This window comes from Telmatherina bonti, assembly GCF_933228915.1.
Source record: "Telmatherina bonti genome assembly, chromosome: 18".
In the NCBI taxonomy this organism is placed as follows: Eukaryota; Metazoa; Chordata; class Actinopteri; order Atheriniformes; family Telmatherinidae; genus Telmatherina; species Telmatherina bonti.
In genome coordinates, this window is record NC_136616.1 from 34,414,274 (window position 1) to 34,486,362 (window position 72,089).

General features: G+C 41.0%; 2 protein-coding genes across 2 annotated transcripts; both read left to right on the plus strand.

Moving 5' to 3' along the window:
• Positions 1-4,368: 4,368 nt before the first annotated feature.
• LOC306769465 (uncharacterized protein) lies at positions 4,369-10,377 on the plus strand. Its single transcript, XM_079258078.1, has 4 exons — positions 4,369-4,492; positions 7,162-7,212; positions 8,498-8,791; positions 9,711-10,377. The coding sequence occupies exons 1-4, from the start codon at positions 4,444-4,446 to the stop codon at positions 9,893-9,895; spliced, it is 579 nt and encodes a 192-aa protein (XP_079114204.1). The 5' UTR covers positions 4,369-4,443; the 3' UTR covers positions 9,896-10,377.
• Positions 10,378-12,060: 1,683 nt separating this feature from the next.
• LOC306769299 (uncharacterized protein) lies at positions 12,061-21,307 on the plus strand (the record flags this gene model as incomplete). Its single annotated transcript, XM_079257865.1, has 6 exons — positions 12,061-12,272; positions 13,716-13,812; positions 18,394-18,521; positions 18,618-18,862; positions 18,942-19,033; positions 20,044-21,307. The coding sequence occupies exons 1-6, from the start codon at positions 12,062-12,064 to the stop codon at positions 21,305-21,307; spliced, it is 2,037 nt and encodes a 678-aa protein (XP_079113991.1). The 5' UTR covers position 12,061.
• Positions 21,308-72,089: the final 50,782 nt, after the last annotated feature.

The following is a 72,089-nucleotide window of genomic DNA, read 5'->3' on the forward strand; positions in this document are numbered from 1 at the left end:
GTTAAGGCACAGTACAAAGAATTTCAAACTTAATAACAACTCAGTCTTTTTTTTTTCTTTCTCCCTGTCCCCCCCAAAGGCCATAAAGAGACTATAGGTCCAGTCTCTTGACAGGTTTGCACACTCGCCCAGATCTGGTACGGACAGTCACTGGAGAACCACCAGGTGTGGGCGTATTGGCGAAAACCTGAGCAGGAACAGAGGATGTAGTCTCTGAGGTGTGATTGTCAGTAGAAGGAAGAGGATCCATCACGGTAATCTCAGGTGGTGCAGGTAGGGCAGCAGCAGCAGGTTGTGGAAGATGGTCCATCCGCAGATGACGTCGATTCCGGCGTAGTACTGCTCCCTGAGGCGTTTGTAGAAGGTAGGACCTTGGCGTAACACTCTCCTTGGAAACAACTGCAGGTGTCACCCAAGTCTTTTCTTGATCCAGCTTGGCGACGACAGCATCTCCAGAACGCAGAGGAGGAAGAGGCCTGGCTCCATGGCGACGGTTGTAGTAAAAGGCTTGTTTAGCCTTCTCCTCTGCATCCTTTTGCTTGACAGTCTTTTCGTTGGGCCACTTCGGCTGAAGATTTCTCTCCAGAGTGGGAAGAGTTGTACGGATCTTTCTCCCCATGAGGAGCTCTGCTGGACTGATTCCAGTGGTGGCGCATGGTGTTGACCGGTAGCACATGAGAGCAATGAGTGGATCCTGCTGCCTGAGGATTCTCTTTGCAGCTTGCACAGCTCTCTCTGCGTGGCCATTCCCTTGTGGGTGGTGAGGACTGGACGTGATGTGTTTGAAGTCCATTTCCCTGGCAAACCCCTGGAATTCTGAACAGGAAAACTGGGGTCCGTTGTTGCTCACCACTTCGTCAGGAATCCCGAAACGGGCAAACGTTGCCTTCAGTCTCTGGATAACTTGAAAGCTCGTGGTGGATGGAAGGTGCAATATCTCCAAAAAATGTGAGTAGTAGTCTGACGCTACTAAATAGTTGTTTTTATTGTACTCACAAAGATCGAGTCCAATCCTTTTCCAGGGACGGTCCGGCAGAGGTGTAGAGATAAGTGGCTCCTTCTGCTGCGTGCGTCTCTGCTCCTGGCAGGTTTGACTTTTCATTACAGTGTCTTTGAGCTCAGCAGACAGGCCTCGCCACCAAACAGATGAGTTTGCTTGGTCTCTACATTTTGTGAGTCCTTGATGTCCAGCGTGTAGGGTCTTTAGAACCTCAACTCTTTGTGACTTTGGGATGATGATTCTGCATCCACGTATGACTAGACCATTAGTCTCTGACAGTTCATTTTTCACTTTCATGTACGCACGGACATTCAGTGGCACCTTGTCTTTGTATTCGGGCCAGCCATTTCTTATGAATCTGAGGACAGTCTGAAGTTCGTCGTCGTGCACTGTGGCTGCTTTGATACTGTCCATTCGGCTTGGAGAGGCTGGGATGCCCTGCACTACTGTGGCTATGTAACACTTGACCTCGCTGTGTGTGTCTGTCAGCTCGCTGGTGCATGACTGCGGGCTACGTGACAAGGCATCTGCAACAACAAGAGTTTTGCCTGGCACGTAGACAGCCTCTGGTTTGTACCTCATGAGCCTCATGAGAAGGCGTTGACATCTCAGGGGAACATTGTCCAAGCTTTAGTTGTTCACCAGGGGGACTAATGGTCTGTGGTCAGTCTCTAGTCTGAACTGATCCAAGCTACACAGATACTTGTCAAACTTTTCACAAGCCCACACACTGGCCAAACACTCTTTCTCGATCTGGGCATAACGTGTTTCGGCCTCAGATAGACGGCGGGAGCAGTAGGCGACTGGTTTCCACTTTTCTCCGTGAAGTTGAAGGAATACAGCCCCTAATCCGTAGCTGCTTGCATCGGCGGACACGGTCGTTGGCTTTGTGACGTTGTAAAAGGCGAGAACTGGCACTGTAGTTAGCATTCTTTTGATGTTCTCGAAAGCTGACTGCTGTGAAGGACCCCAGGTCCAGGCGTTTTAAGTCTTGAGTAGCTCGTACAGGGGTTGACCAACTGCGGCAAGGGCAGGAATGTACTTGCCAAGGTAATTGACCATGCCAAGCACTCTTTTCAGTTCATGAATGTTTTGCGGTGGAGGCAGCTGGCTGATCGCCTCAACTTTCTCGGGGTCTGGCCTCACCCCAGAATGGTCAATGAGGTGACCCAGGAATCGCAGTTGGCTCTGTCTCAAAGTGCACTTCTCTTTGTTGAGCTTGAGGCCAGCTGACTCGATGCGACGCAATACTTTGTTGAGACGGGCGTCGTATTCTTGCATGGTGGCTCCATACACCAAGATGTCGTCCATGAAGACTTCCACACCCTCTAATCCTTCCAAAGTTTCCAGCATTTTGCGTTGGAAGATTTCAGGCGCGCTTGTAATGCCGAAAGGTAACCTCTTAAAACAGTACCTGCCGAATGGTGTAATGAACGTTGTTAGCTTACAACTGTCCGGATGCAAGGGGATCTGCCAGAATCCGCTGGCCGCATCGAGGGATGAGAACACCGTGGCACCGCTCAGTTTGGAGGTTATCTCATCAGAGGTTGGGAGGATGTAGCGCTCTCTTTTCACTGACTTGTTTAGTTTTGTCAAGTCCACACAGATCCGGGCCCTAGCTGTGTGCTTCTTCAGGACCGGTACCATGGGAGCACACCATTCAGTTGGTTGTGTCACACGTTCAATGACACCATTATGCTCCATTCTCAGAAGTTCATCTTTTACCTTTTGTAGCATTGGAAAAGGTACACAGCGTGCAGTGTGTACAGCATGTGGCACTGCATCTTCTCTTAACTCAATTTTAACTGGACCAGTCTTAAGAGTGCCGTGCTCTCCATAGGGCTGTTGCTGTTTGTTTGCATTGGCAGAGATCTCATCTACTCTTCTCACAAGATTCATCTCAACTGACAGAGAGCGGCTGAGCAGATTGTTAACTTTGTGTCCACGTACTACATACATCTTGGACATGTAGTCTTTGCCTTTGTAGCCTACAGTTACATTAAAACAGTCTAGACACAACAGTTCACCTCCTGGGCTGTCTAGAGGAAGATTGGATGGTTGTAGCACCTTTTCTTGGGTGAGAGTGTGGAATGTGTCTTCATTTTTGACATTGACATCGGCTCCCGTGTCAATTTTGAATTCGACCGGGACAGAGTCAACTTTGAGCATCACAGTCCATGCTTCACTGGTGTCTTTAGCATTGCAAACTGAGCCAAGAAAGTAGGAGGTCTGCTCACCTGTGTCTATTTCTGTGACTTCATTAACTGACCTTCCACTACGGCACACTCTAGCCCAGTGTCCCATCTTGTGACAGTTATGACATATAGCTTTTGAAGCTGGGCACTTTTCATCCCCTCTGTGCTGTGGCTTTCCACATTTTCCACACTTTTTCTCTGCCTCTCCCCATTTTCTGCTCATGTTTGACTTGCCTTGTTTGCGCTGTGGTTTCCAGTTTGCGTTATTATTTCTGTGTCGTACCTCTTGCACTGTTGCCACTGTCTCTCCTTGCAGATTTACTTGTGCCGCGACCACCTCAGATTGCCTCACGGTCTGGATTGTGAGCGCCAACGTGAGATCCGACATTAACTGCAGTTTGCGTGAGAGTTCTTTATCCTGAATCCCGACCACGATACGGTCGCGGATGTGCTCGTCTCTGGCCGCCCCGAAGTTGCAATGCTCGGACAGTTCATAGAGCGCACGGATAAAACTCTCCGCCTTCTCCCCCGGTCTCTGGACACGCTGATGGAAACACGCCCTTTCGTGTATCACGTTCCTCCGCGGGAAAAAGTACTCATCAAACTTTTCCATAACAATCATAATGTCGTCTTTGTGCTTGTCCTCCGCGAATGTGAACGACTTGAAAATGTTCTTGGCTTCAGCGCCCATGGCGTAGATGAGGCAGCTCACCTGCACAGTCCCGTCATCTTTATTAAGCTTTGTGGCGATTCTGTACCGCTCAAAGCGCTGCTTCCAATCGGGCCATTCTGTCGGCTTATCAAATGGAAAGTTCGCGGGTGGGTTAAACTTTGCCATGGCGTCTCTGTCGTCTTCTTTTGTGGCGATAGTCAGGTCCGGGTGACTTCTGACACCATGTAGAATGACGAGTGGTAACGGTTTAACAAATAATCTTTATTGGTGGCTGAACAAGGCACAATATTAACAGGCGGGTTAACTAGAGCAAGCTCAACAGCAGACATGTAGCAGCCTAAGCGCGGGACTGATACTGCAGTAGATTGGTTAGGCGCTGCCGTAAAGCAGTGTGTTGAAGTGTCGTAAAAGTGCTTCTACACAATATCTATATATGACAGTACCATAAACAGATTTGCGCTTTTATTTTGAATTGTTTCCTGTGAGGCCCCGCCCACCCAGGAAGTAAGGTGTATTGGCACCTTACCACCGGCATCACTTGAATACATTTGAGAGGAAGAATTGTCGAGGGAAACATGCACGCAACTTTTGGAGGTGTATTCATGCTCTTCATGTTTGCGGGAGGTGAGTGAGGCTGAATTTTTTCAAATTATTCATTCATTCATTCATCATCCTAACCGCTTAATCCGTCGCGGGGAAGGTGGGGGGGTTGTTTTTTACGAAGCTATACTACAGGTAGCCAGTTAGCTAGGTGCACTGATTGCTAACCTTTTAGCTAAGGACACGATTGTGGTGTTTATAGTTACGGTGGAAAACTACCATAAGTTAATGAAAACCCAACTACAGTCGTTGCCGTATAAGTCTTTTTTAATAGCTTAAATAAGCTGGTAACGACCGGTTTAGTGTTAGAAGAGTTTAGAATGTCATTCGAACTTTGAACTTTCCAGAAAGTTCGAATGACCTCATTTCGAATGACCTCAAAACTTTATTGACGGTTGGACATTACAAGCTACGGATGCAGTACAGAACAACAAAACATGAACAGGGATAATGACAGGGGATCAGAGAGTATGGAATACAGAGGAGTATATGCTTTTCAGTAGATGTTGAATAGCAGACATAGATCAGTAGTTTTAACAGCTTTCCTATTTTTGGAATGTTTTATTATTGTGAGGTATTGTTTGATTTCCTTTGTAAAGATTAAAAAAGAGGGTTTTTTGTTTGAGAATTTACATTTATGAATATGGTATTTTGCCAGCAGCAAAATTAGATTGATTGATTATATCGATCTGATTTGGCAGGGTCAAAGGAACAAAAGCCAAACAATACATCTTCATGTACTAGAGTGAAGTCAAAATCAATTTTTTGGGAAATAAATGTACACACATTTTGCCAGAATACAGAGGAAAAATCACAAGACCAGAATAGATGATGCATGTCTTCAGTAGAGTGATCGCAAAATGAGCTGGTGACTTCAATATCCTTTCTGTACCTGTGCAATAATAGTTTACAGGGATAGAAACGATGACTGATTTTCATTGAGACTTCCTTGATTTTGTTCACAGTAAAATACTTAGAGGGAAGACGCCAGATAGCTTTCCAGTTCAGATTTGGAACCATGTTATTCCAGTAAGACACTACATTTTGAACAGAGATTTTATCTCTGTGGAATAAATTGCGTATGTCACGATTGTTATTTTTCTTTTTTGTGGAAAAACAAATGTGACCTGTATTGGTGTCAATAGGATCCAAGTTGGTGGCAGCGGTTACAGCAGTGGCATGACTTCTGGGGAGCATTATGGCACCAGATGGGATGGCATCAAAAACAAGAGCATATTCTCTTGGTGGTATTGGGATGCCATAGGTGTCTAAAAGTTCTGAGTAAGACATCAGAACACCACTTGGATTGAACAGCTGTTTAACCAACGGAATTCCATGCTTAAACCAGTTCTCCATGAATAATGATTTGTGTTTATACAAGATGTCTTTATTGTTCCAAATGAAATATTGATGTGGGGAGAAGTTATGTTTATAGATTAGGGACCAGGAGAGAAGCATTTGTTTATGGAAATTGGACAGCTTTATGGGGATTTTTGTAATATTGTAGTTACAAAGTAATAGAAATTTAATGCCACCAACCTTTGAGAAAATTTAATTCGGGATGAAGTTCCAGATAGAAGATGGGTTTCTAAGGAATTGTTTAATCCAGTTTATTTTAAATGTATTGTTTAAAGTGGAAAAATCAAGGAAGTTTAGGCCACCATTTTCATAAGAATTCATCAGGACTGATTTTCTGATATAGTGTATCTTATTTTTCCATACAAAGTTATAAAGCATTTTGTCAATGGAATCTGTTTTTTTTTTGTTCACATTAAGGGACAAGGCTGCATAGGTCAGAGGAGAAATGCCCTCTGCTTTAGTTAGTAATATTCTGCCTCTGATTGATAGATCTCTTTGGATCCAAGAATTAAGCTTTTTCTGCGTTTTTTCTATGACAGGGTCAAAATTTAAAGCACATCTTTTATCTTGATTTTTAGCAATAGTTATGTCGAGATAAGTGACCGAGTCCTTTTCAGGAATGCCACAGATGGAAGGAACATCACAGTTTTTGAGAGACAGAAGTTCACATTTATTTGATATTTAAATCCAGACCAGAAGCATTAGAGAATGACTTAATGATGGTGATGGCTGCGGAGACTTGTGAGGCGTCCTTTAAAAACAAAGTTGTATCGTCGGCCAGTTGACTGATGATTATTTCTCTTTCAGCCACAGTGATGCCTTTCAGGTGGTTTGTTTGAATAAAATCTGAAAGTAATTGAGTGCATAGCAGGAACAAGTACGGGGAGACTGGGCAGCCCTGTCTAACGCCAGTGGATCTTTACATCAAACCTAGGAGAGGTGCCTGCAGAGAGTTTGATGGAGCAGTTTGCGTTTTTATACATGGTTTTAACAGCTGCGCAGAAATAAGGGCCAAAAATTTTTTTCTAAGGCTTGTTCTGGTATAGATCTGGTATGTATATATATATATATATATATATATATATATATATATATATATATATATATATGTGTGTATATATATATATATGTGTGTGTATATATATATATATGTGTGTATATATATATATATATGTGTGTGTATATATATATATATATGTGTGTGTATATATATATATATATGTGTGTATATATATATATATATATGTGTGTATACATATATATATATATATATATATATATATATATATATATATTCAATAATTTCATATTTCTTTCTTTGTTTCTTCTCGTAGCGGCTCCAACAACACAACATGACCCCGACCAGAACATCAGTCTTGTAGTGGGTAAGCCAACCCCGAACTCTTCTTCTAACCTTTTGATTAATCTTTACTTTTGATTTGTTTCGTCTAGTGCATTTTAATTTAGTTTACCAGATTCAGGAGTGTTTGTAGGTTTTGAACGCACCATGGTGGATTTTTTCACCTTTATGCTGTGACGAGGACGCGTCGACACAACTTCGACAGGTGTGTTGGAGTTGACGACTGATGTTGCTCAGCTGTGGGAGGAGTGGCTGGACTGGTTTGTGGCGGCAGCAGAGGAAAGAAATAAGAGACGGTGATGAGCAGTGAGGGCTGGATGAAGGCGTGGCTGTCTGTCGGCGTGTGACAAGCGATTGTCTGAGATCAGCTGCTGTGGACGTGGCGGCACTCTGGTGGGTGCTGTTCACAGCTTATAGTGTTGCCGGCAGCGAAGACAGCTGGGTAGGGGAGCTGCGTTCCTGCGATCAGGATAGGAGGCTGGATGTTTCCTTTAGGTAGTTCGAGACTGGGGATTGGCCGGTGCATCTCCGAGTTCCTCTGTCTGAAACTACACAAGACATCAACACACAGAGTGGATCAGCCCTGCCAGTACGTCCCTCGTGGCAGGAGCTGCAACACCGCTGGGTCCGGCATACTTTAATCCTTCCGCCCCACAGGAGGGTCTTGTCGTCAGACCGGGGCAGCATAAGTCACCATTTTCTATTCTTATCATGTTTTGTGTTTGTTTATCTTAGCATAAAACTTTTATGAATTGTTTTTGTAACTTTTGTAAGTCTGGGGAGCAGTTATTGAAGGCGGTCAGCCGGACGGGCAGCGCTCCACTCTTCTGGCGTCAGGTGTGAACGTGACCTACTGGTCGTTGCAGTGGTCCCTAAAGGGGTGGTGTTTGGTGAATCCCCCTAGTAGTGTAGTGTTGCTGTGGAGTTGCTCTTGTGTGCCTTTTGGGTCTTAATAGCTCCTTTTTGTTTGCAGTGTTGGCACGCAGAATGCGGTGTAGAACCCTGCCTTCGTCAGCTGCAGATTGCAGACATTTTGAACATTTTTCTAATAGTTTGTTGTTCATATATGTTGTGGCGAGTGTTCTCTTGCCTCTGACATCCGACCAGACCGGATAAACAAAGGTGGTGGCAGCACGATAAAGAGAAAAATTATTACAATACGTTGACAGGATAAAACGTTTGCTCACATTTATTCAACTTTGCAACAATGCAGTGAAAAACAAACATGAAGTTGTGTTTGCTCTCCTGACTCGTGTGATTTGGTGTTTTGCTTTGGTGAATGTCTCTGCTCTTTGCTTTGTGTCTTCCAGGCCATCTGGAAATAAAAGCCTATGTTGGACAGACATGCAAGTTGATCTTTCCAAAGAACAGCGGCAATCCAGACTTTGTGTACCTGAAAAGGACCACCAGCAGGGAATACGTTGGTGGTTGCAGAGATGGCAATAACCTAACACATTCAAACCAGGTGGAGTGGAGCGACTGCAAGATGGCGAATGAAAGTTTCAGTCTAACTTTCCAGTCTGTGACCAGGAACCTCACAGGCTCATACATCTGGAAAAGTGGTGGACAGGAAGGCTCCTTCCACCTGAATGTTGCTGCCCAAGGTTAGAGTTTAATCATCTACATTCCAGGTTTCACATATTAAATACTATATTTGAATTTAAACCTACAAAGAGGAAGAATTGGGATGAAATTCTCCAACTCAGCTGCTGATGAGACACCAGAGCCCCCCAGTGGCCAAATAAGGAAACTACAGGAATCCAAACTACATCCCGTTTTCTCTCCAAGTAGGAAAAGATCAGACTGAAGTTTCTGATTCACTCTGAGAAATAGGATAAAATAAGGATATTCCTGGTTTTTCTCTGTTGTCAGATCATCTGCACTGACTTTACTTTCCAACCTTCCAGCTTTATGACATGCAGAATGGTCCAGTGCAAATAGACTGTCCAGCACACACAGAACGGTCTGGACAGATTTAATCTGCCAGGGGGGGAACTTGTACATGTGCATGTGCTTGATAATTCCTTTTTATTAATATTTTTAGTGGTTTTAATTATTTGCTAAATTGTCTCGCTAATTCAGATCGAAAGACTTTTTTCTCTTTTTCTCCCCAAACTGAATGCAGTAAACTAGAAATGACTCTTAACACCACATCCACAAAACCAGAACAGAACAGACCATTATGTTGCCATGGTGACTTCAGTGCTCCTGTTTCCATATTCAAACTAGAAATGATCCAAATTGAAAGAAATCCCAGCTTACAGTTGGCTCTGTAATGATGAAAAACAGCTTGTAAAAGTCTTCAGAGCGACTCATTCACGTCATTAGCTTGACAGATTTAAATCTTTCACCATCTTAAAATGATGTTTTTACATGAATTAGGGCTTGAAATGTAGTGAAACTACATAAAAGTGGAGGAGTTGTGGAAACCTGACAGAAAACACCACGTGTAGACGAGAGGAAGGAAACATCCAACTGTTGTTTGGTTTGGTTTGAATTAAATGGCTTTTCTTCTTTTTGCAGATAAGGAGACAAAGACTTGGGTCATCAGCATCAGCAGCATCGGCATCGCTGGCATCGCTGGCATCGTCGTCGTTGTTGTTGTTGTTTTTGCTGTTATATTATTTATAAAGTGCAAAACTTTATTGAAAAACAAATATGATGCATACAAGAAAAAGGTTCAAGGTTATAACTTTTGTAAAATTTAGTGGTAAATAATAATTTTTAGTAAATTGTTATAAACAGGTTTAGTATGCAAACAAGTACAAAATCACCAGGATGTAAAAGTACTGGATGGTGTACAGAGTTGGAAATATTTTTTAAATTTGAATATTTTTCAATTGATTTGTCTTAATTGTGGTTGTAATAAAATTAGGCTTTGAGCTTGTTTTCAGTTTGAATGTTTGGATCACAAACATGTGAAAACAGAAATGTGGAGAAATACTGCAGGTTGGAGGCTAATGAAGCGCTGTTTATCGACCAACTTCTGCCAATCTGCTGGAAAATTGTCAGTATTTCTATAACTGTGACCTGGCCTCCAACATTTTTCTCAGCACAGCCACAAAATGAACATGATGTTAGTTCATTCCTATCCTGACCTTATACCTCCAGAAAATACACTGAAACAATAATCTGATGTTGTCTTGGCTGACGTGGCCGTGGCTCGGTGTGCAGAAAAATGTCCCATGGGTTGTGGTTTCCTCGCTGCTTACCAGGAACGTTTATTTGTGTCATCAGGGAGAAAATAAATGAGCTTTGTGGGGATTTGTGTGCTCTCTTCTCATCTCGACACGCAGGAAGCGACTTGTTTTGTTTTACAGAGAAACATGAAGGGAGACAGAGAGAGATGTGGTTTCTCTCTGCTTACCAGCAACGTTTTAGATTTTTTTTAATTTTATTTTATAAAGTTTCACCTGCAGCACGTATTAAAAGTCATTTTGGAGCTGAAAAAAAAAAACATTCAGTGGAAATAAATTTGCACTTTTTTGGAGTGATGAGGATGAGGATCTTTGTTTGGTCCAGGACAGAGACGGATGAAACATCATCACAGAAAAGTGACTCTTCCCGTTGGTGAACGCAGCTCTGCTTACAGGAACGGAAAGAAAACCTGCACCTGCATGATGTTTCATCGCTGCAGCAGATCACTCCGACTTTGTCTCTGATAAACTACATCAGAGTAGCTGCGTTTCCATGACTACTGGAAACACCTTGGTTTCACGCGTGTCCATATGGAAGTATGATCGAAGACTGCAATGGAAACCCTTTTTTTGCATTTGCGTGTTTGCGTGGAAGTCACATGACCAGTTAATTTCAGGTAAATGTATGTATGGACAGAGGAGGGGATGGAAATCTTTTCACAAATAAAGAGAAAAATAAAAACCTCCATCCTTGATAGTAAACAACAGCGAAATGCAGAATTTTAGAAGGAATGAGAGAAAAGAGCTGTGAAAAACTGGAAAATCCTCCACAGCAAGTGGAAAACCCTGAAGCAGCATCACATGGTGACCGGGCATTAGCTGCAATTCTCCTAAAATCTCGCCTGCGGGATGAGATTTAACGACAGTTGTGGCTTGTTGTTTAACACTGTAAAATAAAAACATCTGTAAAGTGCAGTAGTTTATTGAAATTAGGGAAATATTGCTTTTATTTTGTGAAAAACTGAAATGGAAACAGCATCATTATAATATGTGATGTTAAACGCTGCCTCATTCTTGACATGTGAGACAAACAAACGGAGGTATTAATGGATGCTTTCAAAGATAGAAAACATAAATAAATACTGCAAATTAAACTGGACAACAGAGTATCTAGCCTAAAGTTGTCGTCAAGGAATAAAAGTTTTTTTCATCACAATTAATCAGATCTATACTAAAGTATAGAAGGTATTGAATATTTTTAAATATTATTTCAAACAAGTAAGCGTCTATTTAAAAGCAGCTTTAACCTAACAGAGCAGCTGGAATTATAGAGTTAAATACTACAAATAGTAAAACAGGAAAACTAATTTTTTATGCTCTTTAAATTATGATTGTTTTAATCACTTTTTCTCCTGTCTTTTAGCTTTCTAGAACAGGGCCGTCAAACTCGTACAGAATGGGACTAAATTGGAAAAGAAGTGCATGTCAGGCTGCTGGACTAATTCAGTGTTGAATGAAAACATATTTCAGATTAATTCAAGCTTTATTTAAAATAAAGAAATATTAAAATGTACTTTGAACAGAACAACAGATGAAAAACCGACTCCAGTCCGCGGAACTTATCGGGTGTTTCCGTTCCTGGCCGGAATACATTAAAGCATGCACAGAAACCGGAACTGAATCAAAACAATAAAGGCTTCGGAAGATTTTCGGTGAAAAGTGGAGACAGAAGTCAGAATGATGGATGGAAACACCGCAGAGAGCTTGAATGAAACGTCTAAAGCCGCGAAGCTGCGTGGGTTTGTCACCGAGACGCTCGCGGCTGCCTCGCGGGACATCTTGTCGCTTTTCGACGCGGTTGTCGCCGCATATGAGGAGGAGGCCTCGGTATTCAGACAGAGGAGACAGCCGGAGCTCCTGCAGCCTCAGCTTGCTGTCAGCACAGCCGGTTAGTCCGCAGCTTCATGTCGTTTCACAGCAAAAATAGTCAAAAACGATTATTTATTATGTCATTGATTATTTCCATTTTGGTTTAAATGTTCTAAATGAAGCTTTAATAAAAGTCAGACTGATGAAACGAGGCTGAAGTTAGCTTCTGATTGATTGATTGATTTGACCTAATTGATCACAGCAAATATAATCATATAATATATCATGTTAATATAATGTTTCTGGAAACAAACGTACCGAACTCCATTCAGAGATGTTAGAAGTTTACATAAAGTCGAGCAGCAACAAACCAAAGAAAGCTAAACACGCCACGTTCATCTGCAGGATATTAAGTTAATTTCGGCTGTTATTTGACTTTTTAATTGATTTTTTAATTATGCCATTGATAATTTCAATCTTGTTTTAAATATTCTAAATGAAGCTTTAATAAAAGGCATAACGAGGCTGAAGTCAGCTTCTGATTCTGAATATGTGTAAAGGGCAACTCCACTGAATTTTTGGAAACCTAGACTACATTAGACCAGGTCCTGACAAGAAACTACAAGACTTGGACTCTTCAAACCTGGACTGAAATATTTTATATACTATGCAGAGTCATAAAAACGTCATTTCTGGTTTGTGAAACCTTTAATATATTTGGGAAAATGCAAATTGGGCTCATTTTGGGACATTTTTTGGCATCTGGACCACATTTGACCAGGTCCTGACAAGAAACTACAAGACTTGGACTCTTCAAACCTGGACTGAAATATTCTATATACTATGCAGATTCAAGTATATAAAGTATAAAATGCAGTTTCTGATTTGTTTTCTGATTTGATTAGCAAGTTGCAGTGGACTGGGCAGATCGATACTATAATACCCAGGCTCGTAACAGTATCAATTAAATCCAGCATATTTATATTTTCCTTGCAGAGGGATTTCTAGACAATGAACAAAGGAATTTGAATGAGAACTCAACTGGTTTAGCTTAGGAGTTTGTTTTTCCTCATGCAATAGTGTGACAATATGGAAAACTGTTATTTTTTATTTTGTGACACTGTTATTTTAAATTATTTACAAACTAAACAACTTTAAAAAAAATATTAAAGTTTAATTTGACAAAAGTCTGTGTACTGTGTTTTTTATTACAATCCGGATCAACAATTGAAGGCAAAAATAAATAAATGATTGTGAAATTGGAAGCATAAAGCATTCACAAATAGATTAAAGGTTTCACAATCAGAAACTATGTTTTAATGAATCTGCATGGTATGTAGAATATTTCAGTCCATGTTTGAAGAGTCTAATTCTTGTAGGTTTTTGTCTGGGCCTGGTATAATGTGGTCTAGTTTTCCAAAATTTCAGTGGAATTGCCCTTTACACATATTGCGAATCGGAAGCTAACTTCAGCCTTGTCGTGATGAACTGGAATTTTAATTGGATCTTATTATTTCTGTAGGTGTGAAGAGCAGCAGGAACCAGGGATCTGTTGACGAAGAGGAGGATGATAAGTTTAACCAGCTTCAGAAGAATCTGGTTCCACATGATCCATCAAGGTATCTACAACTGCTGTTGATTATTGTTGAGCTAAAACAAGCTGGAAATGTACTTTTTAATGAAATGAAATCCTGTGTTTTCCTGAAGAAGTTACGTAGTAGGTTTTCCTTTTAATTTAATGATCAATCTAATTGTATTGTAGCTGCATGAAGAAGCCTCTGACTGAACACACTGCGTTGTGTGAAGAATTGTCTGTTGTGCTCAGCGTCTTCAACGACCTTTATTAGCTCCAGATCAGTCCCCAGAACTTTTTGGTCTTGATCCTGGAGAGGTGAAATGAACAACCTGTAAACAGTTCGGTGTCCTGTCTCCACATCTTTTCCTGTACTGACACATGTTGAGAAGCGCCGTAGCGCCTCCTACTTTTAGCTTGCTGCTAACTTGAATGCTTCTACCTGCTGCTTTAAGACTGTATGAGCAGATGGAGACAGTAGAGTCTGGAGTATCTTCCTGTCGCCACGTGTCAGTGAAATACATAGTACTGCATTCTCTATATTCGTTCTGTGTACTTGTTAGCTAACAATGTCATGGGTGCCTTCAGAACATCTGGAAGAAGTGATTTGGATTTCCTTGATCCTGATCCTGCTGGTTAACGGCTCTTCTGTTGTAGGGTTGCACAGTATACCAGTACCAGTATAGTACTACAATACTGCATTGAAAACTGTACTATACTAGCATTTAAAAACAAACAATTTTATTTTCTTTTAACTTTTTTTGTTTGTTTGTTTGTTTGTGTCTTGTCCAGCATTTCAGCTCAAGCAGAATGATGGTCTGGATGCTGTGTTCTGCTGAGCAAATTTACTTTGCCAAGGGGAGCTTTATAGATATAATGATCCCCTTGACTTTGTGAATTTTTATTTTATTTCTCCATTTATTTTGCGTTATTGTTTGCAATTTTGTAGAGTTTGTACTGCTGGACTGGACCGGAGAGGACAGAAGTAAGACAGAAAGAGAAAGAAGGGAAAACATCTCATAGGGAAAGAGATGAAGAGCGAGGAAAATAAACCTAAAAAAAAACAACTTGCAGATACATATATATATATATATATATATATATATATATATATATATATATATATATATATATATATATATATATATATATACATATATATATATATATATGTGTATACATATATATATATATACATATATATATATATATATGTGTATACATATATATATATATATATATACATATATATATATATATATGTGTATACATATATATATATATGTGTGTGTGTGTGTGTGTGTAATCTATCAATATATATACATATACGCACTCGCCAGTATGAATACAAATACATACAAGCCAACTTTAGATTCATAGTAACTAAACTGTGTCTAAAAAGTTGAATATAAATGAGAAACACACAGAGAAAACTAGCTGCTGTGAGTGAATAAACCTGCATGGCATGCACAGTGGAACGTGTTCAGAGAAGAGTGATCATGCCAATGTGACCCCTCCCACAAAAAGGCAAGAGGAAGGCCAGGAGGACCCCTGAGACCCGGTCCATTTTCTTTTAACTTAAAAGCATTTGTAAATTGGAGCCTGTGTCTTTAAGCCCGGCAAGGCCAGCGAGTGTGACGTAGTCACTGAGGCATAGGTGTAAACGGCAAGTCGCGTTGCAGACAGACAGACAAAAACATCAGCATCATTTCTGGGCTGTAAGCTGCTACTATTGTAACACAAAAAAGTGGCCTGTTTAGGATTCGGCAAATCCTAAACAGGAGGTCGACGTGCCTGCTGCACGCTCGATGAATGTGTGCTTTACTGTCAGGTGCGCTCAACAGCCTGGAAATCACGGCAGAGACGGCGGCTACAGAAAAGGCTGCACATGGAAGATATACACTCTTAGTACGGTTTGGAAAAAATTCAAGTTTAAACTGAAAAATGAAGACAAGGTGCTGCAAAGTGTTTTACAAATGGAAGCAACACTTCAAACGTAATCAGACATTTGAAGAACAAACACGCAGACTTGTACCATGACTTGAGTCAGGATCAACAAGTGATCATGTAGTTCACCAGTTCACTGCTCTGTAATGTGAAACAAAGCCACCACCAGCGCAGTATAAACCTACAGTTACCTGCATACACAGAGCTGAGACAGCTCCATGCTTCATAAATGCATTAAATACATACATATATATATATATATATATATATAGATTTATATATATATATATATATTATATTATATTCTTCAGATATTTTAATGAGGTAATTGTCCTACACAAACAAACTGATTGTCATTATAAAGTCAGTCACATGATGTTGTACAAGTCTTCACCCCATTGCTCATTTAGTCTTACATATACATTATAAACTATTAATGCAAAGCTTTATAGTAAGGAAATTAAAACATTCTGAGTATGCAATATTTTAATTCAGATAGATGAGATATCCAATTAGTTTTTCTAGTTCTGTCCATATCATGTTTCATGTATAGTTTCCTAACAAACCTGTTGAACAATGAGAATGAGTGGAAAAAATGCTGAAGCAGCAAATGGAAATAATCATGTTAATTAAAGTACTGAAGCTTCTAGACTGACAGAGGAAAATGTCGACACACTTGTCTTCTCAGCCGAGGAGTTTTAGCTGTTGGACTGTTTTATTTAACACGGTCGTTTTAATATCAACGCTGTTCCTTTGTTTTACTGCTTCTGTCTGTTCTAAACGACTAAACATTTCAATCCCAATTCTTTATTTTCGTTATTCCTCTGATTATTCCTAAAGTCTGTTTTAAAGTAAAGGAAATGTTGACATTAGAAGGTGTTTTACCTTTTCACAGAAAGTATGGAAAATGACTGAAAAGTATCAACATACAACGTGGTATCTATTACTGTGATATTCACATAGTACTATTCAGGTGTTGGTACGGAGGTTTGATGTTCACCTTGGGGTGTCGGTCAGAACACACGCGATTCTCTTGGAAGATTAACTATCTTTACTTTCACTCATAACAACACAACAGCACATAACAGGCTTACAGGTGTGGAGTTCTGGGACTGTCTTTGGTGGATTAGGATAATGTGGTCTATAACAAAGAAATCAAAGACAAATAATATGAGACCATTCTTTCCAGGATTAGATACACATCAGAAACCACACATGCCACCTGCACATTATACATAATCTCTCACTATGTAATTAGCACCAAAGCTAACAATTAACTGGAATATTAAGGTTAGCTAGGTTAATAGCATGAACAAGCCACATGGTGAGGAGATGAACAGTTTTACATAAGCACAATAACCAAATAACATTAAAAGTAAGAAAGATCCTCTTTAGGCAGAAATACAAATATCTACTCACAAGTCCTCACAGACGCACGCAACTCAAATGATTGGTTGCCAAGAAGTCCACCTTAAAGTCAGCTCTCCATGTGATTATTACTGCTTATAAGTTTCACTTCTAGCAAGAAATTGTGCAGAATAAAGCAGTTGCACATCTTTAACCAAAGGGGGCAATCACGCCTCATCCACAGTCTTTCCGACAGCATCGGTACGGAAAACAGAAATTTGCTATCTGTGATGGAGATGTGTGGCTCCATCACCAGTGACTGCTGAATAGCTGATCCAGAAGTTAAACAAATGATGGTAATAAGTAAGCACACTGATGGATTGTTTCATAGGAGGTGTTTGTGGGGTGGTGGTGGGGGGGCTGGCCCTCCTTCCTCTGTGAAGAGAATTTTAATCAGCATTGATATATTGAAAACCTTCTGGTACATTTTTACTTTGTTCAACTATCAGGTGTGTAAATTGAAATGTTTAGCAGAAAATGGCAACGCTGACCTCGTCTTGGCTGGGAACAGAAGCTAAAAGACGGAAGTCGGCCCAATACCTGCTTAAAGAGCTGGAGGAGCAGAGCATGTAAACGAGGAGGGGAGGTGTATGGCATAGATAAATGACTTTTATACACAGTATGAGGTTAGATAGTTATTGACTTATATATATATATATATATATATATATATATATATATATATCCATGTGTATATGTAAATATTTCTGATGTGTTGTGTTTGTTAATATGTGTTAGTATTTTGTGGTTTTGTTGTTGTAGCCCACATCGGTGGGCCGATCTCTTAAGGTTTGGCAGCAGGAGGGTAGAAAAGCCTGCTGTTCCTGTGTGGAATGTGATGATGGTCCGTGTCTACATGGAAATGAAGTGTGGTACTCATTTCTGGACTATAAAGCAGTCTCACGCCTCTTCATATCATTTGTTTGACCGACGGCCGACTGGCAGTGTCGCGATGACGCCTCTTCTGTTGTCATGGATACTTAACGCTGGGGATCTTGAAAGGAGTTGAGTGAATGAGGAGAAACAACTTTAGCAGCACAGCCTTCAAACCAGTGTTAAAAACCTCTTTCTAGAATAGTTTAACATCAGATTGGTTAACAAAACGTGAAAAGTGGAATCAGACGACATACGACTGCTGCCACCTGGTGGCGCGTTCTGGACGTTTCCATTTTAGTTTGAACTTCTGGGACTCTTTGGCTTTTTGTCACACGCTGATGACCTGGAATACTTTTTATTTTCACGCCTTAACTTGCTGCTAATCTTCGTCTTTAAGGTGTTTGGCGCCTCCACGTCAGCATGCACGAAGGAAGCCTGGCAGACCTCAGACCAGCAAAACGCACACCATGAACCTGAAGCTGTGCATCCTGGAGGACCTTCAGATCAACGTCCTCACTAAAAACGGTAAAGGTTGGGTTGGATGGGAACACGTTTTCTCTGAAACATCTCGAATTAAAATCTGATCTGAACATGCTCGTCTCTGTCCTCGTCTCTCCTCAGTGGTTCAGAAATGTCCAGTGGTCACGGTGAAGTGTCCTAGAGGTCTGCAGGAGTCTGACTTCCTGGACTTGCTGGGATCTGCCATCCCTCAGCTGGCTGGAGACGGCACGGCGTTTGACATTCTGACTTTGGACAAGAGACGGAGACTAAAAGCTCTGAAACTGAAGACGGTGACGGCGGAGGAGATCCTCGGAAACATGAGCTGCAAAGGACCGAGCAGGTCTACGCTCTACATCCGGCTCAAGGTGATCTGTCAGATCTCAGCTCGCTTCCTGCTGTGTTTTTTCGGACGTGAACTCAGGTTAACCGTCTTTCATTTTCCAGACACACGAGGAACCTCGGGAAGCGACGGTCCCTCAGGAGGAAAACAGCAGCGCTGCCATGTTCACATGTGAGACAACAAAGCAACAAAGCAGGTAATTTAAGGTCTCTGAGCACCGTAACTCACCTGCTACCTGCCTAAACCCTTCCAGGCAGGTCTCTGATGCTGGTGTTATGCTTTAAGTTGTCTTTTTAAATGCACATATCCTCCAAAGGTCAATGTTATCTCTATCTTTAAACTGTTGCAGTCAGTACCTGAGATTCTGACTGATATTCGAGGGTTTCTGGAAAGAAAAGGGTCAGTTTTTGTTGCTCTGACTGGTGTCACGGTTGGATGGATGAAACAAAGCACAACGATGATGAGTTCGTTTTGACTCTTTAATTTCATATGTGTAACTTAGATATAGTCTGAATAACACATTAATATTCCTAATAAATGGTGAACGAGAAGAAAATGAATTAAAAAAAAAAAAACTTGTCAAAACTTTTTGAAAACTGGAGACTTTCGATCAACAATGTGATGCAAGCCCCTAGTGGATGAAGGGGGAACTTCAGTTTATGCACTTCCGCATGGGCTTAATTTTTTACTGCCAAAGGCTCTGTCCATCTTTCTCATAAGGTCTATGGTGGTGACAGGGTGAGGGGGCGGAGCCTAAGTAAGCTTTAGTAGGAAAGCCTGCAGGCAGCGAGGTAAACTTTGAGATTATCCTACGGCTTATTAGATGTGGACCCCGGGAAGGGAAGAGTAGCTGCTGCTAAGTTGTTTTGGATTTTACAAGTTAAATAGATTGCGTGAAGTAATTGGTGCTAACGCTAGTCTAGGCTAATGAGGTTGACACCGGTTAGCTTAAACATTGTAGGCTATCATCTGTGCGCTGTAATATGTTAACCACTGGTTGCAGTTTCAGATGAGCCTGTTGAAATATATTTTTGTCGAAGTGAAAAGAAATCAAGTGAGTCGGTTACATTTAGAGTGGTTTATTATTTAACCCCAGTTCAGCCATCGGTATCACCACGGCTACAAAGTGTCATAAAGGAAACACAACATTTTGCTGCTCTCAACATGTTACCTGACGGACATTAACTCCTTCTCCTGGTTCCACAGCAGCTCTGCTCAGGCAGCTGATGGCAGCAGACCAGATGACGTGTCTAGCAGACCAACGTCACATCAACTAGATCTGGGGACATACGATGAAGACGGTGAGATGTCGGATCCAGGTGAAGACTCTTTTCTGCACTCTGAAGGCAATTTTAAGGACCAGGAAGGCAGCTGGAAGCCAGAGCGGGAACTAACTGACTCCAAGCTGCAGCCGAACTCGACGGAGAAACAGAAAGTAAAACTTCCTGTTGGCGTTCCGGCTGAGAACAGCGTTGATGCTTTTCCCTGTAAAGTCTGCGGCGCTGCCACCGGATCAGAGGTCAAGCTGGTCAAACACGTCTTGACACATCAGGGTGAAGCAGGTAGTGTGTGTGGAGTGTGTGGAGAGTCTGTGAACGTATTGAAGGATCATTTAGAGAGTAAACACAAAACATATGACTGCCATTTGTGTGGAGAGTCCTTCTTCTCTGTTCTCGGCCTCAACGAACACGTTGCGGCCCACTCGGGGCAGCGACCGTTCAAATGCAGCGTTTGTCAGGCAGAGTTTGCTTTAAAGGAGACCCTGGAGGACCACCAGAAACTCCACGAGCTGACTTACAAATGCCAGACCTGCAACCAGGTGTTTGAGCTGGAGGAGCAGCTGAAAGCTCACAGCAGGACTCACAGCAGCAGCAAGACGTATCTCTGCGGCGTGTGCGGCAAGTTCCTCCGAGACAACCGATCCTTATCCCGCCACAAGAAGACCCACTCTGCAGAAAGACCCCACAGTTGCAAGGTGTGCGGGAGGGGCTTCAAACTTCCCACTACTCTGAAGCAGCATGAAAAGATCCACACAAACAGAGAGCGATCATACCTCTGCGATGTCTGCTGCAAAATGTTCCTGACCAACAAGCAGCTGCTCATTCACATGAGGACGCACACCAATGAGAAACCATACCACTGCAACGAGTGCGGGAAAGGCTTCACCACCAAGGGGCCGCTCACCATCCACATGAGGATCCACACGGGGGAGATGCCATACCGCTGCTCGCACTGCGGCTGGTCTTTCAAGCGGAAAACACACCTGGACAACCATGTCGCCATCCATACTGGCGCCAAACCGTATGTGTGCGGGATCTGTGGGAAAACCTGCGCACGTAAAACCTACCTGACTGTTCACATGAGGACACACAATGGGGAGAGACCGTACAAGTGCAGCGTCTGCGACAAAGCCTTCACCCAGAGCCACTGTCTGAAAACACACATGAGGAGCCACCAGGGGGCACCGTAACGCTAATTTTTCATTGCTTATGTCATCATGTCACACATCTCATTTTTATGTTCAATGTAAAGGTGAAGCACAAAGTCGCTGCAGAAAATTAAATTAAAATCTTTGGTTGCTTTCGGAGTCATTAGTCTGTATTTCTGGTCTTACAAGGCTGAAGTTTTGAGGGAAAATTCATTTAGAGAAGAGAATTCTCTCCAGAATTTAGTGGCTTCTCCTAACCTCCATCTTTCCATGAATTCACTGCCCAAACAAATGTTGTTTTTTTTTTTTTTTCCCCTTTCCCAAATAAAAGCGACAGTACAATTACAGAAGGTATTTAGCCTGTAAGCCATAATTCTCATAAAATCTTGTCCCACGAAATTCCACTTTGAGGCAGAAAGTTTTTTTGTTTTGGAGCAGAAATTTCGGTTGCCATCACTGCTGTTGCCGCTGTCCTCAAAAGAAAACTAAAGCAGGGGGTAATGGGTCAGAGGCGAAGTCCTTATGTGTGGAAACAACATGAGTAAGGGATACCTGGAATTTTTTTTGTAGGAATTCACAAATTAATTTTATATTCAGGACTTCAAAATCAGAAAATTTCAGAATTTTTATGCCATATTTACCTGAAATGATCCTTTTACATAACATCTGGTGACACATCAATGCGAAATACGGAAAAAGTCTTTCCATAACACTTTTGCATTACACTTCTATATCGATAGGTCTGGAAAACCAACCCATGAAAGCCGAAAAACATTTTATTGGTGTTTTCTCCCATTTGTGTACAGCTGAGCTAGTTAAGATGGCATCTTGTAAAGCATTTTTCATGTTCGTAGACAAATGCAAACCGTGGCAGAAAAATTCTTTAATATGTTTTTATTTATTTTTCTTAAAACTTTTTTATGCTTTTTTTCCACTCTTTTTCACCATAAACTTTATAAAAGACATCACATCTGCCATGACATCACCCACAGATTTCTGAAAAACTGAAGTGGAGGTTGCCCTGCGATGGACTGGCGAGCTGTCCAGGGTGTACCCTGCCTGTCGCCCAAAGCCAGCTGGGATAGGCTCCAGCTTCCCCGCGACCCTGAGTTGGATTAAGCGGTTCAGAAAATGAATGAATGAATGAATGAAGTGGAGGTTGTTAGGCAGTTCCCACTGTCGCCATCTGAGTCGCGTCACACAGGCCGTCACTCCCTGAAAATGCAAAAATGGGCAACAAAGTAGGGCTGGCAGGGGGATTGTGAGCGTGGGGGTGGATATTGACAGCTATCAAACAACCTGCCTGTGGCTAAGAGCTAACCTAGCTAACCTGGAGCTAACATGAGTTAACCAGCTAATGGAGGTAGCTAGGCTAAAGGTAATTAATGCTGTGACCTGTCTAAAAACCTTGCTTTGTGCTACATTCTACTTTCTTGCAGCGGGATATAGGGTACCTATCAATCAAACAGACACACCCCAATCATGCAGAATTTCTAAATTAAATTAGGCTACATCTAAACAGTTGTCATGAAGATAAGCCTGACCTATTAAAACAATTCATTTTGTTGTACCAGACTGTAAACATGTTTATTTCTGCTGTGAAGTTGGTCTTTTTAACATGGGAGTCGATGGGGATTTGCTCTGTTTTGCAGCCCCTAGTGGATGAAGGGGGACTTAGATTTCTGGCACTTTTGTATAGGCTTCACTTTTTGTAGCCAGATGCACAGAACCACACAAATGATTTGTGTTTTGTCTGTATTTAAATTTGTGGGAAAAATGTTTTTGGAGAATATGTGTTAGAAATATATTTTAACAAGCTGCAACGAGTTATTCACCAAGCAAAGTGAAGAATAGAGATGTTAAAATTGCATCATGCATTAAACAACATGCCAATGACTAAACCTGAAGGCAACTTTGGCAGCTGCACGTGTACTGTGCTACTTTAACACTGTTTTCACCGAAGGGCTTGGTATGGCACAGTACGGGTCAGTAAACCTTTTTTTTTTTTTTTTTTTTTTTTTAACTCTGGAATGGTTTTCAACCATCCCACTAGTTTGGGACTTTTATTAAAATTTCATATAAACTTTATGTAGACACAGAAAACCAGTTGAAATTATGATCTCACTGAGGTTAATCGTAAAGCTAAATGTCTTTATTGCATGCACATCAAAACACTCTTTGGCACACACATTTGCATTAAACACACAGTTAATATAATTTAATTACAGAATTGAATGGACAGTGCAGTACAATGCTGAGCACTTTGAGGAATGTAACATTACACCTGCTTTGCATTTGTCATTGACGAACATGAACAACAAGACTGGTTCAAGATTTGTGTTTAAAGCAGTTTTTTCTAAAAAAAAAAAAAAAAAAAAAAAAAAATATATATATATATATATATATATATATATATATATATATATTATATATATATATATTTTCTTTCTTTCATCTGAGCTAATCTGGTCACGCGCAAAACAAAATGTCTAGATGTTCCAAGTTAAAATTCTTATTGACATCGTCTTGTCTCACCACCCATCATGACGATCCTTAATGTCGATCATTTTACCTTTAGACACATTTCACTCAGATCACGAGGAACCATTAACTGTTTAAATTACACATTCCCATAAACATGCATTTGTTGAGGCTACAATTTCAGGTTGAACACCTAGCTTTTAGCAGTCTGTGAGCTAGGTGTTTACATTTATTATTTTTACATCGTCTTGTCTCGCCACCCATCATGAGCATCTACTTTGCCTTCAACGCAATCAGAGTAATCTTCCTCCTCAACTTCTCCATCATCATCATCCTCTACCTGGGTCTCCAGAAATGGCGTCAGCCTGTGACACATGCAGAACATTCAGCCCACTGATAGACAAGAGGCAGGCCAGGAGAACCCAGAGACCTGGGCAACCGGCTGTCACCCTCAAGCACAGACCCCAACCACCCCACTCCGGAGCCAGCCATGCATCCACCCAGGAGGTGGCGAAGGAGGGCCCCGGTCAAGCGGAACAGGTCCCAGCAGGCCCAGGCTGGGGCTGAATCAGAAAAAAATTTTAAATAAAAATCCACTGTAAGAAGATTATTTGTTTTTTTATTTCTGGCTTTAATTTATTTTATTTGTTTAAATTAGATATTTTTTCACCAAACCTATGTTATACAAACACAGATTAATTGGACTATTAACCCAATAAAAAGTTAGGAAAACCTCAGCATTTTTTGCGCTTTTTTTTTAAAGAACTCCTCTTACTGGTTTAATAAGAGATTCTACGCAAACTACGCACGTTCATGTTCTTAAGATAAATCTGAAAAGTTTTGACACAAAATTTTTGTTTTGTATCATTGTCGACTAGCATGGTAATCTGCTAAACTCTCATAGTAAACAATTCATCATAAAATCTATGCATTTCGCTGTGGTTCATGCATGACTTTTTGTTTGTACAGTAATGATTGACTCATTTTAAACGTGGCGGCTTCTCCGCCAATAATAATGACAGATGTAGTAACATAAACTTATGGAACATGGAAATGAAAGGCCATTAAAATGTTCCATCTGTGTCCTGACTTACTTCACCCTGAACACAAATCATTCCTGGTTGTGACATGAGCGACGTGAACACACAGATGTCTTCCTGCACATCTGAAGTGAAGACCAGTCAGTAAAAACCGCCTACTTCCAACATGGTGGGTCTTTATATTCATTAAGTTCAATATTGTTCATAAAGTTCCTCTCAGTTGTCCCAGAAATGAACTGCTTCTGTCTGCTTTTGTTTTTCATTCATTCATGTTTTTCCACAATTAAACATACATCTTGAATAATTGGTTAATTTCACCATCAGATGTCGTATCATATTCAACGACATAGTTCAAAAGTAAATAAGTTAAATATTAATACAAGGAAAAAAAGGTGAATTAATTAGAAATAATATAAAATGTTCCAGTCAGTGAACATATCAGATTTGTTTTCTATCCAGTCATTGGAAATATTTTTACTTTGTGATGGTACCAATGCTTTTCAAATACTTTTAAAACTTTTATAATATACATTTTATAATACATAAAATATTTATACATTCATTATAATTTAGTTATTATTGCAATATTCTTTATATATATTTAATTTAATAATTTGAAAATATTAAAAAATATTACAATAATAAGAAAATATATATTTTATCATTTTAAATATACCACACTTTTTAATACACCAACAATTTTTAATACTTTTTTCATTCAAATTTCATATCAGATTCTAGGTAATTCTATATTACAAACCTAGTTAAGTAAATGTTCTTAGGATGGATGGAGGAAAAGTATCCTGGAGCTGACTGCCTGGCAACTATCACAGGAACTTAAATTAGTGATGTGTCTCTGAGAGCCGATGCTCTGCTCAGCTCTCAGTTCCCGGCCCCAGCTCCACCCAAGGCAGTCCTTTGTTTTGATTGGCCCACATGAGCATGTGGCCAGTCGTGAGGATATTGGATCATACCATTATGTGTAAACAGATGGGGTGGTCGCAGCACTGCCAGTGAGACAGCAGACAGCCGTGAGGACAACACATGAGTGCGTTGTCATGTTATTGAGTGACTGGCTGTAGTTTAAAGCACAGAGGACTTTGATGCTGTTTTCTTGAGTTTGGTTTTCATTCCGTTTTGTGGAATATTTTGCTGTTTTTTTTGTCCATTTGTGCTATAAAAGACTTGTTGGAATATTAAACAATAATAAACAATATAAATGCACAATATAAGGCAAATATAAAGCTTAAAAAATGCGAAACACAAATGGTCAAAACACAAACCATCAACTTTTCAGAAGTTAGGGTAAAGACGTAGCGACAATTCAGAAACCATTCAGGAGCCGAAGGAGTCGGCTCTTCTTAAGGAGCCGAGGCAAAAGCGCCGGCTTTGTTGCATACTACTAGCATCATTAAATTAGCTGCAAAGTTAGCACTTATTTCATATTTAATTTGGTACACTGCTGCAACCTTCTATTGACTGTAAATGCAGTTGAATCTATCTTAAATGTGACCCTTCTTCTCATATTTTGTCCTGTTATGATTTGTTTTTTAGATTGACACGACGGAAGCAAACATGTCTTTAAACGCTTCATCTAACTTCAGTTCTCTTCTGGTTGACCGCTGTGTAAATATCAGCATTAGCTTCAATGTAAGCAAAGTAATCCTGCTCCTGCCCTTCTCCATCATCATGCTCTACCTGGGTCTCCAGAAATTACAGACGACGAGCCACTCGGACGTCTTCGCCTACCACATGGCCGCCATGGAGCTGATTGGGGTCCTGGGATGGTTTTGCGTCTTATGTTTTTATCATGCTAATGTTGCAGCATTAGTATTACTGGGACAATATCTCTGTATAATTGCTTTCTATGGGGAGATCATATTCCACGTGCTGACCTGTGCAGAGCGCTACCTGGCTGTTGTTCACCCCGTCATCTACATGGGGCTGAAAAACAGTCGTGGGATCAGGATCAGAAACATCAGCATTGGCTGTGTTTGGGTTCTCTCCTTTGTTCTGATGATTATTCATCTCGTCATGGTAGATTACAAATCCATTGGGTTGTTCTGCCTGCTAGCTGTCTCCCTATTAGTCACATTCTACTGCAGCGTCTCTGTTCTCTGTGTTTTGATTCGTCCAGGACCAGGGGATGCAGCTAAAGAAAAGGAACGAGTTGACCAATCAAAGCAGAGAGCTTTCTACACCATCGTAGCGATATCAGCCTCACTGTGGTTGTGGTTTGTTGGGCTCCTTGTTGCTTTTGCTTTAGCTGTAAAAGCTTACAATTCACAGAATCCTGACATGTCTTGTTTCTTTGTAAGCAGTCTTTTTTTGCTAAGTATGCCTTCCTGTCTGGTGTCACCGCTGCTGTATCTACACAGGGCAGGGAGACGGACATTTAGCTGCTGCAGCAGAGAATAACCTGAAACAGTGCTGCGTAGTGAGATACGTTCCCAGTCTATTTTATTGACTTACCAGAGCATTGATATTACTAGTCTTTTCATTTATTTTCCGCTGACTCAGGGTCGCGGGGGGCAGCAGCCTCAGCAGGGAAACCCAGACTTCCCTCTCCCCAGCCACATTTGCCAACGCTGCGGCCGGGTGTGGGGGGGGTTTGATTTGATTTGATTTGATTTTCCCACCTCTAATATAATCCCTCCAGCGTGTCCTGGGTCTTCCCTGGGGAATTACATGTCTCCAACATGGAGGAATCCCGTGTGAACTCCATGTGATTCCTGTTTTGGCTTCTTGTTTATCACATGTGACTCGCATATGTCAACCACCGCACCACGCATGGCTGAAATATGTGAGTCACATGTTAATCACATAGGGTTCACATGTGATTCCTCCATGTTCTTGACATGTGATTCTCAGGAATCACATGTGAACCCCATGTGACTCGCATGTCTCCAACATGGAGGAATCATGTGTGAACTGTGTGTGATTTACATGTTGTTTTGAGGATTATTGTATGTGTCTCGCATATATCAACAATACGTGATTCACATGTGTATCGCATGTCACCAACATGAAGGAATCATGAATGAACTCAATATGATTCCCAAGTTGTTTATCATGTTTATTGTATGTGACTTACATATGTCAACCACGCATGGCTGAAATATGTGAGTCACATGTTAATCACATAGGGTTCACATGTGATTCCTCCATGTTCTTGACATGTGATTCTCAGGAATCACATGTGAACCCCATGTGACTTGCATGTCTCCAACATGTGAACTGCATGAGATTTACATGTTGTTTTGAGGATTATCATATGTGTCTCGCATATACCAACCACACGTGATGCACATGTCACTCACATGTCACCAACATGTTAATCACATAGGGTTCACATGTGATTCCTCCATGTTCTTGACATGTGATTCTCAGGAATGAAGCCCATGTAAATCACATTTCGACAACATGGAGGATTCACATATGAACTGCGTGTGATTCACATGTTGTTTTCATGTTTATCACATGTGACTCGCATATGTCAACCACCCATGATGCACATGAGTTTCATGTCAAGAATATGAAGGAATCACGTGTGAACCCCATGTGATTTACATGTGACTAACATATGTCAACCACACGTGATGCACATACGATTCGTGTACTGTACATCTGAAGCACATTTGAATCTCATGTGAAGAACATGGGAAAATATGTCAATCAGATGTGAATCATGTGTAATTCGTATGTTCTTTACATGTGGATCACATGAAAATGTTCCAGGAACACATACGGTTAGCGTGTACACAAACATGTGATCCACATGAATGTTTTTCTCTAACAGGGCTGACTTTACAATAAAGGCTTTTCAGGGCGAATCTACTGAAGGTTTGCCTGTAAAAAATGTTCATGACTACTCCGTCATGAACATTTCTTCTTGTACATGTATGATGTGTTTGTATCTGAGTCAGCTAATGTTCATCCTGTGAGCTACAACTTTTATCAGAATGTGATTCACCTAATAATGTTGTTATAACTGCTTATAGTTGGTAAATATTTCATATTTAAATGTATATTAAATAAAACTTAGAAGCCAGTAAGAGTCACTGATCTTAGATGCTGATGTGTTTTTTTTTCTGTTATAATGTACAAAACAACAAGCGTCTTCCAAAGAAATTGATGCATTACAGGTAAAAAGAAATCAGCAGAGTTTATAAAGTGTTTGGAGTTTAGTCATTGTTTTATTTATTTTTTCTGGAAAATTTCACTAAATAATGTCTTACAACATTTTGACTGTAGTTGTTCATTTATTTTCATACTTTTGTCATTATTTTTTGTATATTTGTGTAAAAGTCAGAACTATTGTACTGTTGGAGCTTGTGCAGATTTCACAAATGTGTAATGACTAGAAAGAAACGAATAGAAAAGTGGATGCGTTTCAGTGATTTATTTTACATTAATGAAGATTTGGCCTGAAGTTAAATCATTACATCTGATCATAAGAAAAAGCAGCTAAATTCCACCAATGTCTGTGATTGAAGACCAGACCTTCCCTGTTCAGGAAAGTTTTGTTTGAGAGTAGATTTAAACACCCATGGATAACAAGAATTATAGTTTTATCATGAAAAAAAATATCAGTTAATTGAATTACCTTGAACATATTGATGTATTATCCACTGGAGATATGCAAAAAAAAAAGGAAAAAAAGGAATTACTAATAATGAAAATAAATCTTTGTCTGGATTAGTGGCAGTAAGTCTGTTTCAGGTGAAGGCAGGAAAACTTAAAATTATTTATATTTTTAAATAGTCAAATACAATCACGCATGGTTTAACAATGACATGTCTGGAATAAATAATCTACATGGGATTTTATATTAAAGTCCATTGTTAACAATATTTTATTTAAATTTTTGGCTTCAGTTTATTCCATTTATGTTTTGATTAGATATTTTTAAACAAAATGTGTGGGGTTTTTTTTAAACATACATACATTGCACTATCAAACATATAAAAAGTAAAGTAAAACTCAGCTTTTTTCTGAGCTTTTAATGTGAAAAAATCATTTCACTGCTTCCATCAGAGCTTTTACACAAACGTCTTTCTGCATGTTCAGGTTTTTAAGATAAATCTAAAAAGATTTGATAGAAAATGTTCATGTTTTATCATGATCAAATCTAATTTTCATCATTAAAACTTTCTTTTTATTTATTCAGTTTTAATTGATTTCTAGAATTTGTTTTAATTATTTGAATTTTTTTCATACAAAAAAGTGTTTTTATGATAAATGACATCTTATATTTCCCATCCTGCTTTTGGCACTAACTACCATGGTAACCTGCTAAGCTGTCATCGTAAAATTAAAACAATTCATCATAAAATCTATGCTTCTCGCTGTGGTTTAAGCCTGACTTTTTGTTTGTACAGTAATGAGTGACTGGTTTTAAATGTGGCGGCTACTCCACTAATAATAATGACAGATGTAGATATACAGACTTATGAAACATGGAAATGAAACTCCATTAAATGATTAATGCTCCATCTGTATCATGACTTACTTCACCCTGAACACAAATTATTCCTGGTTGTTGTGAGATGAGCGACGTGAACACACAGATGATTTCCTCCACATCTGAAGTGAAGACCGGTCGATAAAAACCGCAAACTTCTGTCATGGTGAGTCTTCTTCATATTTCTTATTATGCTAAATAATGTTCATAAAGTTCCTCTCAGTTGTCCTAGAAATGGTCTTTTTCAGTCAGTTTTTCTGTTTTACATTCATTCATGTTTTCTACAATTACATAAACATCCTGAACGCTGAATAATTTAAGAAGATAATAAACATATTGACAAGTTTCATTGACTTTTTTTCATCCAGTGTGGATGCTAGTAGCTAGTTGAGTTGCGGCAAAGCCAGCACTTAATTCATATTTAATGGCAGATTGTTGCAACGCTGGAACCTATTATTGACCTTGACTGTGAATGCAGTTAAAAATAAATGAAAAAAGACCTTTTCATCTTATATTTGGTCATGTTGTTGTTTGTTTTGTAGGTTAGCGCTGTTTGAAGCAAACATGTCTGCAAACGCTTCATCCAACTTCAGTTCTCTTCTGGTTGACCGCTGTATGAATCTCAACATTACCTTCAGTGTAATGAGACTAATCCTCCTCCTCCCCTCCTCCATCATCATCCTCTACCTGGGTGTCCAGAAATGGCGCCAGCAGCGCTCATTGCAGACGGCGAGCCACTCGGATGTCTTCGCCTACCACCTGGCCGCCATGGAGCTGGTCTGGATCCTCGGATGGTTCATCCTCTTTTACTTTCTTTATAACACAGTTGCAGCATTAGTATTACTGGGACAATGTCTCTGTATAATTGCTTTCTATGGGGAGATCATATTCCACGTGCTGACCTGTGCAGAGCGCTACCTGGCTGTTGTTCACCCCGTCATCTACATGGGGCTGAAAAACAGTCGTGGGATCAGGATCAGAAACATCAGCATTGGCTGTGTTTGGGTTCTCTCCTTTGTTCTGATGATTATTCATCTCGTCATGTCAAATTACAACCAAGTTGGGTTGTTCTTTCTCCTAGCTGTCTCCCTATTAGTCACATTCTACTGCAGCGTCTCTGTTCTCTGTGTTTTGATTCGTCCAGGACCAGGGGATGCAGCTAAAGAAAAGGAACGAGTTGACCAATCAAAGCAGAGAGCTTTCTACACCATCGTAGCGATATCAGCCTCACTGTGGTTGTGGTTTGTTGGGATCCTTGTTGCTTTTGCTTTAGCTGTTCAGACTTTAAACGCACTAACTTATGATATGTCCTGTGTGTTGATATTAGGTGCCTCCTTTTTAAATTTGCCTTCCTGTGCGGTGTCACCGCTGCTGTATCTAAACAGGGCAGGAAAACTGACATTCAGCTCCTGCAGCAGAGAATAACATCAAACAGTGCTGCATAGTGAGATATTTTATCCAGTGCTTATTGTGGTTGGCTTTGTAGAGCATTAATTGATACTGCTAGTCTTTTATTTATCTTACAAAAATAGAAAAGTTATCAATACTTCAGTTATCTGATAGATGTCCTTATCCTTAATGTCGAGTCTATAATCTGTCACCATCTGCCATTTGTTTCACTTTTCCCTTTATGTTGGAATGAAATGTTTTTATGAGTCATCTTGTGCTAATGTTGATGTAGGACTCCATTTTATTGCAGCTTATTAAATTTTCCATGAAACAACCAAGAAGTAAGAGACCATAAAAAATCATGTGATTCACATGTGCACGTGTGTTTCTGGAGCATTTTTATGTGATTCAAATAGAAAGAATATGTTAATCACACGTGGATCACGTATAAAGAAACTAAAATCCTCACATGATTTACACATGTGATTAAAATATTCTTTCCATGTGAGCCATACTTAATGTGTAATCAGTAAGAACATGAAAACTATATGCAAATTATCTGATTCATAGGTTGTTTACATGTTTTTTATGTTTGATTGTCATGTTTTTCACATGTGATTCACATTGTGTCCACACATGGTTCACATGTGTATAAAAAATCTTGCTTATGTTGTATGAGAAACTTCATCTTGTGACCTTCGAGACCAAAGGTTTCCGATTGATTCCCATTAAAAATCCTTCATTTGATCTCACTGTCCGTACAATTTAAAACTGTTCAGCTTTTTATTTGGAAGCAAAGTAGGGACATCTGACAGTCTTGCATCATTACTGTGTGAAATATGACACACACACACACACACACACACACACACACACACACACACACACACACACACACACAAATGATAGTAAATGGATGAATATAGAATCCTTTGGTGGTCCCACAGCTCCATAATATCAGTGGAACTACAAAATAAATAACGTTTGTATTTGTTTACAAAAATGAAAGTGCTGGTTTTGGCTGCCATGGCAACGTTTATTTAAAATGTTTATTTAAATAATACTGGAGATGTATATATCTGGGTAACCTTTGAAATTCTGTGAGCTTTAAACTTATTTTGTGATAATTTGAAAAAGCCGTAAAAATCTTGGAAAAACAGACCCTGGTTTTACCTTGTAGGGATGTTTCGTGTCATGTTTGAGCCACAAAATACACATTTAAAATCATTACAAGTGGTTTTGAGGTAAAAGTATGTTATCAACTCAACACACACATTTCTGGGTGAACTACTGCTTTCATTTGAAAAAACATTTCCATTCTTGCAGAACTTTTAAATTTTGATATGACTATGCAAACAAAGCATAGTCTCTGTTATGCAGATGTGAAAGAATGCTGACTAATCTTTCGGGAAAACAATTATAGAAAGGTTATTATTAGCTATATACTCCAAACTACTGATGTACTGTGCAGTAAAAAGCTGCTTATCTCATTCTGAACTGTGTTTCAGGAGGCTTGAAAGGGTCAGTGGGACTTTAAAGCCATGGATTCAACATAAACTTGTGCTTTACGTCATGCACAGCAGGCAGACATGGCGGACTAATGGAGATGTGAAAACACTGTATTAATTCAACATATTTTTCAAACTGTAATGTCTGTACAGGAATTTTGGATCTGTTTTTTCCAGGAACAGAATTACATCACCATTTATTATTTTATGTTATGCAAAGCAGTCAGAGTTGACTGATATATGAGCATCTGCAACACATGACAGGATGAAGCATTGCTGCACGTTTTGGGTGAACAGCTGCCAGCGAGACTGCAGAAGAACATTTAAGGAGTATTAAAGGTAAAACAAACTTACAAGGTGAGTTTTGGCTTCAATATTTTCAGTTGTGATTTCAGCTTGAGCTTCAGTAACAAGACATTTTAAGCTTATTTTTTTGTTCTTTTATCATGCCCTGATTGGAAAAACTTGGAAATTTACATTTTTAACAACATAAAAGAGTTTTTATAAAACTGGAGGCTATTATAAGACTTTAAAACCTAAATGCATTTTCCAAAATAAAAGTTATGCAGAAGTTTGGAGTTTCTACTGAGTTTTTTTAAACCATAATGCTCAATGACCAGTGTGGAGAATTAGGGTTAGGGTTAATAATATAAATAAAGGGAGGCAGTTCCCATCGGATCTGTGAAAACTCAACCTTCCACTCAGTGTTTGTATTTTCTTTGAGTAAGTCACCAGTCATCATTTTCACTCTGCAGGACGAGTAAAGACTTGATCTGAAGGGTTGTGTTTGGTTTTACAGAACCTCTGCTCGTCTAAATGAACTAAGATTTCCACCACACGTCATACTCAACAGTAAAAATGAGGCCCATCCTTGGAAATGACGACGTAAAACACTCCATATCTGTTTAATGGTTTAATCTAAATGGTTACAGTTCAGAGACGGATACATCGTTAATTGGAAATGCGATTAATTCAGGTGATTAAGTATATTGAAGCTTGTCAGAAATGTCTGTGTAGACAATTCATCTTTATGTTCATTTGAATTCCAGCAGTGCAACACTATCTGTTATGACAGAGATGATATGTCACACGAGAAAGCGCTTCCAAACATGCAACAAGCAACAGAAGTGTCCCTCCAAGAAAAAGCATGCGATCCACATTTACATGCAAATGCAGAATCACATGCAAACAGGTTGCATTAGTGGTTCATTGAGTGACGTATCAGATAGGTTATCTTGTCACCATCCTCTGATTGAAGTGCTTGAAAACTGAAGGTCGGACTGGTTTTTGGTGGATTTGATTCATTGCTGGAACAAGGCGTCTGCCTTCCCAGTATTAGCTTTCCTCACTGTCAATGACCAATCATCAACGGCAAAGCAGGAACTGTTTGTAACGCAGAATGACTGACACCGGTTGTCGTCCAATCAAACTCATATAACTGTGCAGAAAATTGTGATTTTGTCCAGCAAACGACTCCCAAAGCACAACGGAAAATGTAGTTGATTCACTAAATGCAGTTTTATCATAGTCGATAAAAGTTTTGGAGGCAAACCAGCAAAGGTAAGACGGAATCTGGTGTAATGTTTTTCAGACGCGAAGCATGAATTCCGCCTTCTTTTGATTCTGTTTTAGTGAAACTTGGTCATTGCGAGATTAAACTGATATCTTTGGAATCTGTGAAGTGTGCTTTCAGTGGAGGTGTCGTTTGTCCATTTGCTTGTTGCTGGGTAAACACAAGGATCTGTTTTTGTTTATGTATTTATGCAGACTTTGTTTACTTGGTCCTTTAATGATTTATTGTCCAAACTGTGTTTGGTGGAAATGGTCATGAGTTTCATGAGCTTTTAGCAAAGTCTGGACTTTCTATGGATACCACACACGTCTATTGTTACATTACTCACACAAAGTTTTAGCAACATCTTTACGATAACTGTAGCGGGGTTTTGTGGTGGAAGAAGTCAAAGTATAAACGAAATATGATTCGGGAACAACAAAGGAGAATGACGATCATCCAACATTTAGTGTTCTTTTGTCTTCCTCCTCAGACGTCAATGGAATGCTGCTTCGTGATGCCATTTTAACCCTCTGGGGACCAAGGGTATGTTAGAGTAATAAACCTCGCCTGACTTTTTTTTTTTTTTTTTTTTTTTTTTTTAGTTTAAATGCTAATAAACACCACCTTTCAATGCCCCATAATGTCCTATACCTTTTTTTATTATTATTATTATTATTATTTTGAATTGAAATATCATAAACTGCTCTGTAAATGAGGCTCCTTTGCTTATTATAATTATAAAGTATTATAATTTCAAAGCATGACTAAGGGTTTGGTTGAAAGACTGGAGGGAATTTCTACAATTTCAACAAAGTTTGTAACAGACGAAGCATCAAGGATGAAGAGTTTGGAGATTTTGGGTGAATTAACAGAAGTCTTGCTGTTGACTCTACTGTGCAACAGAAAAAAAAACTTTTGGGTTCATCCTGTTTTCCAAACAAGAAAAATAAAAAGTTAATGTTGTACTTGATTAGTCCCTGATACCCTCGTTGATTGGTTGTGGTTTCATGCAACAGCAACAAAAAATGACACTTTTCAACTTTTTGTGTTGCGTTGCAACTGCCCGTGTGCTCATATACATGAACAAGTGCAAAATTTTCCATGCACAAGTGTTGCAAGTCACTTGGATGGAGGAGGACAAGTGATTTCTATAGGAAGTGAATGGAGGAGGAGCGACGCTGCCATTGCTGTGTCGAGCCCCTCAGGTTTAGGTGTCAAACTCTGGTCCACAAGCCAGTTTTGGCCCACAAGACAATACCAAATGACAACTAGAGCTGGTCCCACCAGTGTTACATAGCACATGTACTGCCAGTATAACAAACACTCCAGTGGTGGTTTGGAATTTTTTTTCTCACACTGTGTCCTCTTGTTTATTTTTTAGGTTGGCACTTGAAGCAAACATGTCATTAAACGCCTCATCCAACTTCAGTCTTGACAGCTGCATTAAAGTCTACATTGCCTTCAATGGAAGCAGAGTAATCCTCCTCCTGCCCTTCTCCATCATCATCCTCTACCTGGGTGTCCAGAAATGGCGCCAGCAGCGCTCATTACAGACGGCGAGCCACTCGGACATCTTCGCCTACCACCTGGCTGCCATGGAGCTGGTCTGGGTCATTGGATGCTTCTTCCTCTTATGTTCTGATGTTACAGCTTTAGCATTCGTTGGACAACATCTCACTTCAGTTGTTAACTGTGGAGAGATGCTGTTCCACATCCTGACCTGTGTAGAACGCTACCTGGCTGTTGTCCACCCCATCATCTATATGGGGTTGAAAAACACCCGGGGGGTCAGGATTAGAAACATCACCATTGGCTGCATTGGTGTAATCTCCTTTATTTGGATTATTATTAATGTCTTCCTTACAGATGGCAGCAGCATTGCACTGTTCTGCCTCCTCGGTGTCTCTATAATAATCACATGCTACTGCAGCGTCTCCGTTCTCTGTGTGTTAATTCGTCCAGGACCAGGGGGCGGGGCTAAAGAAAAGCAACGAGTTGAACAGTCAAAGCGGCGAGCTTTCTTCAGCATCATTGCAATATCAGCTTCACTGGGGTTGTGGTTTGGTGGGCTTGTTTTTGCTAGTGCTTTTTCTGTTAGCACTTCCCATTTGCTGAATTATTATGATTCCTGTTTGGTGGTAGTGACGGTTTATTTCTCAAATTTGCCCTCCTGTTTGGTGTCACCGCTGCTGTATCTGCAGAGGGCAGGAAAGCTGACGTTCAGCTGTTGCGGCAGAAAATAACATCAAAGATTGGAGACAACAGTGCTGAATGGTATTGAGATATTTTACCCATATTTTAGTTAGGGGCCTTCCTGGTCCGCTATCCTTACAAGCTATGTTTCTATCCCCGTCAAAATTCTCCCTGGCATGACCACAGAAAATTGGTATACTGGTTTCTTCAATGCAGGAAACAAGTCATTTTCTGGATCCCCCTACCATACCAATTCCATTATACAGGGTAGATGGATAGAAAAAATACAAGCGTGCATTTAAATCTTTTTGAAAGTTTAATGAAGGCTTGACTTCATTTGCAGGTTATTTGACTTTTGTCAAATCTAAGTGACTGTAAAAATTAAGCAGAGTCTCTCTTATGGAAATAAGCCAATATTGCTCAAAGCTCTGATTTTGCACTTGTTTCAATGCAAAATCATTGAATAGAATCGAAATTGCAGATTCTGACCTGAAAATATAATTATTGCTGCTGCTTTTTTTTTTACAAAGCCCTCACTCAGCTGTCATTTAGATTAATATGCTCTTTAAAACTTTGAAAATTAATCAGTGAATAGTATTTTCCAGTGACACTCAGTGTGTTTAACGTCACACAAAGCAGACAGTCCAGGCAATTTGAACGTCAGTAACAAGCAATGATGCATATTTGAGACATGCGGTCCGCAAAAGCATTGATTACAGAATAAAGACATCTAAAATTATATATATATATATATATATATATATATATATATATATATATATATATATATATATAACTGCTTAATACTGAGGGTTTCAATCAGGATTTCTTTCTTCTTATTGATCTAGAGAGTTTAATGAAATATTGTATAAAAAAAGCTTGTATGGTTCTCACTCCTATGTAAGTTGCTTTGGATAAAAGTGTCTGCTAAATGACTATAGAATAGAATAGAATAGAACAGAATAGAAATGTGTGTTTTATATACTTATTCATTTTTGACCTATAAGTTGGGTTTTTATACTTCTGATCATTTCAGAAGTATAAAAACTTTTAAAATGATTTTTAAATGATTAAGGTGGAAAAAAAAAGTACAATCCTGCTTACTCAATTAAAATAATCATAGCACCCCACGTGACTTTCATATTTGGGACTTCGTTGAAAAACGAAAGATTTAAAAAGGGTCAAATGAAAGTGTTTTCAAAGGATATTGTTAGCGGTGAAAAGATTCTATTTCTATTATTGGCTTTCAATAAGTTAAATGTGAATAGTCCCTTCATCTATTATTACTTTATTTTCTTGCAAAATGCTGAATGAAAGGTGATGAAATAAGAACCACATTATTGTTTTATCTGTGGAGATATATGCATGTTTCTTACTTGTAAATACAATGTAGCATTTTTTTTAGTGTGTGTTGCAACAACTAACAGCTTTTTATGCAGGTATAACATCACATAAACCACATCTAGCAAACACTATTAAAATATTTAGTCATTTTGTAAAAAAAAGTTTTTATCTCAACTTTAAATCAGCTCCAGTTTTATTTTAGCTAAAATGGGAATTATTGCTAATATTCTTGGGTTATTTTAATCTTTAAGGCCCTTTAAAAAAAATTCCCAAATGTACCAAAATAAAAATATAAAAATCTCATAAAAATAAAATAAAAATTTAATATTAAGTCACTTTATCACATTAAATATTTTAAACAATTTCAGACTTAACCATAGTTATAAAAATGCTGAATATGTATTATGATATGTGTTTATAATAGGAGTCAATGGGACCAGTGGGTAAAACAGTTTTGGCATTATGGTTGTCTTATGTTTTTATTAAATTTGATAAAGATGGTTGTGTCATTTTTAATGTAATTATGGAACAGAAATTGTGGTTTAATATATATACACCTTTCAAGTGAAGCAGAAATTCAGAATCAAGCAAAATCAGAAAACAAATACTTTTTGTCCTTAAAGTGTTTTTTTAAGCACTTTAGTTTTTTTTTTGTGTCACATTTTGATTGGTCAAAAAGATGACAAAAATGTGTTTTTGGAACATTTTCCACATGTGGTTGAGATATGTGCACCACGTTGGATATGTGGTTTTAGCTTTAGTTTATTTTATTTATTTTTAACAAACGAAAGAAGAAAAAAATATACGTACAAATGTGCACACACAAATGTGCACACACACATACACACATAAATATACACAATAAGGAAGAAAATAATATCAAAAGAATCATAATGCCTCATCAAATCATTACTTCAAGAAATTTGAAAAAAACAAAAAGGAGTTTGAAAAAGGAGTGGGAAGAAGTACACACTTTTTTGGTTTTTCCAGCCCTTTCTACTTATCTTGGTTCATAATCTGTCCATGCACGTCACAACATACTTATTCACTTTAATGTTCATATTTACATTTAGAGGCTTACATATGAAGCACGTGTGCAAACCTGTTATGGAACATTTTCCTGTGATTTGAAGATTATGTGAATCACACGCTCATGTGAGTACATATGGTTGTCAGATTTGACATTTGTGAAGAACATGTGAATCCTGTAACTTATCTTATGTGACTCTTTCTTGTGTCTCCATGTTACTTCTATGACAGTTCTGTTTCTTTGTGATTTTAAATTGAAACTTTATGAAATAAACATGTCAGTAAATGTTTCATCTGCCTTCATTTTTATGCCCAACCTTTGTTACCATATCAAGGGCTGCCCCTGCTCTGACTGCATGGGTGTTGCTGTGGGGGCTGTCCCTGTCGGGTGGGTCAGGATCCGGCGCTGCAGCCTTACAGTTGTGGCGTGGGTCCTGTCTGCCCGGACCCGGGTGGCCCCCATGGTGATGGCCTGGGTGGTCTTGGTTGGGGTGGCCCCAGCCCTTTGTGTAGAGGCTCCCTGAGAATATCGTTTCCTTATCTGGTGCACATCTGGTACAAATGCACCTGGTCATTCATCTTCTTTTAACTGTTATAGGGCTAATAGGGCTTGGGTGAGGGTGGTTGTGGGTGGGTGAAAGGGGACTATGGGTGTATGTGTGTTCGTGTTTTATCTATTTTGATATAAATTGTTTAATAATGTAAAGCACTTTGTATTGTTTTTAAGCACGAAAAGTGCTATACAAATAAAGTTTGATTTGATTTGATTAACTTAGTCACCACTGCCTCACCTCGATCCTCGGCTGTTCTCCCCGAGTATGCATGGGTTCTCTCCGGGTACTCCGGCTTCTTCTCACTGTCCAAAGACATGCATGTTAGATTAATTGGTTACTCTAAATTGTCCCTGGGAGTGAGCGTGAATCGTTGGTTGTCTCTCTGTGTGGCCCTGTGATGGACTGGCGACCTGTCCAGGGTGTACCCCAACTCTCGCTGAAAGACTGCTGGGATAGGCTCCAGCTTCCCCGCAACCCTTAATCAGACTGAGCGGTTTGGATAATGAATGAATAGTCTGGAATATATTTGTAAAATGAGGGATGGGGATAGTTTGGAAAAACTGCTCTCTAGCACAGAAATCCCTTCATCACCAACTTGGGCCAGGATCCTGCAGGTTTTTGATGTTTCACTGCTGCCTAACTCACCTGACTCAGTGGGTCATAAAGAGGTGATGCAGAACTTAACAAGTTGTTGAACAACATTTCCATTTTAATCAGGTGTTGTACAGCAAGCATCATCAATCTGAACATGTTGATTAGGTTAAGGTGTCAGGTCACCATGGTGATATAGTGAGGTTAAAGAGAGCATCCCCTTATCAGTAAAGACATCTAAAACTTGCAAGACACCAAAAGGTCCACAGTTGGGGATGCCTGGTGTAAAATCACACTACGGATTGGGGATAATGTGCCAAAGCAGGAACCACTGCTTCATCACTAACTTCAACTTGGGCCAGAGTCCTGCAGCTTTTAGATGTTACCCTGCCACAACACATAATTTAAAATTAAATGGATCTCCAACAGCTGATTAAGATCTGCACACACTTCTTGACTCATTCAGTTGAATCAGGTGTGCTGCAGCAGGTAAATATCTAGAACCTGCAGGACCCTGCTAGTAGTTGGGGATCCCTGATCTAAAACTTTAACTGCTGGGAATTACGAAGAATTGAATTAACAAGACAGTTCTAAGGTAACACCGCTAACATAAAAATAATAAATATGCACTAGTTGTTGCCATGGTTACAAGCTGTGGGTAGTGACCAGAAGAAGACAATACAAGTACAAGCAGCTAAAATGAGTTTCCTTCATAGGGTGGTGAGGCTTTATAGTTGCACAGCATCTGTTTTTATGCCAGGTTGCACGGAGAGCGAGGTTTTACTTCAACCAGTTGAAGTACTGCAGTGCTTGTTTGCAGCACAGTCACACAAAAGTTCTTTCATGTGATCAGTCAGTTTATAATTATATGTTGTTTTTCTTATTTCAGGGGTTATTCACTGAATCTGAGTGGTAACTGTGGAGGACAGAAATGTGACAAAATGCCATACCTATGCTCAAGAACTCATTTCACTGGCATCAGTTGCACTGGCTCTACTGTATGCAGATGATGCACCCGTATTAATTCAGCCTTAGCGATGGTAGGGATGAGAAGCTCGGTCATCTAGGAGGGGCTCAGAATAAAGTCACTGCTCCTCCTTCCACATTGAGAGGAACCAAATGAGGTGGCTTGGACATCTGGTCAGAATGCCTCCAGGACGCCTCTTGGGAGAAGTTTTACTGGCATGTCCCACATGGAGGAGCCCCCAATGAAGACTTACAACAGAGACTATGTCAAGACTATATCTCTAGACTGGCAAAGAAACGTATCAGAATCCCCTGGTTGAGCTGGAAGAAGTGGTCTGAGAAGGCAAGTTTGGGCTTTCCTTCCTAGGCAGATTCCCTCTTAAATTGTCCCCAGATAGACTTCAAGAAGATGGATGGATGGATGGATGGATGGATGGATGGATGGATGGATGGATGGATAGGTGGTACACAGTTGGAGTGATTAATAACCGGACAGTCTGAATAATGGCATTTTATTTTCATCAACATCCATCCTCCACTTCAGGTAATTTGAATTCTGTCGAGCATGATGGACGATCAAATGAAAAACGACATCTGTATGTAAACATCATCTGATGCATGTTTGGGTGAAACCATCTATAAATGTTGTAACTTGCTAGATTCCCCAAACTGCAGATGCACTGTGCAGTAAACCGATGCATGTTGATAACTTCTTTATGCGTTCTGGAAAACTGACAGGTCCACGGTGGTTTCCAGTGATAGAATCAGCAGAAAATCCTCTATTTGTTTTATAGCATGCAAAGCAGTGAGTCAGTCGTGTCCAGTGTGATATTTGAGCCACACAATGAGAGGAACACACTAAAAGCGACAAAAAGAAGCATTGCAACTTATCTGAGGTGAAAACCTGTCAGCGAGATTACTGACGGCAGATTAAGGAGAATCAGAAAGATAAGAATATCCACAAGGTGGGTCACAGTATGTTGTGTTTGTGCTCATTGTGGTTGCGTGATGTGGTTGCATCAACATGTGCTACAGTAATGATGTTTTTAATTATTTCATTTACTATTTAAGTTATAGTGAGGATGAGGATGCCGGTCTTGGTCTCATTAATTTGGTCTGGATCTTCAGTACAGTAATTTTGTATTTTGCTTCTCGTAAATCATCACTGAATATGATCAAACTATGGTAAATATGTTCCGGGGGGTTGTGGCTGGCTCGTGAGATACGAAATTTGACTTGTTTTCTTTTCTCAAACTGTGTTAAAACCTTAAATTTGCTCAGAACTGCAAAGTAGAGCAGTGCTTCCCAGACCTTTTCATCTACAACTCCCCAAGATAACATATATTAGAGTTTTATATATTTTAGTTTATTTATCTAGAACTTAAGAGTAACAGTAAATATAAAAACAAGCAGATTTTTGAAGGTTGTGGGATATAAAGCAAATAACACAAGAAGCAGGAGCCAAATGGGCTTAAAGTAGCACCCGTCCCAGAAAACTGACATCAGAACAAAACAAGCAAAATATAACTTTTAACAAACACACATATAATCACTCCTGCTTATTCTACTTCAGTCAGGGGGAGTAGTCAGTCAATAACTTCTGTTTAAGTTCTTTTTTATCTGTGGAAAATGTTACAGATGAGTTTAAAAGATGTAAATGTCTGTTCTGTTGACATTTGACCAGCAGATGTTTTATACATTGGCAGATGTAGGGGCAGTGGTACATGTAGTGGTAATTACATTAAAAAAAATTGTTGTTTTGTTTCCGATGCTGCTTAGTCCAAAGTAAGGGTTGTTGACATCCCAGCAATCAACAGATGTGAGGCAGGCGCACCCTGGACAGGTCGACAGTCCATCACAGGGCTATTATAGAGACAACCAACCATTCATGCTCACATGCACTGCTAGGGAGAATTTATAGTAACCAATTAACACAAATGTCTTTGAATGGTGGGAAGAAGCCGGAGTTCCCAGAGAAAACCCAAGCATACATGGGGAGAAAATGCAAACTCCACACAGAAAGTCCACTGTTTGAGCCTCCCCCCAGCCGAGGCTTCTGCAGCCATTTTGGTGTGAGACCACCATGTGGACCACTACACCACCTGTGCAGCCCATTTGTAAATTTCTTTCTGGACATCACATGATAGGAATTCTACATAAAAAGGTTTTAAAAAACCAAAACAAAACACTATAATCTTCATAAATAAGTATGATAAACTGGTTTTTGGTGGATAAGGTACACTGACGTACCAAACCACCTACATGCCCAAGATGCCCAGATTAAGGGCTGAGATGCTACAAGCATTTCTACAGTTGTTATATTTGAATTGTGGCCAGATTGATTTTGCAGCAGGTCCAGGGACTTTGTGAATTCCCCCTCTCGCCACCCGTGACCAGAGTACTACAGCAATACTGCAGAAATTATTGCAAAAAGAGTTACAACAATAAACAATTTTCATTATTTGACTGTAACAGTAGCTCATTATTCTTACATAATGAAATGAAATTAAATTAAATGAAAAATACTTTATTAATCCCCAAAGGGAAATTCAATATTGTAGTATATAATAATTAATTTGAGGAGGTCTTGTTCCGGAGGCTGATGGCTGCTGGCAGGAATGATCTTCTGTATCTTTCAGTCTTGCATCGGAAGGTAAACCTGACTTATTAAACCTAACGTGTTATTTTGTACCATTCATGGTGGTTTACCTGTCTCTGCATTGTTTCTCTCATCACTTCCTGTTAGCTAATGGCCATCTTGCCTTTCTTCTAGGCAACATGTTGGGAAACTCCTCATCCAGTTTGACTGCTAATCTGGTCCAAAGATGCTTCAACTCAAAAGACAGACAGTACATATTTATTGGCTTTTTTACAGTAAAATCCATCCTGAACCTCCCTCTCTCCACCTTCATCCTCCACATGGGTTACCAGCGATGGCGGCAGCAGCGCTCCTTCAATACTGCAAGCCACTCAGACGTCTTCAGCTTCCACCAAGCTGCCATGGAGCTGTTCTGGGGCTTCAGCTTGGTCTTCTACCTCTGTGGCCTGTACGCTGATAGCTTAGCCTTGACAATGATGGCATTTGTTTTCATGTCCTTCGGTTTTTATGGAGAGTGTTTTTTCCACGTCCTGACCTGTGTAGAGCGGTACCTGGCTGTTATTCACCCCATTACCTACAGGGGCCTAAGAAACACCCACGGAGTCCGGATCAGAAACATCTGTATTGGCTGTGCTTGGTTTTTGAGCTTCGGACTTCAATGTTTCCATGTGGATCGAGAGGGAAACTGTGTTGTTGCCTCAATATTGTTTGTATTGGTTTGTTCTATAATCCTTATGTGTTTCTGCAGCTTCTCTGTTCTCTACGCTCTGATTCGTCCAGGGCCGGGTGAAGGAGGTGGGGAAAGGGAGCGGATTCACCAATCAAAGCTGAAAGCTTTCTACACCATCTCGGCCATATTGAGTGCCTTGTGGTTGTGGTTTGTTGGTGCCATTGTTGTCAATGCACTGCAAGTGTCTAACCTGCTGAGTGAAAGTGTCATCTGTGTGTTAACAGCAGGTTCGTGTTGGTTTAACCTGCCCAGCTGTTTGGTCTCACCTGTGCTGTTTCTGCACAGAGCAGGAAAACTTTCATGTAACTGCTTTAAATGAAGATAACTGCAGCATTTCTCCAACTGCCAGTATATTAAATACCCCAGCAGATCATAGCATCTTATTTTTAAAAATAGGGAAAGCAACAATTGATTGAAACGGATTCATAAGAATATATTGATGAATGAGGTCCTTCTATCCCGGAAAGACCGTATCATCTTCAGGCTGATTAGAAAGCTGCATTTAAATGTAATGCTGATAGTAAAAGTAACTGTTTGGACAATCTGACTGAATACATTTGTAAATGTAGGTGTTTTGGTTGTGTAATCTTGATGTTTATCCATGCAACGCATTTAATAAAGATATTTAGTGGTGGAATTGTTTTATTCATTTGGTGTCAAGTAACTTTTTGCAATAGTAAAACACTTTTTCTCGTTCTAGTTTGCAGTGAAATTGTCAGAAAAATCTGCATCATTTTAATATTCCAAATATTTATCAGGGTTTATTTTTGATGAGTTTTTAGAAATAAACATAATTAGAGCTATGCAATGATGAATTGGTACCATTCCAGTACCAAGTAAATAAAGTACTGGGTTCATACCTGTATCATCACTTTTTAGAAGAATGCATTTAATGCGCTTACGTATAAGTGGAGGAACTGATTTTGGGCATATAGCTGCTTTGTCACAGCATTGAACCAAAATCCACTAAAACATATCAGGTAAGGCACAATCAGGTGGGTTTGTCATGTCTGGTTGCTAAGATTCTTCATGTTCATGTACAATAGTAAATCTGGGAATTTCCTCAGATGGGGATTTCTCAACCCACTGAATTGTCAAGATCGGGTAACTTTCCTCCACTTCAATTTGGTAGTACTCAGACTTAAGATCGAGAACATAAAACCACTTTGAGAGAGAACAGAGAATGTCTCATCTAGATTTGGAAGAGCAGAAGAGTCTTTTCTTGTTTGCAAATTAAGTTTGCGAAAGTCGATACATATCATTGTTTCGCTTTCTCACCACAACGATAGGCGACGAGTAGGGTGACTGGGACTCTCTTATCACACCTGCAGCAAGCAGCTCTTGAAGGTGTTTATGCACTGCCTCTATGTCTTGAGGGTGTATAGGGCGTGCGCGGTGCTGAAAGGGAGTCGGATCGTAAAGATTTATAGAATGTTTCACTTTGCTTGTACACCAAAAGTCAAGATCATGGAAAGCAAACACTTCTGGAAGGTCATTGAGTTGCTTAGTTATTCTCTCCTTCCACTCTTGTGGAACCGGCGAGTCAACAAAATTGAAACTCAGTGCCGACTTGTTTGTGGTATGTTCATCCACATTGATTACATTGTGCTAGGACAGGATACAATGGAAAGCTCCAAGCTCTGCGATGACACAAGTAAAAGGGATTGTTCCATTTCATTTGATGATTCTGAGGAGGAAGATGAAGTAACATTTACAGATATGAATGCTATTCTTCATGCAACTGATGCTAGTAATCATGGTGGTGATGTTGTGATCGCGTTGTTCCCTCACAAGAGATGTGCATCACGTACCTTAAACCTAATTTTATGCACAGATGTTGACAAGTGGCTGCTATCAATACCTGAAACAAAAGCTGTTTACAGAAGTGCTACTGCCAAATTTACTGCACTTTGTAATAAGACTAGTCAATCATCTTCAGCTGCTAAAACAATTGATGACCTAATGACAAAAAAGGTACTTGTACCTTGTGCAACACTGTGGAATTCCTTCTATGATGTCCTGGCTCATATCTGTGAAATATCTATGGTAGAGCTGAACACCATCTGCTCCAGATTAGGACTGGCAGTGATAACGAAAAAAGAACACCAGTTTATAAGGAGTACTGCACTGTGATGAAGCCCCTAACAGTTGCCTTAGATATACTTCAGGGAGAAAACAACTGTTTTCATGGTACACTCCTACCAACTATGGAGATGTTAATGCTGAAGACAAAAGCCCTTAAAAGTGGCCTGCAAACACTAAAGAATCTTCCTGACACAATAAACACAGAAAGGACTTGAACTTAATATTTTGTTAAAATTTGTGAATGATCATTGCTGTAGTACCCATAGTAATAAATACTACTCCTAATAACTTTTTTTTTTCACTCCTGCTTTCAGCGAAGGCAGACGCTTTTTCTCTGTGCTCCTGTTTCCTCTCTCTCCTCCCACTCTGGCCTGCGACTTTGTCCTGTCTGACTCGGAGCCTCTTTTTGCATCTCTTTACTCTTCACTCAAATTTACATCATGGATTTGATTGGCTCGTCTCTCAACGCACTTGATCAAATTTTCTCAACTCGAAGACCGGGCAGAGGGGAGCCGACATTTTCTGAGGGGACGCTTCCGGCTGGATATGTTCAGGACTCATGGGCCAGGTGGAGATCGATGTGTCAGGCGGTTCTGTCCTCTGAGGACATGGAGGATGTTTACACCTTTGGATTATTGGTGATTGGGATTCTGCTGATTGGCCCTGGTGGAGTTCTGATCTACCTCAAGACCAGTGATTCTGGCAGCAACTGGCAGGTTGCCATAATTCTGTAACGGTATGTGACGAGCTAGCAGTGCACAGACTCTTGCATTGACCGGACTTCGACCGCAAGCAGGATACCAGTCTGGTCCATACTGGTCATTTGGCCGAAGTCCCGGAGCTGGTCCACAGAATTGATAACAAAATGGAGAAGATATCTGCTAGAATCGGTGGAAATTGACCCCCCCATTTGGCTGTCTGGAGCTGCCAGCCTGAGACAGGCAATGGACTCAAGGCCGAGGGCAAATTGTTTTCTTCGCCTGGAACCAAAACAACATCATATCTGGATTCAGCTTCCCAGCGGCCTTGGGCCGGAACAACCCCCCCTGAGAATGGAAGAAGAGATGTTCATAGATGCTCTGTCCCCCCTCCTCAACCGCCCCGGATCCCCTCCCACATGACTCACTGCCTCCCTGGACTTTGTGTGTCTTTGTTTTAGTTTTTTGAGGTTTTTGAGGTTTTATGAGGTTTTTTTCTCTGTATCTTCGGACTGTGTCATTTGTGGCACGGCCCGGAGTTACATGACCTTTTTTTTCCTCGACCCCCCCTATTATCCTAAGGTATCTCTGTTCTTATCTGTTATAAGGCGGCGCCGGTAAAACTGGTGGGGCCTAAGTTTCAGCTTGGTTCTGTATTATTCTTTTGTCATTAATGTAAAATGTCTGTATGTCAAACCCTGAATGAGGTCGCTGAACTTTGAATTTCCCCTCGGGGATGAATAAAGTATCTTTGATTTGATTTGATTTAATAATAGTAACAGGATTGGTGTGGATACATACATTTTATGTGATGAATATTATGTCATTTCAGTCCATTAAAACTAGATTTGCTGATGTTCTAGGAAACGAAGAGGCTATAATTTCTGCTGTAACTCTTCAAAAATGCAAACTTTGCTGGCTGCGGTCACAGGAGGTAAAGCATAAGGCCAATAAAATTTGCTAGCAGAGTGCTGGAAGATTGTTGTCAAAGAACCGCCGCCAGGTACCAGCACATCTTCACATCACACAAATTCAGCCAAAGAGAACAATTTCTTTTCCTTCGAGGAAAATGAGGAGGACACCTTTCTCAGCAGAAAGGCATGCAGACTATATTAGATCTTCACAACAAAACTTCAAGTCTCTTTGTGGATTTTCTCTCATCAAGAAAATTTCATTACGTTACAATGCTGCTACTCCATCTCATGCACCTGTTGAGAGACTGTACAGCCTGGGCAAACCTGTCTTCTCTTGGAAGAGGAACAGACTGACAAATGGTTCAAAAAACTTCTCATCCTACATTACAGCCAGTGCTTTAGTTGGTAGATGAGGAGTGATTTATTCACTAAGAACAAACAATGTGTTAATACACATTTAAGAGTTGGCTAGGGCTCTGTTTACTGTACATTATTACATTTACAGAGATTTGCACTAATTAATGGCCAGATGTGCCTTTTTTGCTTTTGACCCAAGTTTACATTTGTGTGTATTGGTTTTGTACTTGAAGGCAAAGTATCAGGATATGATATTATTTTCTATATTTAATTTGATGACCTTACAGAACATTTAATAGTAGGATAGTGTTTTATTTGAGCAGTATTCTAAATATACAGTGACAGAGATTTTTACTAATTAAGAGCCAGATGTGCCTTTGTTTTGTTTTTTTTTTTTTTTTTTTTTTTTTTACACAAGTTTACATTTGTGTATTGGTTTTGTACTTGAAGGCAAAGTGAATTGTATTTTCATGACTTATTTTTTTAGATGTTTTATTTTTATGCATTTGGGTGGCATATACCAAATGTTTTAAAATATTGTATATAGTTTTTTTTTTTTATTATTCAGTTACTATAAACATATTTGTCCTTCTAAATATTATACACCCCTCCCTGAGCCTTCATCTTATTGTGGTGGAGGGATTTGTGTGTCCCAAAGATCCTAGCAGCTATGTTTTCCCGGGCTTTATGGCCCAGGTAGGGTCACCCATGGCAAATAGGTGTCTAGGGGGGGAACCAAACCAAGTACGGCTCACAGAACTATGTGATGATGACAAACATGGGTATAAATGTTCCCTTCCCCGGACGTGGGACACCAGGGCCCCCCTATAGAGCCAGGTCTGGGGGTGGGGCACGAGAGTGAGTGTCTGGTGGCCAGGCCTTTGCCAATGGGGCCTGGTCGGGCTCAGTCTGAAAGGGTTACATGGGCCCCACCTCCCATGGACTCACCATCTGTGGGAGGAGCTTTCGGGGTCAGGTTTGCAATGTGAGCTGGGCGGCAACAAGAGGTGGTGAGCCTGGCAGTCCGATCCCCAGCTGCAGAAGCTGGCTCTAGGGACGTGGAACGTCACCTCTCTGGTGGGGAAGGAGCCTGGGCTTGTGAGCGAGGTTGAGCAGTTCCGACTAGATATAGTTGGACTCACCTCTACGCATGGCTTGGGCTCTGGAACCAGTACCCTTGAGAGGGTAAATGCGAGTGATGCAACCGAGTGGGAAGCAGCTGGGATGGGAATCAGCACCTTCAAATCTGAGACCATGGTCCTCAGCCGGAATAGGGTGGATTACCCTCTCCGGGTTGGGAGTCAGGTCCTGCCTCAAGTGGAGGAGTTTAAGTATCTCGGGGTCTTACTCACGAGTTAGGGAAGGATGGAGCGTGAGATCAACAGACGGATTGGTGCGGCGTCTGCAGTAATGCGGACTCTGCGGCGGTCTGTCGTGGTGAAGAAGGAGCTGAGCCAGAAGGCGAAGCTCTCGATTTACCAGTCAATCTACGTTCCTACCCTCACCTATGGTCATGAGCTGTGGGTCGTGACCAAAAGAACGAGATCGCATGTACAGGTGTCTGAAATGAGTTTCGTCTGCAGGGTGGCCAGACTCTCCCTTAGAGATAGGGTAAGGAGCTCGGTCATCCGGGAGGGGCTCAGAGTAGAGCCGCTGCTCCTCTGCATTGAGAGGGGCCAGTTGAGGTGGTTCAGGCATCTGGTCAGGATGCCTCCTGGACGCTTCCCTGGTGAGGTGTTCCTGGCATGTCCTTCTGGGAGAAGACCCAGGACACGCTGGAGGGATTATATCTCTTAGCTGGCCTGGGAAAGCCTTGGGACCCCCCCCCCCCCCGCAGAGTTGGCAAAGTTGGCTGGGGAGAGGGAAGTCTTGGCTTCCCATGTTAGGCTGCTATCCCCGCGACCCGACCCTGGATAAGCGGCAGAAGATGGATGGATGGAAATATTAAACATAATAGCACAGAAACAAACAAACGGGAACAATAATGTCAGTTACTTTGCTGGATAACGAATCACTTTTACTTTATGGTAACTGAGCTACTAACTAAATTACTTTTTGGGAAAAGTAATTTGTAACTACAATTAATTACTTTTTTAAAGTAAGGTACCAAACACTGGCACTGGGCTGCAGAAGAAATAATTAATTTTTTCCGTTTTACGTATAATCTGACTCTCGGTTACGTCTTTCGGATCAACACTGAACAAGCAAGAAGAAGATCTGCTCCTGGAAATCACAAATGACGGAGGCCTTAAAAGTATGCTTGAGCAACTCTGCCGGTGTTCTGGAATAAAGTCATGCAGAATGCCCCCACAGCACTAAGAACCGTGTTTCCATTTCTGCGGGGTTTTCTGCAGTGACAGCAACCAAAACAAAACATTGTCTCCCGTTCCTCCCAGTTGGGACTGCCTCCTCACAAAGGAACAAGCTCCGGGTTACCGTTGATCTTAGTTATCGTCAGTTAAAATGTTCATCAAATAAAATCTTATTTAGATTCGTTTTTGTAGCAGGCGAGCTGAATCTATATGAGGAGTTGACAATAACATGCAGGGACTGTCTGCTGGGATCATTGGAATTTAGCGTCCATTTACTTGGACTCCTGAGACCATGCAAAGACTCAAGGCTGGAAAATGTACCAGCCTGACCCAGATATGATTGCTATGCCTCTCCGTCTCCACCTCTCACCCTACACGGAGACCCTGAACTGCGAATGGGTTCTCGGATCGTGCACTAAAACTGCATGCGCACACTCACACACACTCACATGAACATATCACAGACACACCTCTCTGCGACTCATTCCTTCGTTCAGTTACCCTCCCCCCTTCCCACCTTCCACTTCCAGAACTCTCTCGTGTTGAATAGGACTGTCACAAATTGTGACTTCCAATTGATTCCCGGGCCACACCAACACAGACACTAATGACAACTGAATTGAAAAACCAAAGAGTTTATTCACTCTCTTACTCAAAACAGGAATTTAAAAAGATAAAAGAAATAAAATAGTCCAACCCAGTAAGTAGAGGGGACAGGGCACCAGTCCTTATGAGTCTCTTGTAAGCCCCTGTCCACAATCCTAGAAGGCGAATCAGCGTCTTCTAGATGTGTGTGGCGTCGTGCGACAGCGCTAAGTCCTTCCTTCTGTGGCAAGCGGGGGATGTCTTTGCTCTGCAGTGTCCACTTTGCTTGGCCCCGCTGTGCCAAGGATCTTGAATCCTGCCAAGAAAAACCCGGAGCGCAATAATCGCCAACTGTTGTCTCTTTTTCTTAGCACACTCACACCATTCCCTTAGGATTTGGTTCGTCCCTTTACTTATCATGCGTCAGGCGTTTCGTTTCTCCATCGCCGGTGATCTACGCTCCTGTTTGCTCCTCCTGCTGCCACACAGCCCAGGCCTCCTGTGCCCACGCCCAAAGGATCCCTTTGCGCTGATCAGTCCACCTGTTGCTTAATCAGTCCTTATCTTAGTCCACCAATCAGCACATAATTGGGAAAAGGGAAATGCAACAGGGCGGAGCTGCACTCCATTGTTCATTATCCATGGCCAATAAGTCCATAAAAACAAATACATAAATCACACAAATTCACAGAAAAACATGCATTAAAAACACAAAAATAAAAACATGCTTTGGCCACACACATCTACGATACAAAGGCAGCTCCTATCACCCTCTGACACCTACATGGTTACGATCGACCTCGGGTGTGTTTTTGGGAGACCCAAATCTCCACCCCCACCATGTGTTTCTGTTTGCTGTGACCGTGGAATTATCTGTGCTCGGCTGTTGAGATGTTTGTTTTCAGCCTTTCTAAACTGGACCCATAAGATGCAGAGTAGTGATTCTAGTCTTTTTTTCATCTTATCCATCCTGATGTGTGTTTTTCTCACCCCCACCTGTATAAGATGCGGCAGACTGCTAAATGTGCGCTCCGACAATCATCCTGATCCCATATTGTCCTGTGTCTGTATTTGTGTAATGTTGGATTGGGTTGTATTGGTAAATTTGTTGTGCTGAAACTTTGGCTCAATGACAGTAAAGTTCTATTCTATATCTGTATTGTATTTTGAAGGGATGTGTAAACATTACCATAGTGACCAGAGTCAGAGAGTAGTGATTGAGAGGGGTAGAGCTTGTGAGTCATTGTGGGCACACCAACATGCAGGAGCTTAACCCAATGGTTCCAATTTGAAACCACATCAGTCCAGAGCAAAGCAGTTTGTTCAGGCAGGAAGTCAGTTTAGTCAATCATTTTTACTCCGAAACATCAACATTTCCTCATTACCGGCACCAAGCCATCAGCTGAGAGAGGGTCTCACTTCACAGTTGACAATGAGGACAACAAGGCTTTTAACTTGAAGCTGGAAAGCTGCACCGTTTTGTGTTGTTTAGACGCCACATATTCCCTGATGTAAATAATTAAAGAACCAGCGGGTGAGACCTGGTTGTACTGGCCAAATAACTTCTGTTGATGGTGTCTTTGGGATTGATATTATTGATATTTACACTAGTTTGAGCCAAAGTACAACACACATCATGGTTCCCAGAGTTATGCATCTGTGTGCAATCGCTAGATAACTTCTGAAGCAGACAAACTTAACTATCAATCAAAAGTTTGGACACACTTTCCTATTTTTTCCAATTAGAAAGTGTGTCCAAACCTTTGATCGGTAGTATATGAGGCATCTTGCTGTGCTAAAGCCTTCAGATTGATTGATGAAATGAAATTAGCTGTTTTAGAGCAAACTTCTTTCTATTTGATCAAGACTTGACTAGAAATTTTATTTTAATCCTTTCATGCATGAATTATGACATCTTGAGTCAAAAAAAGTTTACTGTAGGAGCCATATTATAAGTCATAAATGTCTGCGAATATGCTGATGTGTGCATGCTTTATTAGCACTTGGGTGGAGGGTGTGTCACTTTGGGTGTGAATGCACACATTACAAATAGTTGCACTCACCTGAGCGCATCGTTTGGCTGTAAGGATGCAGAAGTGGAGTGAGCTCGGGAGTAAACTTTTTGTTGACCACAATTAGATGCTTTTGCTCTGCGTATTGTTTGTTCATTGTAATTTATTTAAAGTAATGATAAAAATAAACAAACCCAATAAGGAGAACATACATCTTAGTGCGCGTCATCAATATCTCCCGTGTTTAGCCTGCAGCGGCTGAAGTCGAAAATGGCTTTGGACAGTTAGTCGCAATATTTACTATGTGTTTCTATTCAACTTGAGGCATATAAAAGACAATGCACTTTGAATTTGTTTTATGTCTTTTTTAGTTTTAAGCAGTCCTCTTTGTGACGTGCCCAATAAAACAAACAGCAGATCGCTTTAACTTCCTTCCTTGATGCAATAGCTCAACTTTGTTTACTGTTTTTGAGTTTTTCTTTTTCTTTTTTAATTTTATTAAATGACATTTGAAGATGTGTCCACTGTAGTGTAGTCATGTGTGAAAGGGTTAATAATGCTACACAGTGCCCAATGAAGTAATAAATGACACTTTTAAAAATTGCTCTGTGTGCACATTTGCAGTTTATTTCCATTCTGTCAAGCATGGTGGACTATTTAAATGAAGCTTAGCTTTAGTTTGGAAATATGATAGAATGCCTCTAAACCACATTAATGCATTCATCTGTCACGTTTGACCACAAACTGCTGATGTACTGTCGTAAAACACCACCTGCTGCAGTGTGATTTGAGTTTAAGATTAAGTAAATAGGTTAATTGACTTTTAAGTGAGAAATCAATCTTATACTTGTTTCACATCATGCAAAGTAGTTGTGTCAGCCTCTGGAGCACAAAACGGCAGGATGACGCAGCGCAGCACACTTCAGGTGAACAGCCGTCTGTGAGTTTGTAGACGGCAGACATGAAGGAGAATCAGGGGCAAAACAAACTTATCAGGTACATTTTAATGACCATATTTTGATTTTCTTTCTAAAACTATCAAGGACGTAAGTTATTCCAGTGTGGCTACCTGAGCTACAGTAACAATATGTGTTTTATTTACCTCTTAAAGTCAAAGTGCAGGCATGGGGAAACACTTCCCGTTGGAGCTGTTAAAACTTAAGCTGCAACTCTGTCATCTAATTTTCTTTGAGAAAGTCACAAAATATATATTTCATACTATGAGACCAGTAAGCTTTTGACCTGAAGTGTTGTGTGTGGTTTTACAGTCATCGGATGCTAAATTTGACTTTAAATCTGCATGTTCTCATGTGCATGTGTTGGTTCTCTACGACTTCTGCTTTCCTCTCACAGTCCAAAAACATTCATGTTCAGTTTGTGAAATACCAGTTGTGTAAATTGGTTTAGGGATTTCCTGTACTTTCTTTTTATGTGGTCAGTGCAAAACCATCCTGCTGTTGGAACTCAGTGTCCCATGGGAGGAGGGTATTGATGCCGCTAATGAGCACAAGCATGTTAAGTACTCCGATCTGGCAGCAAAGTGTAAGGAGGCTGGCAGGAAAGCCATCACGTGCCCTGTCAAAGTCATAACTAGGGTCTTGGTTGGGTCCTCAGCTGTTCGTCTGCTTTGTGATATAGGATGCACAGGAGCAGCGTGTCGGAAAGCCACAAAGGATCTGTTACTAGACAGAGAAGGGCAGCTTCTGACTGTGGATAAGGAGAACGTATGGGGACTGGGGGCCAAACACCTACAGTATCAGCAGGGGGAGTCCTCACTTCACCACCAGGATATGTACTGGGAGTGAAATATCCATGACAGGTGGCCCCCAGCTGATGAGCCATATTTGCCCACAGATGTGTTACTCTACTTGCCGAAAGGCACCGGTGTAGATGCGTCAGGTAGCAATGCCCAGCAGGTAGACAACAAACCTGTAATCTCAAGCTGTCCCTGGTGACACTGTAAGATTTTTGCTGCAAGTGTTTTTGTTGACCTTTTAAAAAGTGTTCAAAACTGTAGATCACACTATTCTGCTTAAAAACATGGCAAAATATGGTTTCCATAGATTGGCACAGTTATGACTCAAAAGTTACCTAGAGTAGAGCCGCTGCTCGTCCACATCAAGAGGAGCCAGATTAGGTGGATCTGGCATCTGGTCAGAATGCCTCCTGGACGTCTCCCTGGTGAGGTGTTCTGGGCACGTCCCTGCAGGAGGAGACCCCGGGGAAACCCCACGATGCACTGGAGGGATTATATCTCTTGACTGGCCTGGGAACGCCTTGGGATCCCCCCTGCAGAGTTGGCAAATCTGGCTGGGGAGAGGGAAGTCTGGGTTTTCCTGCTTAGACTGCTGCCCACAGTACCCGACCCCGGATAAGCGTCAGAAAATGGATGGATGGATGGATGGATAGATGGATGGATGGATGGAAACAATGACCACGTTAACATGTTTATTTGTTTTTTTATTTCAAATAATTCAGAATTAAGATTTGCTCCTCATGAAAAATAATAATTCTGAATTGAGGTTGACATGGAAAACACGTCAGTCCCCTTTATTTAATTCCATTTAAGATCTGGGAAGAGGGGAAAGGTTGTGACAGGTTGGACAGGGGTGGACATGAAGCGTTAATATCTACCTGAAGAAAACTAACTCCGGTTTCTGCTGAACACACAAAAAGGACAGTTTTCACTTTTATTTTAATTGCAGTGTTGAAGCAACAGCTTGACTTTAGTATTCTACTTCACTTCCATCAGCTGAAAAGGAGAATGGAGGCTTCATCATGGCAGAGGGAACGAGTGCATGGAATCAATTTGAAACTAAATGAACACACACACCATCACGAAATTTTTCAATTCATGTAATAAATTTCATGTATTTTAATAATTGATGTTTCTAAATTTTCTGATGCTTTTTACAAGGAAAAATTGCTTTTTTCAGATTATAGATATACATAGAAATGAAAAAAAACTTCAATTGTTTATTTAACTTTTTATGTCATTATTTTGTCTTTTCTCAGTGTTTCTCTAGTTTCCTGCCTTCTCACAGGTCTCACGTTTGTCTTCCTCTTCAGGGCTTTGGCTTTTACAGACAATATGTCTGTTAATATTTCATCCACTTCTAATGATCCTGTGGACTATTACTGCTCCAAATCCATAGCAAGACAGTTCATATTAATGAGCTTTGCTACAGTGAAAGCCATCGTCATCCTCCCACTCTGCGCCTTCATCCTCTACATGGGTTACCAGCGATGGCGGCAGCAGCGCTCCTTTACCGCCGCGAGCCACTCGGACGTCTTCACCTACCACCTGGCTGCCATGGAGCTGTTCTGGGGGGTGGCGATAGTCTTCAACTTCACCGGCCTGCACTGTAATCGTTCAGAACTGATAGTGGTGGGATTAGTTTTTTTTAGCCTGACTTTCTATGCAGAATTGTTTTTCCACTTCTTGACCTGTGTAGAACGGTACCTGGCTGTTGTTCACCCCATCACCTACAGGGGGCTGAGAAACTCCCGCGGAATCCGCATCAGAAACATCTGCATCGGCTGCGTTTGGTTTCTGAGCTTCGGACTGCAAGTCATGTTTGTAGATCCGTCTGGAAACTGTCACATCAACACCATGTTTTTCTTTTTGGGTGTCTGCATAACAGCAATATCCTTCTGCAGCTTCTCCGTTCTCTGCGCTTTGATTCGTCCAGGGCCTGGGGAAGGAGGTGGGGAAAAACAGCGGGTCGACCAATCAAAGCAGAGAGCTTTCCACACCATCACAGCCATATCGACAGCAATGTGGGTGTGGTTTCTAAGTCTCCTTGTTGTTACGGCTGTGAGTACATCTCCCTTACTGAGCGAAAGCGTCAGCTGCGTGATAACAGGAGCTGTGGGTTGGTTTAACCTGCCCAGCTGCTTGGTCTCACCTCTGCTGTTTCTGCACAGAGCAGGTAAGCTGTCGTGCAGCTGCTTTAAACATGCGTAAATATGATGCAGGTGAACTTCGAAATAAGCCAACTGTTTCTGTTAACTGGTGTATCAAATCCACCAACTGCGTTCATAGATGACAGTAATGATCATGGCTATAGTCTCCCTGTTAGATTATACTTATTTGGTTGCGGTGGGCTGATTCATTATTTAATAGATCCATGGTGATGAGATACATGCTGATTCAATATCCTTCGTAAATGTTCAAAAACTGTCACAGGAACTGTGACAGGAACACTGGCAAAGTGAGGCAGGAAAATAAAAGTTGTGCATGTCGCCAGGACAATTTAGAGAAGGGGTGTCAAACTCCAGTCCTCTACCAACACAGCTGATTCAAATCAAATGGATCCAGCAGCTTCTTGTCAACCTGTTTATGAATTCCAGTCAGGTGTGTTGGAGCATGGAGACAACAAAAACCTGCAGGAAACCCTCGAGGAATGGAGTTTGACACCTATGCTCTCGGGCAGTGTTTCTCAATTCTGGTCCTTAGGCCCCCCTGTCCATAAAGGGCTCATTAACAGGCTGCAAAGAACTTGATAAGGAAGTTCAATAATCAAGTGTGTTGAAGCATGAAGACAACAAAAACCTGTGGGATACCGGCCCTCGAGGACTGGAGTTTGACAACTGTGGGTGAGTTAGTCCATTTAATGGAAGCCAGGTGTGTTGGAACAGGGATACATAAAAAAACGGCAGTACAACAGGACTGCTTTAGTGTTGGGGGGGGGGGGTAAAAACACCAGAGATACCAGGAAGCTAGCCTTGCAGCCACTCTTACCAGCCCTGAGTTTTACCCATTAGGTATGACGGCTAGCATTTTTGTGCACACAAGAACAGACCAGGCCTGGAGAACACTTACTCTGTGGCAGACAACACACACTTTTATATAACCATGTCATCAGGTGGTTTGAAGCCACGAAACAGGGCTGAAATCTGGGTTCAGTGATGAACTCGGACCTAAACTTTGACCACTTTAAAGGAATCGCAATGTCAGCGTACTTTACGTGGAAATCTGATGTCGCAGCAGGACCTGGAAAAACTAGTCCAGGCTTTCATCTTATCGGCTTAATTACTGTAACACGGTCTTGACGGGTCTTCCTAAACCATCAGACACTTGCAGTCATTCAGAGCTTTGCTGCTGAAGTCTTCATGAAGATCAGGAAAATGGACCACATCAGTCCAGTTCTGAGGTCTTTACACTGGCTTCCTGTATGTCAGAGGACAGACTTTCAGTTTCTGGTCTTTAAAGCTCTTAATGGTTTAGGACCAGAATAGTCTGGTCTATTTTGACCAGTCTTTTATCAGTTCCAAGAGTCAAAACAAGACGTGGAGAAGCTGCGTTCATCTTCTATGCTCTACATGTCTGGAAGAAACTCCCAGAAAGCCTCGGATCAGCTGCAACTTCCAGTCAAAGACCCTCCTGGTTCAGTTGTTTTTATTTAAAAGTCCAGATCTGCTTTTTTTTTTTATAAAGCTTGACTATGGTTTTTCTGATGTTCTTTCTTTTTCCTTGATTTTATTTTCCTATTTTACCAATGTCTGTCTCTGTCAGTCGCTATGAATCACCCTGTTTGACTGTTTTGTGTAAATAAACCTGCCTTGTCATGCACGTAGTTTCCTCCTACGCTGATGCATAAAATCTGCTCAGTAACCTATTACTTCTCTTTCTTTTGATCGTTTTATTTTAATTTATAATTTTGTTATGATTTCATTGTGATTTGTTCATTATTTTTTGTTGCCTTTAATTCTATTTTACTATCTATTTTCACTATCTGTAAGCTTTTTTTTTTTAAATGCTTTTATGTACAGCATTTGCCTTGCCTAAAGCCCAAATAAAATATTGAAGTAATACTACACACATGCAATGGCAGCTCCATTCACTGCCCAGATTAGAGAAGGAGTTGAAGCTGCCGGGGTCTGGTCATATGGCATATGTTAGCATAGCCTAGCTTGTCTGCTGGTTTACACTTTATTCAAACAGAATTAACTATGAATGCTATTTTGATGGATGAGTTGTGACATTTAATGTTACATGTTCAGTGTAATGCAGTTTGGGAGAAGGCACTGGATGCTAATAAAGCAATGCTACAACACGTGTTAAAGTGACATAACATAACCTGCAAGAAGATAAACAGGAAAAACTACATTATCAGTTTGGTTTCATACACTTCATTTGGGTTTTTAGTGCATTTCCTCTTCAGCTTTAGTCACACCTGAAGAATGTGTAATTAATATGCATTATAATAAATTTCTGTGCTATGCATGCACATTAGCCAATGCTATACTATTCTGACAACGTACCCCAAACCCACACAACCCCTGTTGCTTCTAATTATTGCTATCACAGGTTTCCTGTAGATTTCAGACAAAAACATGTGTTAATGTCACTCTAAAGTTACCCTGACTAGTGAACATGCAACCATAATCCTTAGTATATACAAGGATATGCATCAAATCTAGCAAATGTGAACAAAATTATCACAAACAAACAGACCATCAGGTGTAAAGACATAGAAGTAAAGGATGTTGCCCAGAAAAGTAACACACTGGACGTAGCAAACTCTCCTTTCTGAAAACATATGAAATAAACCAATTACAGTAAGATGGAATAATAAATATCTTGTTTTTTTTTGGTGTGTTGCATGGATAAACACAGGGATTACACAACCAAACATCTACGCTTACAAATATATTCAGTCAAATTGTCAAATATAATATGATACATCAGTAATCTGCACTTTGTATTGTGTCAGCATTACATTTAAAATCAGCTTCCTTATCAGCCTGAACATGATGCTGTCTTTGTCCAAAAAAGCTCATAGTGTCTATAGTTACTGTAGGTTTCTTCTTGTCAGACACTCATGTGTAACATAAGCCTCTATGGAGGGGGGGACAAATGGCCGTTGAGTTTGATAGACACCATCACCATCCAATTATTTAGAACAAGCCAGTTAAAATGTTTTTTCCATTCTGTTCATTCACCTTTTTATTTTAGTTTTTGTGCATTTAAAAATTTAAATATTATTTTTAAAATTATTATTATTGATAACATTAATAATGATAATGACAGTGATGATAATAATAATAATATTGAACATATGTAGTCTTAACCAACTTAAACACAATTAACTGGCATCAAATAAAACCATTGATCCATTTTGTACACTTGCTCCTTCCAAACTAGGAACAAGAGGCTTTGAAGCTATCCCAGCAGTTACTAGGGTAGAGCCAATGTAGGAAGAAACATATATGATCAAATCATACCTTCTAAACTAAACAATTTACAATCAATAAACAAACAATTTAATCTATAAAGGTAATGCATATGACACCACTGAAGATACCTTTCCCATTCTTTCCCAGTCGATCATCTGTCGTGCCTTTAATGGCTTCATCTGGTCTGAATGAAGGACACAATAAAAACTGCAAATGAAGGTATAGTGTGAAAGAAAGAGACTGTAATTACCTTCATAATGGATTGATTGATGGTTGGCTAAGTCCCACTACTAGTATGCCTTTGTAATCAAAACCAATAGGTTTTACATACTCTGTACATCCAACAGTTACTGGGATTTAGGAAAGACATGACTTTAACCACCATCAGGACATGTGGTTTCAGTTTTCTGATTTGATTGTGGTTTCCACTCTCTGGTCTTCAAGCACACGCAGAGAAGCTACACGACAGTTTTCCTGCTCTGTGCAGGAACAGCAGAGGTGAAATCAAACAGCTGGGCAAGTTAAACCAACCTGCACTTGCTATCAACAGACAGATGGCACTTTCACTCAGGAGGGGGGACAGTTTCAGAGCACAGACAACAATGAGACTTAAAAACCATATCCACACCGTGCTCAGTATGACCGTGATGGTGTAGAAAGCTCTCTGTTTTGACTGGTGAATCCGCTCCCTTTCCCCACCTCCTTCCCCCGGCCCTGGACGAATTAGAGCACAAAGAATGGAGAAGCTGCAGAAACACATGATGATTACAGAAAATACTGAAGTCAGCGATATTGAGATGATGATGGAGTTGGTCGATAGATCTGCATGGACCCCTTGAAGTCCAAAGTTTAGAAACCAAGCACAGCCAATGCAGATGTTTCTGATCTGGACTCCGTGGGTGTTTCTCAGCCCCCTGTAGGTGATGGGGTGAATGACAGCTAGGTACTGCTCTACACAGGTCAGGAGGTGGAAAAAACACTCTCCATAAAAAGTGAAGGACATAAAACCAAAAGCCATCATTGTCAGGGCTACTCTGTCCATGTACAGGCCACAGAGGTAGAAGACCAAGCCGAAGCCCCAGAACAGCTCCATGGCAGCTTGGTGGAAGCTGAAGACGTCTGAGTGGCTTGCAGTGTTGAAGGAGCGCTGCTGCCGCCATCGCTGGTAACCCATGTGAAGGATGAAGGTGGAGAGAGGGAGGATGAGGATGGCTTTCAATACTAACAAGCCAATAAAGATGTACTGTCTGGCCTTTGAGTTGGAGCAGCGTTGGATCAGAGGATCAATCAAACTGGATGAGGAGTTTCCAAACATGTTGGCTATAAGAAAGGCAAGACGGCCATTAGCTAACATGAAGTGATGAGATAAACAATGCAAACAGACACAAACAGTTCAATAAAACATGTTAGGGTTTTCTACAACATCCCTTTTACATAAATTAATTTAAAGTAAAAAAAAAAAAAAAAAAAGTTTTCTTTGGTCCGGTCACTTCATACTTCCCAACAAGCGTTGTGTGGATCGGGGCAGAGATGACCGTAAAAGCGGATGTCTTTTATTATACCCAGAATACACGAGGTAGAGCTCTGAGATGAACCCTGTCCCCATTACTTTGCTAATAAATAAACCCCTAGGTTTTCTGTCATTTCCCATTCATAGAAAATGGGTAATAATGTTCCCTTTCTCCTCTTGCATCTCCAATATAAGTCCAATTCACAGAGCCTCGCCATCAACAAGTCCTGTGTGTGATTAAGATGTAATTAAGCAGGTCTGTATTTCTCTGGATATTCTAAATCATGATATCCTTAAACTATGCAATTACATCATGATAACCATGATATAATTTCCTTCCATTTCTCTATAGTCACTTTACCCTGTAAACCCTCCTCCAAAGCTCTCTTAAGACCCTCGAGTATTGGTGGGTGGGACTATTTAATCAAACCGGAGTAGGAGATGCTCTGACCTTAATTTCCTGGCTGCTCTGCATGGTATTTAAAACTCTGTTTAGGGTAATAGGGAGAAGTAAATAGAGAAAAAAACCCACATCATGACAGGAGCAGATGATGATGAAACCACATCACTCAACCACAATGAGCAGAAACACAAAATGCTGACCCACCTTGTGGATTTTCTTATCTTTATGATTCTCCTTTATCTGTCATTAATTTCCTCACTGACAGGTTTCCCTCAGATGTGCAGCAATGCTTCTTTTTGCCCGATTGAGTGTGTTCCTCTTGTCATGTGGCTCATATATCACACTAGACATGACTGACTCACTGCTTTGCATGCTCTGAAACAAACAGAGCATTTTCTGTTGATTCAGTCAGTGGAAACCACTGTGGACCTGTCAAAGTTTTGTGAAACGCATCAAGAATTTATCAATATGCACTGTTTTTCTGCACAGGGCATCTGCAGTTTGGGGAATGTAGCAAGTTAAAACATTTATTGATGATTTCACCCAAACATGCATCAGATAAATACACAAACGAGACTTAGGATCAGTGTGTTTTTCATATTTACATACAGAAGCCATTTTTCATTTTGACCATCCATCATACTCAACAGAATTCAAATGAACTATCCATCCAAATCGTAGATGGATGTTTATTCAAATGAAATGCCATGATTCAAACTGTCTGGTTATTAACAACCTCAATTATCACCCTGATGAGCATGTACCATCCATCCATTCTCTTGACGTCCATCTGGGGTTGGCATACGGAGGCCACTGGCCTTCTTATGCCACCTCTTCAACCAGTGGACTCCTGACTAGATGTCTGATCCACATCATCTGGTCTTCTCGATGCAGAAGAGCAGTAACTCTACTCTAAATTTCTCCAAATTACCAAGCTTCTCGCCTTGTCTCTAGAGCTCCACAAGAAACAAGCACTTTGTTCTTACTCCGGAGGCTGCAAGTTGAGAAAAAGGATGCACAATAAGGACAGAACACATTTAAACAAAATAATTAATTGTTCTTTTAACGACTGCCTAGTAATAAATAGAAAGCAATGTTTTAAGGGGAAGTCAAAATACAACTATTTTCAAAGTAAAAGCATGTGATAAATGATTATTGTCTAAATTTTTTTAATAAAGTTTGCATTTTGGATTTATGTCATTGGTTCATTGATGTATATTGATGTAGATCGATGTATTGTTACACCTGTAGGAAATCCCAATCTGAATGAGCCTTTGTAATCACAAGTCCAGTCTTCAGAATTATTTGCTGTTTGTTTTTTGGAGGAATTGGGGAAACCCTGGTGACGCATGCAGTGTTTAAATAGTAATCTGTACAGAGACTGTACATTGAGCCCATATATTCTATTCTATTCTATTCTATTCTATTCTATTCTATTCTATTCTATTCTTCCAAAGTGCCTTACATTTGAGTGCAAACAATACAATCACTAATCCAAACAGTAAGGGACCTCATAGGAAAGTGATAGTGGACTGCCGATTGGATTGGAAGCTGATCAGGGCTCTGCAGATCGGACAGAGTTCGGCAGGTCATTCCACCACCTTAGTACAACAGAGGAAAAGAAGCTGGCTACTGATTAGTCTCACGTAGTGGCGATTGCACAAGACGTCTTTCACTGGTAGAGCGTAACTGTTGATAGGGAGTGTAGCTCTGGATGAAAGAGTGAAGGTAGACAGAAGCCTTTTAAGTTATTGTTTTGTAAGCCAGAAGCAAAGCTTTGAACTTTATGCATGCTGTGACCAGAAGCCATTGCGGTGTGATTAGCAGCGGAGTAACATGAGCTCTTTTGGGTTGGTTGAAGACTAGATGAGCTGCTGCATTCTGGATCTCCTGCAGAGGTTTAACCGAACATGCGAGAGACCTGCCAGCAGGGAGTTGCAGTAACTGATGCACAAAACACCAGAGCCTGAACCAATAGCTGTGTCGTGTGTTCTGTCAGGTATGGTCTGAGTCTCTTGATGATGTAGAGAGCAAATCTGCAATTATGGGCGACCGAGGAAACATGGACCTTAAAGATCAACTGGTCATCCACCATGAACCAAATTTCCGGGCAGCAGACATAGGCACAAGTATGATAGAGGTGAGATTCATAGTTATTTACTGAGGTAAGTAAGGATTAGTTGGACAGATGATGAGCTCTGATTTGGACAGATTGATCTGAAGGTGGCGAGCCTTCATCCATGCAGAGATATCAGCAAAGCAAGCTGATGTTCTCTGTGAAATGTTGTGAGAAGGAAAGGAAAAGCTGAGTGTCATCTGCATAGCAGTGGTAGGAGAAGCCATGAGAGTATGTAACTGCACCAAGTGAGGAAGTGTATTGCGAAAAGAGAAGAGGGCCAAGCACCGATTCCTGAGATACCCCTGTTTTCAACGTATGCAATCTGGACACTTCTCAGAGAGTGTGGAGAGGAGAATCTGATGATTGACTGTGTTAAAAGCTGCAGACAGGTCAAGCAGAATGAGGTCTGAGGATTGACCAGTGGATCTTACAAGTCATAGGGAACCAGTAACAGACAAGAGAGCAGTTTCAGTGGAATGGTCCTGCCTGAAACCAGACTAATATGGATCAAATAGATTTTTATCATGGAGGTTTTGAAGAAGTTTCAAGACTTTATCCTCAGTCAGAGGGCAAAAAGAGGTCAAAGTGAAGCACCACTAGCTGGATGTGGTGGGCTGAGTTGGTCAGGCTCAGAAAACTGGTTATTGATGACAGCAACCTCTTCAGTAAAAAATGATGCAAACATTTAAGCAAAGCGGGAGGCTGAGCAGGTGGTGGAGGCATTGCAGATCTTGCTCTGATAAAAGTCTATCTTTGCAGCCTTTATGCTGGATGTGAAGACTGAGAGTTTATGTCGGGACTCTGAAAGGGTCAGTGAGCTCTTTTGATTTGCGCCACTTTCTTTCTGCTACCATGAGATTTGCTCTGTGACGTCTTAGGACCTCAGTGATCCATGGACTGGGAAGATTTTGTCTGGCTGGTTCAGACAGCAGAGGACAGAGTTTTTCTGGACAGGAGGTGAAAGAGGTACTGAGTGTTTCTGTAGCCTCATTAACAGATAGGAAGGAGAAGTCTGAGTCAGAAGGGAGGGTAGAATGAACCTCGTCAGCCAGTTGAGCAGGGCTGAGAGATTTCAGGTTTATGCGGTAGGAAACCAATTTTGGAGCCTCTTGTGTGTCATGAGAGAGGAGGGCTGAGAATTTGACCAGGAACTGGTCTGAGAGGTGCAGTGGGGTGACTGACAGATCAGCTGTGGAGCAGTTTCTGGTCAGTACCACGTCAAGAGCATTGCCAGCTTTGTGTGTTGGAGGAGTCTGAATTAGTTTTAGACTGAAAGAGTTGATGAGATCAAGAGATTTGTTTGCCAGTGTTTTGCCATTGTGAATGTGAATGTCTTCCATGACAATTAGCGGGGTACCATCATCAGGTATTTCGGTGAGTAACATCCAGTTCAGAGATAAAGTCATTCAAATTGCCTCCAGGAGGTTGATATATAACTTATGAGTTTTCTGGGGCTGGTGGGATATTACCGGAGTTTTGCAGAAACCTTTCCTCAATCGTTGCACTGTTGACCAATCTGTTGAAAGCTGATGCAATTTTTTTTTGGTCCCCTGCGTGTCAACAGGCGTTTGATAGGGTTAAGCGCATCTTATGTGAGTCCCCGGTACTGGTGGCACCGAACATGTTAAAACCTTTTAAGCTCCAGGTGGATGCCAGCCATGTAGGGGTTGGTGGCATGATGACTGGGATTGATAGGCCAGTCAGTTATTTTTCACGGAAGTTTAACAAACATCAGCTGAATTATTCTGTGAAATAGAAAGAGGCCATGGCCCTCATCTGGTCCGTACAGCATTTTGAGATGTACGTAGGTTCTGGTCCCCTAATAGTGTACACTGATCATAACCCTTTGACATTTTTCAATTCTCTGTGTAGCCAAAATCAATGACTTTTTAGGTGGCCTTTATTTTTGCAGTCCCTGGCGGATGCATTGTCCAGAGCTGCGTAACTTCTGAAATCAAGTATGTTTCTTTGTATTACACTGCTTCATTACATATTGGGATAGATTGAGGCTATTTTACTTGTGGTGTGTGGCAGGACAGCTGTCTGTCAGTTGATGTGGAGACTAGATGTTGGTCAGTTGTCTAGGTTCCTGGCAATGTTTTTTTTTCTTTTTTTTTTTTTTTAAAGGGGGAAGATGTGACGATCGTAACACTGCAGACTGAAAGAGACCAATGGTAACAGAGGATGAAGGTGGCATACATGGCCTTGGAAAGGACAGGTTTTACAGATTACATCGTTGTTGTGGAATTTATCTGATGAGAAATAAATCTATAAATCAACTGTTTTCTGTTCAATTTATTGGCCATGTACAGATGTTGCGGGCGAGAGGTCTCAAGAGCTCTGCCCCTGCTCAGAGTGCTACAGTGTTCTTTAAGCATGCACAAACAACCTTTGCCTGGCAGCACTAGTCAAAACAACTGCTAGCTTGGAGATAAAAGAAACTTAATAAATGAGTAACATATTAAAACTACACTATACACATAATTCCACCACATTCCCCCCTTTTGAACCTTTCAGGATCAACACAAAAGAATCACAATTCATGAACATAACAAAGCAACAAAACAAACCCATAAAATAACACTAACTACCCAAAGAGATACAGGAAACTTAAACTTCAGAATGGTCACTCCCGGCAGGGTTGAAGAACATCCGTCATAAAACATCCTGAAAGGAAAAACACTCACATGTCAGAGTCAGAATCAGAAAAGCCATCACTATCAAAAAAGTAGGAAAAAGTATCAAAGAGAGGGAGATCCGAAGCAGGAAGAGAGTAAAAAACAAGCCAAGGAATGCGACATCCGAAGGCAGAGTCAATCAGCCTCACCAACAAGGCTCTGATACACGGGACGACACAGCAAACACAGAACAAAAAGGGCAGCAAATACTGCAATGGAACCCCAATAGCGTTGACGTAGGCAGAAGCAGCTGAGTCATCAGGATGAACAGAGTGCCTGGACCGAGTGACCGGATAAGGGGGCAGATGGGAAACCCAGAAAGACAGCTGTGGGCAAGAGAAGGATGACAGGGGCACATATACCAGTCCACTTCGATGGCAGCACGCCCCTAAGAACCAGATCACAGTACCACCACCAAAGGCCGGCGCAGGCCACAGAAAATTAACAGCATAAACACTGTCACACCAAGCACGGTCCAAAACCCCAACAAAACCAGAATCCGGAGAAATCAATCATACAGGCGGAGTCAAACTCAGGTGGAGGGGTAACTACACGCAGCACAGGTCTGGGCCCCAGGCAGACCACACAGGCAACTCCAACAAACACTTCTACCTGTTCAGCCAGCAATAACCAATTATTACTCTGAGCAGACATGCCAGTCATCATCTCAAAGTAATCATCCACATACTTTATTTATTTATTCTTTTTTTTTTTTTTTTAGCAAGTAATTATCCACTTCCAATTCACCATTACGCACAATCCACACCTTACTCAGTTCAGACTTGGGACCCGGGAAAAGACCGATAACGGGGAAATCAGCATAGGATTAAGCCAAGCTACGAGACGAAGACACGACATCACTGCAAAGAGAAAAATCTACTAACGGGTCCCGGCGAGGGCCCAGAACATACACAAATAACCTCATATGACAACAGGAGTTATTAAAAGTGTCACCCCAATATCGGCTAGGAGGAGGATACTGAACACCAAAGTAGCCTTAATCAGGTCTAATTTCAACACACGAGACAACCTGCGAGAATTCTCATTATCCACGTAGGTGGAAGGAGACCAGTCAGTCCCAGTGTAGGAAAAAAATGGTCCCCCAAGTAGACACAGAATTGGAATCAGAAAAACACCACTGGTAACCGGTCCACCGATCACCATGCCATCCAAAGAACCGGAGCACATTCTTCGTCCTTGAAGCCAGAGATTGGTACCTGTCAATGAAAAGGACCCTCATGGGAACATGGGACATGGGAGTCTATGGGGATTTGCTCTGTTTTGGAGCCAGCCCCTAGCGGATGAAGGGGGAACTGCAGCTGAATGCACTTCAGCATAGGCTTCACTTTTAACTGCCAGAGGTTGCCCTCAGAACCCTTCTGGACACTCAGCGACCGGGGGGCAGAGAAGGAACTTTAGTGAGTGGCAGAGCGGTTAACAGGGGGTGAAGCATATTGATTAAAGAAAACAATAGGAAACACAACCAAACAACACATTGAGCCCTTTAATGATCAGACATGAACCCTAAATGGATGCCAGGGTCAATCTCTCTCTATGATGCCGTGTGGGCGGATCTTGCGTTGGAGCTTGGCACGCTACTGATGCAGGTGGACGCTAATTTCACTCCACACTGAGATTGCTTGAGAATGGCGGCTGGTCTTCAGGTGTGAGAGTAGACTGTCTCACTACCCACGCTACCACAGGGATTATTCTGCCCTCTGTCGGGTGGTGCGTTATTCTGCTGCGTAGGGAGCAGCAGCAAACCGTGGAGCCCCTTTTACGCATGCACATGGACAACACCACATAAGGAAGTGCTTTGGTCCTAGAGGCCTGAAAAGGCCTGAGAAAGACCAAGGAGGAAATCTCTCCATCTGTGGGCCGTTAGAGAAAAGAGGAAGTGAGAGGCTGCAAGAGGAGGGTGGGTCAGAGACGCAGCCTTCATCTGCAGGAGAGTCACCTGTAGAGACAGGGTCAGAAGAGTTAGTGCACATGTGCATACAGCAACCTGTCAAGGGAGCAAAATGGCAGAAAGAAGGGATGCAATAAGGCAAGGGTGACAAACTGGGTCACCATCAGATGACAGGAAACCACGGTGTTTCCACAGTGCTCCAAAACCCACACCTGGGTCTGGGTTCTGAGAGCGGAGCCATCAACACAAAAATCAAGTCAGGGTCAACTAGAGGTAGATCACGGAGGTCAGGTCTGAGGGTGCAGAGGATGGCCAGTCCAACCACACAGTCATGGAGCGTGTCTACGACAGGAGCGGGGAGTAGAGAGGCTGGATGTAGGACTGTGCATTGATTGACAGTCAAATCGGTAATAAAACATCCAACACTGATGTTAAAGATGATTTCATCCACTACAACAAGACTCACACACACACGTGCACGTGCACACCCACACACACACAGCAACACCTCCTTCTTGAGAATGTTTTTCACTGTTACACACACTTCTCCACTGGACTTAACACAAATGTGTGTATCAGAAAAGACCAAGGCCAATGGTCTAGCATAACTAGCTTAACCTTGGAAAGATCAATATTATCCCAGATGATCGGCCTCATGTTTATGGTATTTTGAAGACTTACAGGGTTCAATTATTTGTTTGTTGAGCGTGTTGACCCAGAGACCGGGCTGTCTACTGGCAGCCTTCACAAGAGTTACTTCCCCTCGTCGCTTCCCTTCGTCAAATAGAAGCACTTGTTGTGAAATTAATAATTACAGAGTTCAGATCAGGACTAAAACACCGGGCTGTCAGCAAATAAAAACATGGAGGATTCCAACCTTTCCTAATATTCTACTAAGATTGGTCATATTGCAGCTGAGTGGCGTACACCGCAGCCAGGAAATTACCTTTGTATTTATTGTCATACAGTTAATGCAGCCTTATGTTGTCTGGGCTGAAAATTCAGAAATGTACACGAGCCGGGAATACTTAGAGATCATCCGTGTGCTGTCTTTAAAACAGGTTTGCCACCTTAATGGCCTGCCTGGTGCATGTTTTGTCAGAGATGTTAAAGGTAAATGTTTTGTGATAAGGCACAGCTAGAGATGTCGAGCGTGCCAGAAGTTGTTTTGTCTGTATGAACTGATGTTCAGCTTCACTGCAGCAGAGCAGAGAGATTACTGGGACCTTGTTTAGTTGCAAAAGTCTGCAGGTCTGCAGAACTTTGTATGCATGTTCATAAGTGTAGTATGAAGCTAAGCAGAAATATTGAGAAAATGTTTGATCTTTGGCCTAATTGTGTGGCCTGGTCATGTGGACACAATGCCAGGAATATAAGTAGGTGTGTATAATCATTCAGCTCGGACCACTCGGTCTGCTCAGGAATCAGATCCACTACAGTCACCACGCCCTGCCCACCAATCAGCATGCAAGCTGAAATTTATGCCAGGATTTGCCCAACACATGTCTATTTAAAACTTCCTGGTAGATAAATCAGGTTCATATGTGTAATTAATAAAGACTGACATGTAAAGGATCAGAGAGGGGGGCAAACGGTTCCAGGAAGCAGATCCAGGTTTTCCGCAGAGAACTGAGTGAACACAACAGTCTTTCTGACAGAATCAGGGTGCAGCTTATTCCAGAAAACATCATCTGACTCTGTAGTCGGGGTGGGATTCATGCTGCCTGCTGGCCACATCCGTTAATCTTTTACTTCCAGAAAATCCCACAACCAGTCTGAGGACAAGGAGGATCCATCACCTCCAGAGGTCTAAGGTGAAAACCAAGCCCACATGTCCACCATAAAATCCATATCCACACTGTTCACAGTCACAACCAGCAGGGCTCTGCTAGACCCTCTGGTTCTGCGATCGCCGGGCCCCATCAGCAGTGGCCGGGTCCCTGCAGTCACATCTGCATATCAGGTCCTGCTCCAGGACTCAGAGCCGGCACAGGAGGGAGGTGGAGTGTTGTAGCATGTTGTAGGGACCGTTTCTGCTCCAGTGTCCTGAACGACAGCAGGTGTGACAAACTCTGCAGTGGTCCAGACCAAGAACTCCCTCTTCCCCAGTCCACCCCCCCGAATCCCCCACGGGCATGATAGACATGTTGGGGTCCCTCTGGAGACCATGGTGCATGCATGACAAGGGTTAAAGGGGCGGTGAGCTGCCATGGTCGACGCCGTGCAGCAGACAAGCTTCTGAGGCTGCATCTGAATCATTTAGTCATGTGATTATAGTCTCATAATTATAATGTTCTTCTGTTGAATACTGTTGCAAACATATCATGTGGACCATGTTCTGTGCTGTGAAAATCCTGGACTTTGGATTATAACTGTATCTATGTGAGACTATAGTGGCAGTGGATCCATAAGTCAGTGTTTCCCTGGGAAAGCTGAACATGACCTCGCCAAGAAGATAACGCAGCTTTAACACATGAAGATGATGTTGGTGTGCCATACCTGTTTTAAAGCTTGAGATTTTACCTCTTTTTTTTTTTCTTCCAATAACACCATGCTTATTTTCATCATCTTTTAGCTGGGCATTTAACAAGCACAGCCCAAAGTCTTTCTCCATTTA

What these genes read in the sequence shown, in the direction of transcription:
- LOC306769465 (XM_079258078.1), top strand. Translation starts at nt 4,444, where the DNA reads ATGCACGCAACTTTTGGAGGTGTATTCATGCTCTTCATGTTTGCGGGA. An exon ending in GAACATCAGTCTTGTAGTGG is followed by an intron (nt 7,213 to 8,497) that starts GTAAGCCAACCC and finishes TGTGTCTTCCAG; the next exon opens with GCCATCTGGAAATAAAAGCC. An exon ending in CCTGAATGTTGCTGCCCAAG is followed by an intron (nt 8,792 to 9,710) that starts GTTAGAGTTTAA and finishes TTCTTTTTGCAG; the next exon opens with ATAAGGAGACAAAGACTTGG.